This window comes from Tachyglossus aculeatus, unplaced genomic scaffold (assembly GCF_015852505.1).
Source record: "Tachyglossus aculeatus isolate mTacAcu1 unplaced genomic scaffold, mTacAcu1.pri SUPER_30, whole genome shotgun sequence".
NCBI lineage: Eukaryota > Metazoa > Chordata > Mammalia > Monotremata > Tachyglossidae > Tachyglossus > Tachyglossus aculeatus.
In genome coordinates, this window is record NW_024044837.1 from 4,236,458 (window position 1) to 4,308,546 (window position 72,089).

Sequence of the window (72,089 nt, forward strand, 5' to 3'; positions counted from 1 at the left end):
ATAAATAAATTCCTGATATGGACATAAGAGCTGTGGGGCTGAGGGAGAGGTGAATTAAGGGAGCAAATGAGGGCAAGACAAAAAGGACCTGTAGAAAAGGAAATGAGAGCTTAGTCAGGGAAGTCCTCTTGGGAGAAATGTCCCTTCAATATGGTTTTGAAGGTGGGGAGTGTCATTGTCTGTTGGATTTGAGGAGAGGGGGTGTTCCCGGCCAGAGGCAGGATGTGGGCGAGAAGTCATCGGCACGATAGACGAGATTGAAGTATAGTGAGAAGGTTGGCGTTAGAGGAGTGAAGTTTGTGGGCTGGGTTTTAGTCCACTGCTCAACAAGAGTAAAGGAATATCAAATGCTCAAAGGTCACAGATCCAAGTGCAGAGATGTTTAAGAAGGGAGAAGGATCAGGAGGAATGAGAGCTTAGTCGGGGAATGCCTTTCGGAGGAGATGGGATTTAAATGAGACTTTGAAGATGGAGAGAGTGGTGATCTGTCAGTTATGAACGGGGAGGGTGTTCTAGGCCAGAGTTGGAGATGGACAAGGGGTTGGCGGTGAGATAAACAAGATCGAGGCATTAATTGTACTACTGAAATCAGTCAATCAATAGTATTTATTAGGTGCTTGCTGTGTGCAGAGCACTCTACTAAGCGCTTTGGGGAAGACATTACAATAGAGGTGATAGATATGTTCCCTGTCTATCACTATCTATTCTAATCTTGCAGAAGCGTATTATTTTTTGTACAGTGCTTGGTACACAATAAGCACTCAATAAATATGGCAGCGGACAAGGGTTTTAATTCCGGCTCTGCAATTTGTCTGCCGTGAGATTTTGGGCAAGACACTTAACATCTCCATGCCTCAGTTAACTCATCTGTCCAATGGGGATTAAGAATGTGAACCCTATGTGTGACACTGGCCTGTGTCCAACTTGAGTAGCTGTATTTACCCTGGTGCTTAGAGCAGAGCCTGGCACATAGTAGGCGCTTAACAAATGTCATTTCAAAAATGAAAGCACTCAATAAATATGATTCATTGATTATTTAGGTGCCGAAATCCTCAGATTGCACATATCTCTGTTATCCAATGGATTTATGCTTTGTAGAGTGCTTTCCATACAGCAAGCACTCAATAAATACTGCTAATTAATTGGTGGATAGAGTCAGTGATATCTTCCACTTTTAACAGGATAGAGGCATTAAATTCTACGTGAAAAATTTTCACCTCAGGACGCCTCCCAGGGCGTCCTTCACGTCCCAGTTTCTCAGGCTGTAGAGGAGGACGTTCAGGGAAGGGGTCATCACGTTGTAGAACACGGACACCAGCAGGTCCAGCGTCGAGGAAGTGTCTGAGGGTGGCTTGAAGTGGGCGATAGTTCCCGTGGAGATGAATAAAATCACCACGGCGAGGTGGGGCAGGCAGGTGGAGAAGGCTTTGGCCCTACACCTGGAGGCCGGCGTCCTCAGCACGGCCCAGAAGATGTGCGCACACGAGGCCATGATGGAGACAAAGCAGACGAAAACGAACAGAACCCCGGAAGTCACACACACATTGATGGTGACGTGGTCCTCAGAGTAAGTGATCTTCAACAGGGAGCGGAGGTCACAGAAGAACTGGGGGGCGACGTTGGACTGAGGCCCAGAGAAGTTGTGACTTGCCCAACGTTACACAGCAGACAAGTGGCAGAGCGGGGATTAGAACCCATGACCTCCTGACTCCAAGGCTTGTGCTCTATCCACTATGCCATACTGCTGCTGGGTCATGAATATCGGTAAGCAACAGACTAGGACAACAAGGGTTTTGAATGTAATTGTTAAGCACTTACTCTGAGCCAGACACTGTGCTACGCATTGGTGTAGATATACGGTAATCAGGTCAAACACTGTCCCTCTCCTGCTACAGGGAGCTCACAGCCTAAGGGGGAGGGAGGAGAGGCTTTGAATCCCTGTTCTACAAGTGTGGAAACCGAGGCATAGAGAAGCTAAGTAACTTCCCCAAGACCACCCAGCAGAAAAGTGGTGGAGCCAGAATTAGGATCCAGGTCCGGCAGCGAATGTGCCTGTTTGCTGTTATATTCATTCATTCATTCATTCATTCATTCATTCAATCGTATTTATTGAGGTCTTACTGTGTGCAGACCACTGTACTAAATGCTTGGAAAATGCAAGTTGGCAACATATAGAGACGGTCCCTACCCAACAACCGGCTCACAGTCTAGAAGGGGGAGACAGACCACAAATAAAACATATTAACAAAATAAATAGAATAGTATATACGTACAAGTAAAATAGAGTAATAAATCTGTACAAACATATATACAGGTGCTGTGGGGAGGGGAAGGAGGTAGGACGGGGGGATGGGGAAGGGGAGGAGGGGGAGGTGGAGAGGAAGGAGGGGGCTCAGTTTGGGAAGGTCTCCTGGAGGAGGCGAGCTCTCAGTAGGGCTTTGAAGGGAGGAAGAGAGCCAGCTTGGCGGATGTGTGGGGGGAGGGCATTCCAGGCCAGGGGGAGGACCTGGGCCGGGGGTCGACGGCGGGATAGGCGAGAACGAGGCACGGTGAGAAGATTAGCGGCAGAGGAGTGGAGGGTGCCGGCTGGGCTGTAGAAGGAAAGAAGGGAGGTGAGGTAGGAGGGGGCGAGATGATGGAGAGCCTAGAAGCCGAGAGTGAGGAGTTTTTGCCTGATGCATAGGTTGACTGGTAGCCACTGGAGATTTTTGAGGAGGGGAGTAACATGCCCAGAGCGGTTCTGCACAGTGATGATCCGGGAAGCAGCGTGAAGTATAGACTGAAGTGGGGAGAGACAGGACGATGGGAGATCAGAGAGGAGGCTGATGCAGTAATCTAGTCGGGATAGGACAAGAGATTGAACCAGCAGGGTAGCGGTTTGGATGGAGAGGAAAGGGCGAATCATGGCCTTATTGTGGAGGTGAGACCTGCAGGGTTTAGTGACGGATTGGATGCGAGAGAGCAAAGTCGAAGATGACACCAAGGTTGCGGGCTTGTGAGATGGGAAGGTAGCGCCGTCTACAGTGATGGGAAAGTCAGGGAGAGGTCAAGCTTTGGGAGGGAAAATACGGAGTTCAGTCCTGGACATAATGAGTTTTAGATGGCGAGCAAACATCCAGATGGAGGTGTCTTGAAGGCAGGAGGAGATACGAGACTGAAGGGAGGGAGAGGGAGCAGGGGCAGAGATGTAGATTTGGGTGTCATCAGCATAGGGATGATTGCTGAAGCCGTGGGAGGAAATGAGTTCACCAAGGGAGTGAGTGTGGATAGAGAACAGAAGGGAACCAAGAACTGGACCTTGAGGAACCTGTAAAGTAAGGAGATGAGAGGGGGAGGAGGAGCCCATGAAGGAGACTGAGAATGTATGGCCGTAGAAATAAGAGGAGAACCAGGAGAGAATGGAGTCCGTGAAGCCAAGGTTGGATAATGTGTTGAGGAGAAAGGGATGGTCCAAAGTGTCAAAGGCAGCTGAGAGGTCGAGGAGGATTAGGATAGAGTAGGAGCCATTAGATTTGGAAAGAAGGAGGTCATTGGTGACCTTCGAGAGGACAGTTTGGGTGGAGTGTAGGGGACGGAAGCCAGATTGGAGGGGGTCAAAGAAGGAGTTGGAGTCGAGAAATTTGATGCAGCGAGTGTAGATGACCTGTTCTAGGAGTTTGGAAAGGAAGGGTAGGAGGGAGATAGGACGATAACTAAAAGGGGAAGTGGGGTCAAGAGAGGGTTTGTTTAGAATGGGGAAGACGTGGGCATATTTGAAGGATGAGGGGAAGAAGGCATTGGTGAGTGAGCTGTTGAAGATGGAAGTTAAGGAGGAGAGGAGGGAAGGGGTGAGAGCTGAGAGGTTAAGGAGGGAATGGGGTCCGAAGCACAGGTGGATGGGTTGGCACTTGAGAGAAAGTAGGAGATCTCCTCTGAAGATACTGCTGGGAAGAATGGGAAAGTAGAAGTGAAGGTTGGGCGGGGGCGGGGTGGAGAAGAGGGAGGGATTACTTCGGGGAGCTCAGACCTGTTGGAGTTAATTTTCCTAATGAAATAAGTGGCCAGATCGTTGGGGGTGAGGGATGGAGGAGGGGGAGGAACAGGGGATTTGAGGAGGGAGTTAAATGTCCGGAACAGCTGACGGGGGTGATGGGCATGGGTGTCAATAAGGGCTTGTGTTGGGCATGGGTATTATATTATACTCTCCCAAGAGCTTAGTACAGTGCTCTGCACACAGTAAGTGCTCAATAAATACGATTGAATGAATGAATTTCACGAGAAGCAATGTGGCTTAGGCGAATAAGTTTGGGCTTGGGAGTCAGAGGACGTGGGTTCTGTTCCCGACTCCGTCACTTGCCTGCTGTGTGACCTTGGGCAAGCCGCTTAACTTCTCTGTGCCTCAGTTACTTCATCTTTAAAATGGGGATTGAGCCTATGGGCCCCGTGAGGGCCAACCTGACGACCTTGTATCTACCTAGTGCTTAGAATAGTGATTGGCACACAGTAAGCGCTTAACAAATACAGTAATTAATTATTATTTTTATTTTTATTTCAGGGCATCTGCTGTCGACAGCACGCCTGCTTCCAAGGAGTTGACAATCTAAAGGAAGGTTCCTTGGGGCGGCTTCTGCCCCAAACGTTTTTTCAATCGCCGCCTTCACGTGCCGATTTCTCAGGCTGAGGGGGTTTAGGTTGGGTGACACCACAGAATAGAACATAGACGGCGTCAGTTCCAGCGCTGAGGGGGAGTCGGATATCAGCTTCAAGTAAGCAGAGGAGCCGGAAGTGATGAAAAGGGTGACAATGGCGAGGTGGGGCAGGAAGGTGGAGGAGGCTTTGTCCCGGCCCTCGGCGGTCGGCACCCCCAGCACGGCCCAAAAGATGTGGAAGTCCTCTAAAGGACAAAATTTCTGTTTCCTTTTTCATCCATCCATCCATCTGTCCTACCATCCATCCGTCCAACTGTCTGTCTGTTAATCCATCTGTCTGTCCATCTATTAATTCATCCATCCATCCATCCATCCATCCAGCCATCCATCCATCCACCCAACCTTCTATCCATAGTAATAATAATAGTGGCATTTGTCAAGCGCTTACTATGTGTCAGACACTGTACTAAATGCTGGGGAAGATACAAGCTAATCAGGGTTTACACAGTCCCACGTGGGGCTCACAGTCTCAAACCCCATTTTACAGATGAGGTTACTGAGGCACAGAGAAGTGAAATGCCTTGCCTAAGGTTACACAGCACACAATCAACCCATACAGCCAGCCATCTATCAATCCATCTACCCACCCACCCTTCCACCATGCATCCATCCAACAACCCCGCCATGTATTCATCTATCAGTGATATTTGTTAAATGCATCCTGGATGTAAAGTACTGTAGTGAACAGTTTAGGGGCATCAAAATAAATTATACACCATCCCTGCTTTCCAAGAGCATAAAATTTAACAGGGGAGATAGACATAGAATCAATTAATGAGAGGACGAAGAAGAGAATGGAAAGAATGGTAAATACATGACTATTTGCTCAAAGAGTACGTTTTATAAAAGCCACTATGTACAAAACTATAATGGTGGGTGTGAGTGCTAAAATGGAAAATTGATCTAAGATGCTGATTGGTAGTTGGGTGAAGATGACTTAGAGAGAAGAAAAATGAATTGTGAGAGGTATCGTGGAAGTGGTGACGTGACAGAGGGCATTAAGGATGGGGAAAGCTGTGCTCTGATTGACTGGAAGTGGTTAGGAGGAAATGTGGACTGGCAGATTATTTCTCCATTTTCCATTTTCCATCACTGAGATATTTTGAAAGTGGCCATTCAGAGGAGAAAATGCAGTGACCGCCTCACCCCATTTTGGTACAGTGTCTCAGCTCTGAGGTAGAAGCGGACGAGCCCTAGGCTACAACCTATTTCTTCTGAAACCAGGAATTTTATCGTCGTGTATACCCATTCAGTATCAGTATCAGTGATTCCCTCCCATCACCCCGTTCTCAGAACCCAGAACCCCCCCAAACCGATAATAATAATAACAATGATAACAATTGCATATGTTAAGTGCTTTCTATGCGTCAAGCACTGTTCTAAGCGCTAGGTTAGGTACAACATGATCAGGTTGTCCCACCTCGGATTCACAGTCTTAATCTCCATTTTCCAGATGAGGTAACTGAGGCACATAGAAATTAAATGGCTTGCCGAAGGTCACACAGTAGACAAGTGATGGAGCCGGGATTAGAACCCATGACTTCTGACTCCCAAGCCCAGGGTCTTGCCATTAAGCTACGCCGCTTCTCATGATGCTTCTCTGGGTTAATCCCCCAAGCCATCCCGGGGGAGGGTTTTAAGATGGATTGTGAGTCATTTCTTTTTCACTCTAGTTTTGCAATCAGAAGACGTTAGAACAGTGCTCTGCACAGAGTAAGCGCTTAATAAATGCCATTAAAAAAAGACGTCAGAAAATACAAATGATTAAATGACCGATTGATTGTTTGAGGTCATGAACAAGATAACTCAGAGAAGCAGCGTGGCCTAGTCAATACAGCATGGACCTGGGAGTCAGAATGACCTGGGTTTTAATCTTGCATCTGTACCTTTCTGCTGTTTGACCTTGGGCAAGTGTCTTCACTTCTCTGGTCTTCAGTTCCCTCATCTGTAAAATGGGGGTTGAAACTGTGAGCCCCAAGTGGGAAAGGGATTATGTCCAGCATGATGAGCTTGTATCGAATCCTAGGACTTAGTACAGTGCCTGGCACATAATAAGCGCTTAACTGGTAACATTGAAGAAAAAAAAGAAGCTGAAGCGCCCAACCGTTGACCCAGATGGTCACTAACTGCGGGAACCGTTAAGATACTGTTGCCATGGAACCCTACAGATAAGTGCCATCACCGGATCCTCATCTATGTGGGGATTCAAAGACCGTGGAGACGAGCCGCCGTGATCCGGTGCTCCGGGGATCCCCCTCTGAGCAGCGGTGGCTTTACATAAGGGGACAGTGGCCCTGCCTGGAAAGCACATGTCAGTGTTCGCGGGAGAGCAGAGAGAGGCTGATGGCTCCTCGCTGTCTCCACGGGGCCACTGCATCCAGGGGTCCGAGGAGAGAAGGGAAACAGCCCAGCCCAGAGAGGGTCAGGGGTCCCTTAGTCCCGCACTGGTCCAGTGAGAGTGACCGGGGTTGGGGATGAATAGGGAGAGACCATCACGCAAATCAATGTGAGTGGGAGTGTCACTCTGGGAAGACGTTCATGCCCAGGGCCCAGGGTGGAGTTGGTACCTGGGCTGCATACACAAGCAGAGAGAAAACTTTGCCCCTACTGTAGTCCCTTGGTCTCCTCCATTCACTGCCAAATCCCCGGTTACCATGGTTGCCGGGTTAAGGCATTATGGCATGGCGTCATCCCCTTGCGGTGGTGACTTCAACCATCCGCTCAACCCTCCGGGCTGGGACAAGAGGGAATTAATGAAACTGCACCAGCCAGATATTTCATCACCAATTTCTCCTCACAGGACGTCCCTCACCAAATCTTGGGCAGATGCAAGACAGAAGCAGTGTGTCCTAGCAGAAAGAGCATGGGCTGCGAGTCAGTGCAGTTGAGTCCTAATAACGGCTCCACCTCTTTTTCCTTTTTTAATGGTATTTGTTATGTGCTTACTATGTTTCACACATTGTTCTAAGCACTGGGCAAGTTAATCAGGTTGGACACAATCCCTGTACCTCAAGGGGCTCACAGTCTGAGCAGGAGGGAGAATAGAAGAACTGAGGCACAGAGAAGATAAGTACCTTACACAAGGTCACACAGCAAGCAATTGTCAGAGATGGAATTAGAGCCCAGGCCCGTGCTCTTTCCACTGGGCCAGACTGCTTCTCTTCTGAAGGATTTGGGGCAAGTCACTTCTCTTCTCCGTGCCTCAGTTCCCTCATTTGTTACATGGGGACTGACACTGTGAGCCCTGTGTGGGGCGGGGACTGGGACCAACCTAATTTTCTTGTATTCACCCCATAGCTTAGTACAGTGCCTGGTACATAATGAGAGCTTAAGACATACGGCAAAAAGAGCATGATCCCTGCCCTCAAAGACTTCCCAATCTAATAGTCTAGATAGGCAAAATGTCACTTACAACTGGGAGGACAAAAGAATGGAACAATGGATATGTGGATGAGAAGCAGCCTCGTTTACTGGAAAGAGCATGGGGGTGGGAGTCAGAGGCCGTAGGTTCAAATCCCAGCTCCACCACTTGTCAGCTGTGTGACTTCAGGCATGTCACTTCACATCTCTGGGCCTCGGTTACCTCATCTGTAAAGTGGGGATTAAGATTGTGAGCTACAGGTGGGACAACCTGATTACCTTCTATCTCCCCCAGCGCTTAGAACAGTGCTTGGGACATAGCACTTAACACATACTATCATTATTATCATTATTATTCTTAGTGCTTGACAGTCATATTTTTAGTGCTTAATGTGTGCAGAGCGCTATTCTAAGTGCTGAGGAGAGTACCCTATAAAAGAGTTTGTTGACATGTACCCTGCCCACAAGACGCTCACTATCTAGGGGTGAAGCAGGCATCGATCAGTCAACCAATCGGAGACATTTATTGAGCACTTACCGTGTGCAGAGCACTGTACTAAATACTTAGAGGAATACAATATATGAGTTGGTAGAAATGTTTTCTCAAGGATCTTACAGTCTAGATTATTGAGCCTAAATAAAATAGCAATAAGTAGCCTAAGTAGCAATATCCTGAGAGTCTGCAGATGCATTAAGTTTGGAGATGGTTACTGACAGATGGTGGAAAGAAGTGAATTAGCTAAATTCTCCTTGAGAAGGTGGAATTCCAGAGGGTTTTTGAGGCTGGCATATCTTGGGCTGGGGAATTGAAAAGGGTGGATTTCCAGACCAAAGAGAGGGATGGGAGCCAGAGGTGTTAGGAGGAAGCATCGAAAGCGAGTCACGGTAAGAAAGGTTCTTTTTTTGGAGGGTTGGATGAAAAAAGCGGGTAATGAGGAGTAGAATTAGAACAGGTGGATGGCACTGAATCCCGTGATAAGACGTTCACTGAAATCAATCCAACTACAATCCATTATTCCTCTAGACTGTAAACTCGTTGTGGGCTGGAGCTGCATCTGTTTATTATTCTGTTGTACTCTCCCCAGCATTAAGTACAGTGTTCTGCACAAAGTAAGAACTCAATAAAAATTACTGAGCGAATTCAGTTTCCACTTAACAGGAGCTGCTGCAATCAGGTTCCCTATGCTAGAAGCTGTGTATGTTTGTGTATGCATCTGTGCGCATGCAAAGTACTGGGTAATGGAAGTGGGGAACAAGTTCAGGGAGTGGAGAGGGTTGAAGACGAAGATAGAAAAAGATCTCCCTTAAGACAGTAAACTCGATGTGGGCAGAGAATGTGTCTACCAACTCTGTAGGGGTGGCGGAGGACAGACCATCTCAGGAATCCCTTTTAAATCGACCAAAATATTGTGAAAATCTGGATCTTTCCTTATCCCTGCAGGATAATGCACTCAAAGATTATTTTAAATCCAGTAACTGCCTCCTTTCCATAGAGAATCACTAGCAAATGTCCTGTCAGTTTCTTCACTCATCCCATCAATGGACTCTACCTTTGGTTTTTCCCACATCCACAGCAGAAAGTCAATGCTGCCTCCCCAAAATGCCCATTGTCTCCACGGTGATGGGTTTCCTCCTGCTGGGTTTCTCGGAGATCCGGGAGCTGCAACTGGTCCATGCCGCACTGTTCCTCCTGTTCTACCTGGCGACCCTGACGGGGAATCTCCTCATTGTCCCCATCACCGACCTCGATCGGGGCCTCCACACTCTCATGTACTTCTTCCTCAGGAACCTGTCTGTCCTCGACCTCTGCTACATCTCCGTCACCGCCCCCAAATCCACCCACAACTTCCTGACCGACCATAGAGAAATCTCCTTCCTAAGCTGTGCAGTATAGGTCTGTCTGGTGATTTTCTTTGAAGGTTCAGAATATTTTGCCCTCACGGTGATGTCCTTTGACCGCTACACCGCCATCTGCCTCCCCCTGCGCTACCAGGTCATCATGAACAGAATGGCCTGTGGGAAGATGGAGGCCACCTCATGGGACAGTGGGGGCCTGTTTGGAGTCTTGTTTTCAGCTCCGACCTTCTCCCTGTCCTTCTGCGTGTCCAACGTCATCCACCAGTTTTTGTGTGACGTCCCCTTTCTGCTGAATATCACCTGCTCCGACGACCATGTCGTCGTCGATGTGAGCGTCACTGCCGAGCTAGTGTTAGGCTTCGTCTGCTTCATTCAGATCATAATCTCATATCATCCAGGCCGTGCTGAGAATGCCTGCCTCCGAGCGACGGGCCAAAGCTTTATATAACTGCTTGTCTCACCTCGTTGTCATCACTCTCTTTGTTATGACTTCTTTATTTGCTTACTTGAAGCCACCCTTAGATTCCCCCTCAGTACTGGACCTGCTGGTGTACGTGTTCTATACGGTAGTGCCCTCTGCCCTAAACCTCCCCATCTAACCCTGAGGAAATGGGACATGAAGGTCACCATGGGCAGGATCCTAAAAGGGTCACTCACCCACCCTCTACTCTGGGACAAAATGTCTCTTTCCTTGTGCAAATAATCTCAAACCGCCACTTGACCAGGGAATTGCCCTTGGACCTAGCCGGATATTCAACTGTCCTACAGGGGCTCACAGAAAACGCTGGACGTTGATGAATTGTCAAAGTCTGGGAGGGAGGCAGCCAAGACTGAAGTAGGATTGACTATCCAGTTTTGGTGAGGCATCATGGCCTAAAGGAAGTGGAGTCCCTTTAGACTCTAAACTCACTGTAGGCAGGGAATGTGTTTAACAACCCTGTTAAACTGAACTCTCCCAGGTAAATCCTGTTTTGGGGCCATACTAATCCCTGCTCTGCCACCTGTCTTTTGTGAGACCATGGGAGAACCACTTTACTTCTCCAAACATCAGTTACCTCATCTGTAAAATGGGGATTAAGACTGTGAACCCCACTTAGGACAACCCGATTACCTTGTATCTACCCCAGTGTTTAGTACAGTGCTTGGCACATAGCAAGTGCTTAACAAGTACCATAATTGTTTTTAATTCAATCATAGCCTTAAAGAATCGCTCAAGACTGTAAGCTCATTGTGGGAAAGGAATGTGTCTACCAACTCTGGAATATTGAACTTTTCCAAGTGCTTATTACAGTGCTGGGCCCAGAGTAAGTGCTCAATAAAAGTAATTGATTGATTGATTGAGACGACTTCTGATGCCAGCTCTGCTATTGGTTTGCTTTGTGACCTAGGGGCAGTGACTCAACATTCCTAGGATCTCTCTTCATCTTATACCCTGAGCCCCTGTGGGACAGGAATTGTGTCCGAACTGATTCTTTTGTTTCTGCTCCAGCAATTGGAACAATTTAGCCACACAACCTTTTAGTAAACACAATAATGATATCATTATTAGTAATAACTATGAAAATATAATGATAAGCCCCTTAGCATGACTCTGGGGGGGGTGGGAATGAAAGTTGGAAAATGGGAGGTGGTATGGGAGAAGGGAAGAAAGGATGACTGCAGCTGCATCTGTCTTGTCAAAGCCATCTTCTCTCTTCAATCCATCATTCCTTCCTTCCATCCATCCATCCTTCCAACCATTCATCTATCCGTCAATCCATCCATCCATCCAGCCATCCATCCAGAGCCCGGACCTGGGAGTCAGAGGTGGCAGGTTCTAATCCCTGTTATGCTACTTGTCTTCCCTGTGACTTGGGCAAGTCACTTCACTTCTCTGAGCCTCTGTGACTTCATCTGTAAAATGGGGATTGAGGCTGTGATCCCAGCGTGGTGCAGGGGCTGCATCCAATCTTGTAACTACTCCAGCACTTATAGGGGTGCTTGACACATAGTAAGCGCTTAAAAAAGATCATAATTATTAACATTATTATTTTCGATGGTATTTAGTGACCACATCCTGGGTGCAAAGCACTGTGATAAGCTCTCAGGAGAGTTGAAAAGAGATATAATTGCATTCTTCCTGCTCTCCAGGAGATTGTGGTCTAATGGGGGAGAGAGATACACAGAATAAATTACCTAGAGGAGGAGGAAGAAGAGAAGGGAAAGATGAGAAATTGGATGAATGCTTGATTTAAGTGTACAGTTTCTTTAGTCAGTATGAACAGAGCTTCAGTGGATTTGCAATCAGGACAAGTCAGAAGAAGCAGCTTTTCCTAGCGGGTAGAGCAAGGGCCTGAGATGGACATCGATTCTGATTTCGGTTCCACCACATGTCTGCTGTGTGATCTTAGGCAAGTTTGCTTAAGCTCTCTGTGCTTCAGTTCCGTCATCTCTGAAATGGGAATTGAGATGTGAACCCCACGGGGAACATGGAATCTGTCCAAGCTGATTAGCTTGTACAAACTCCGGCACTTAGAATAGTGCCTGACTTACAGTAAGCGCTTCACAAAGACCACAAGAAAAAGTTAAAATTGGTTGATTGACTGACAGATTGAGTGTCTCAGATTGTGAATTAGACAAAGGTGAAGCCCTTCACAGTGGCTAAAGACTGTCGTTGAAAACAGGAAGCGTTGGGACGCTGGGATGCAGATGTCACTTTTTCCACAGGAATCCCGAGGGCCGGCACCATGGTTGATGCTGCAGCGACCGGGACCCTCTGCAGGGCCCCCAGCCACCCTCTAGCGATCCCTTCAGAGCAGCTCCTGAGCAGCTTTATCTACAGGGACAGAGGCCGTCTGGAGATCGTCTCGAGGTCTGATGGAGAGCAGAGAGGGACCTGGCTGACTGAACCCAAGAGTCTGAGGTGAAAGAGGTGACAAGCCCAGCTCTGCAGAGGTCAGAGACTCCCAGCGTCACGCTGTCCTGGGGAGAGTGAACGAGGTAAGTGGGTTGGAGAGGCAGGGGGACCAAGATGAGGATGGAAGAGATGGAGCCAATCTGGGGCCTAAATTGGGGTTCAGACCAGAACTGCGGCTCCCAGTGGGGTAGGGGTGCTATCAGGAGGGGAGGTGCTTTTCAGTTCAGTAACCCTCAACCATCTCACATGTCTCCTTCTTCCTCCTCAAACCACGCTACCATGCCAACTACCCACCAGGCTACGGTGCTCCAGCACTGTGTAAGTCAATTTGGCCTTCCCTGGGTCCCAGAATCCCTTGCAGAGGCTATATGACGGGAAGGGCTCAGAGAGTGTGAGCAGCTTTGGACCACCACTGGCACTATCAGCAATTCCTCCGTCTAAGTGTTTTTCCCCAAATGTTGGGAGAAAACGAATAGCGGGAAAGGTTGGAATCCCTGCCCATACGGGCTTTCCAGCTTGCTGGGCTACATTGACACAGAATAATTTACTATCAATCAATTAGTCGTGAATCATATTTTCAATCAATCAATCAATCAGTCTTATTTATTGAGCGCTTACTGTGTGCAGAACACTGTACTAAGCACTTGGGAAGTACAAGTTGGCAACATATAGAGACGGTCCCTACCCAACAGTGGGCTCACAGTCTAGAAGGGGGAGACAGAGAACAAAACAAAACATATTAACAAAATGAAAGAAATAGAATAGATATGTACAAGTAAAATAAATGAATAAATAGAGTAATAAATACGTACAAACATAGATACATATATACAGGTGCTGTGGGGACGGGAAGGAGGTAAGGTGGGGGGGTAGGGGGAGGGAGAGGAAGGAGGGGGCTCAGTCTGGGAAGGCCCCCTGGAGGCGGTGAGCTCTCAGTAGGGCCTTGAAGGGAGGAAGAGAGCTAGCTTGGTGGATGTTGGGAGGGAGGGCATTCCAGGCCAGGGGGATGACGTGGGCCGGGGGTCGACGGCGGGACAGGCGAGAACGAGGCACGGTGAGGAGATTAGCGGCAGAGGAGCGGAGGGTGTGGGCTGGGCTGTAGAAGGAGAAACGGGAGGTGAGGTAGGAGAGGGCGAGGTGATGGAGATCCTTGAAGCCGAGGGTGAGGAGTTTCTGGCTGATGCGCAGGTTGATTGGTAGCCACTGGAGATTTTTGAGGAGGGGAGTAACATGCCCAGAGCGTTTCTGGACAAAGACAATCCGGGCAGCAGCGTGAAGTATGGATTGAAGTGGGGAGAGACAAGAGGATGGGAGATCGGAGAGTAGGCTGATACAGTAGTCCAGACGGGATAGGATGAGAGCTTGAACGAGAAGGGTAGTGGTTTGGATGGAGAGGAAAGGGCGGATCTTGGCAACGTTGCATAGCTGAGACCGTCAGGTTTTGGTGACGGCTTGGATGTGAGGGGTGAACGAGAGAATGGAGTCGAGGATGACACCGATGTTGCGGGCTTGTGAGACGGGAAGGATGGTAGTGCCGTCAACAGTGATCGGAAACTCATGGAGAGTTAAGGCAGGAAAGGGTAAACTTGAAGTGAACGAGGTTGGCATGGTGTTTAGCCCTTCGCCAGCAGCGTTTGGCAGCTCGTGCATAAGAGCGGAGGTGGACAGTAGCAGTGATCCCGGGCTGTGGGTTAGTGGTACGAGAGCGGCGAAGGGAAAGGGGAGCGAGTGAGTCTAGCTGAGTAGAAAGGGTAGAGCTGAGAGCAGTAATCTTATCATCAAGATTGGGTAGAGAGGAGAGGGAGGCGAGGTGGGGAGTGAGGCACTCATAAAGATGGATGGGGTGAAGAGAACCGAGCTCTCTGTGAGTGAGTAATATGGATTTACAGGGGAAAGGAATGTGAGTGATGTGGCAGGTGAAAAGATTATGATCAGAGAGAGGGATTTCAGAGTTGGTGATTTCACAGTATTTTCGAGAGCTTCCTGTGTGCACTAAACACTTGGAGAGTAATAATAATAGTAGTACTTGTTAAACTCTTACTATGTCCCAAGCACTGTCCTAAGCACTGGGGTAGATACAAGTTAAGCACAGTCCTTGTTCCACATGGGGCTCACAGCCTTAACCCTCATTTTACAGATGAGGAAACTGAGGCCCAGAGAAGTCAAGCGACTTGCCCAAGGTCCCACATCAGCAAAGAGACAGAGGCATGATGAGAACCAATGTCCTCTGACTCCCACTAAGCTATGCTTGGGAGAGTACAATAGAACAGAGCTGGTAGATGTATATGCTGCACTCAAGGAGCTCACAGCGAGGAAGAGAACTCCTGGGCCCATGCCTTTTGCACTAAATTAGGCTAGAAATGAGTTGATTCATGCTTGAGTTAGGTGAAGTCGGTGTAGAATGCTGGGAAATGAATTGGGGAAGCTGGTTGGAGGAGGGGGGATTTATTTTAGCAGTGCTCAGAATTCGGGAAGAACTGTGTTCTCTCTGATTTTGAGTGGATAAGAGAGGGAGTTCCAGGCTAGGCTGGAAGCAGGAGAGTAGATCGTGAGTAACAACTAGAAAGTTGCTTTTAGAGCTGAGAAGACGAGTTGAACGATGGAGAGAAGGTGAAGTGCAGTCATAGGGAAGAAAGCCTTCAAGCTGCTGAGGGGGGACCCCAGAGGACGGGATCATGGCAGTCCGTCCCCAGCCTTTGAGTCCCCACAGAGATGAGGATCCGGTAATGGCACTTATCTGCAGGGTTCCCGTGGCAACAGCATCTTAACGGTTCCCTCTGGTAGTGACCATCTGGATCAACGGGTAGGCGCTTCAGCTTCTTTATTTTTTTTCTTCAATGGAACATGTTAAGCGCCTACTATGTGCCAGGCACTGAACTAAATGCTGGGATTCGATACAAGCTCAACAGGTTAGACATAGTCCCGGTCCCACATGGGGCTCACATTCTCAATCCCCATTTTACAGATGAGGGAACCGAAACCCAGAGAAGTGCAGAGATTTGCCCTGTCGACTAGGCCACGCTGTTTCTTTGAGTTTCATCGTGTTCACGACCTCAAACAATCAATCGGCCATTTAATCAGTTGTATTTTCTGACGTCTTCTGACTGGAAATCTAGAAAGAACTAGAAATGACGCTAAATCTATCCTAAAACCCTCCCCCGGACTGCCTTAGGGGATTAACTCAGAGATACAGCACGAGAAACAGCATAGCTCAGTGGCAAGAGTCCGGGCTTGGGAGTCACAAGACCTGGGTTCTAATCCCTCTCTGCCACTTGTCTGGTGTGTGCCCTTGGGCAAGCCACCTAACTTCTCTGGGCCTCAGTTACCTCATCTAGAAAATGCGTAATAAGATTGTGAACCCCAGGTAGGACAACTTAATTACGTTGTATCTACCCCAGCGCTTAGAACAGTGCTTGACCCATAGTGAGCACTTAACAAATGCAATTATTATTATTGTTGTTATTACTATCAGTTTGGGAGGGGCTGAGAGGCTCTGAGAACGGGGTGATGGGAAGGAATCACTGCTACTGGGTGGCTGTACACGACGGGAAAATCCCTGCTTTCAGAAGGAATAGGTTGTAGCCTAGGGTCCATCCTCTTCTATCTCAGAGCTGAGCAACTGTACCAAACTGGAGTGAGGAGCTCACTGCATTCTCTCCTCTGAATGGCCCTGTAGCCTTTCAAAATATCTTAGTGATGTTTAAATAAACATTAAAGAGACAAAAATAAACAGATAGAGAAATTACCTGTCAGCCCACATTTCTTCCTTCCCTCTTCCAGAGAACAGCTTTCCCAATCTACAAAGCCCCTACGTCATCCCACAACTTCCACGCCTACTGTGTGCAGAGCACTGTTCTAAGCTCTTGGAAAGTACAATTTAGCAACAAATAGAAATAAACCCTGCCCACAACGGGCTCACAGTCTGGGAAGGGGAGACAGGAATCAAAATATGTAAACAGGCACTCAGATGTTGGGGACAGTTTCTATGATTGTGTCCCTTCTCCCTTGTCACCCTCAGATTTTCTGATTTTCAAAACCACCAAGAGTGATCTTAAAATTCAAAGAATTATTATTATCAGTAGTACTGTCAACATTATCATTATTGAATTTATTAAGAATTGACTTGCAAAAGACTGCCAAGGCCTGGAGTAGAAACAAACTAATCAGATCGGATACGTTTCCTGACCCACAGGGGCTCAGATTTGAAGAGAAAGAGAGAGCCCATATTGAATCCCGATTTTACAGAGACCTAAAGAGGTTACATGGCTGGACCAAGGTCATACAGCGGGCAGGTAGCAGAACCGTGCAGACCTTTCAAATCTCATGACTCCCAGCCACATGCTTATTCCACTAAGCCATGATGTCGCCCAAACAATCAACTGTCAGCCTTTCATTCATTCATTCAACAAATTTTTTGAGTGTTTACTGTATGCAGAGCACTATACTAAGCACTTGGAAAGTACCATTCAGAATAGAGACAATCCCTGCACACACTGGGCTTACAGTCATACACGTCTTATCAACCTTTGTCCCAGACATTGACAAAGCCTCAAACTCTGGACTTTCTCTTTGGACAGCTCTTTATATTGATACCTCCACGGTCAGAACCCTGATAAATAGTGACATAATCAGCAAAAGGAAACAGACATTTTGTCCCTTAGAGGAGGGCGGCCTTCAGTCCCGGATCCTCAGGCTGTAGATGAGTGGGTTCAGAGTGGAGGCACCACGGTATAGAACACGGACACCAGCAGGTAGAGGGGGAGTCTGACACGGGCCTGAGGTAGGAGATGACTGCCACAGAGAGGAAGGCAGTAAAGACGGTGATGTGGGGCTGGCAGGTGGAGAAGGATTTGGCTCTGCTCACGGAGGCCGGCATCCTCAGAACGGCCTGGAATATGCGCACACAGGAGACAATGATGGAGATGAAGCAAACGACACCAAAAGCTACCCCACCGATGATGTTCACATCAATGGCGACGTGGTTCTCAAAGCAGGAGATCTTCAGTAAGGGGCAGAGGACGTCGCAGAAGAACTGCTGGACGATGGTGGACCCACAGAATCTCGTGGAGAAAGTTGAAGCTGAATACAGGGCGCCATACAGCACCCCGCTGAGCCCGGAGGCGGCCAACATCTTTCCACAGGCCGTGTTGTTCATGATGAGTTCGTAGCTCAGGGGGTGGCAGATGGCGGTGTAGTGATCATAGGATATCACCGTGAGGACGAACAGCTCTGAAGCAGCAAACAGCCACCAAAAAGTCCTGGGACACACAGCCCTGGTGGGAGATGGTTCTACGATCAGTAAGTGAGATGATAACAGGTTTGGGGTCAGTGACGGAGATGTGGCAGCGGGCGAGAACGGACAGGTTCCTGATGGGGGTACATGGGGGTGTGGAGGAGCCGGTCAAGAGTGGTGACGGCGACGATGATATTACCCGTTAGGGCCGCCAGGTAGGAACAGCGTGCCGTTGACCAGCTGCAGCTCCCGGACCTCCGAGAAACCCAGCAGCAGGACTTCCCTCACAGTGGAGACGTTAGGTACTTCTGGGAGGCAGCATCGACTTTCTGTATGCGATTAGCAGATGTTGGAATCAATTGATGAGATGACTGAAGGAATTGACAGAACACTTGCTAGTGGTTCTCTATGGAGAGGAGATAGTTTTTGAATTCAAAAAATGACATTTGAGTTCACCGTGGAGACATTGAATATTTCTGGGAAATGATGTCGACTCCCTACACAGGAAGAGGGAAGGAAGACTTCAATTTAGAGACATTGATATTGGGGGTGAAGGAATAAGAATAAGTCAATCAATTCTATTTATTGAGTACCTAAGGAGGACACAGTAGTAGTACAAGTGATCACTGCACCCAAGGAGCGTACATTCTATTGGAAACACCAAGCTTTGACCTGTGTAGAAGCAGGGTGCTATTGGGAAGATCTCAGGCCTGGGAGTCAGAAGACCTGGCTTCTAATTCAAACTCTACCACTTGTTGGCTGCATAGTCAGGGGAAAGTGACTTAATTTTTCTACACCTCAGTTTTCTCAATAGTAAAATGAGGGTTCGTTACCAGTTTTCCCTCGTACGTATTCTGTGAATCCTTCGTGGGACACGGACTGTGTTCTACCAGATTGTCCTGAATCTCCCCCAGCACTTAATACTGTGCTTGAAACGTATTAAGCATTTAATAAATATCAAAAGTATTGTTTTTGGTTGAGGAGACTGAAACTGAAACGAATAGCTGATAGAAGTCAGAGAACATAAAGATATTAATATGACTGTTGTGAAATTTTTTCGTTGGTTTTAGAGTCAAACAAGAAGTGCCTTTATACATACATTCATCCATTTAGTGGAGAGAGAATGGGACCGGTAGACAAAAGGACCTGAATTCTACTCCTGTCTCCGCTCCTTGTCCACTGTATGACCTAGGGCCAGTAATTCACCTTCTCTGTGCCTCGGTTACCTCATCTGCAAATTGGGGATTATAACTGAAAACACCATGTAGGGCATAGACTGTGTCCAACCTGATTAGCTTGTATCTATCCCAGTGCTTAGTACAGTACCTAGCAAATAATAAGCACATAACTCGACTCCGCTCTCTCGTTCACCCCTCACATCCAAGCCATCACCAAAACCTGCCGGTCTCAGCCCCGCAACATTGCCAAGATCCGCCCTATCCTCTCCATCCAAACCGCTACCCTGCTCGTTCAAGCTCTCATCCTATCCCTTCTGGACTACTGTATCAGCCTCCTCTCCGATCTCCCATCCTCTTGTCTCTCCCCACTTCAATCCATACTTCACGCCGCTGACCGGATTATTTTTGTCCAGAAACGCTCTGGGCATGTTACTCCCCTCCTCAAAAATCTCCGGTGGCTACCAGTCAACTTGCGCATCAGGTAGAAACTCCTCACCCTCGGCTTCAAGGCTCTCCATCACCTCGCCCCCTCCTACCTCACTTCCCTTCTCTCCTCTACAGCCCAGCCCGCACCCTCCGCTCCTCTGCCGCTAATCTCCTCACTGTGCCTCGTTCTCGCCTGTCCCGCCGTCGACCCACGGCCCACATCATCCCCCTGGCCTGGAATGCCCTCCCTCCCAATATCCGCCAAGAAAGCTCTCTTCCTCCCTTCAAGGCCCTACTGAGAGCTCACCTCCTCCAAGAGGCCTTCCCAGACTGAGCCTCCTCCTTCCTCTCCCCCTCGTCCCCCTCTCCACCCCACGCCTTACCTCCTTCCCGTCCCCACAGCACCTGTATATATGTATCTATGTTTGTACGTATTTATTACTCTATTTATTCATTTATTTTACTTGTACATATCTTTTCTATTTATTTTATTTTGTTAATATGTTTTGTTTTGTTCTCTGTCCCCCCTTCTAGACTGTGAGCCCATTGTTGGGTTGGGACTGTCTCTATTTGTTGCCAACTTGTACTTCCCAAGTGCTTAATACAGTTCTCTACACACAGTAAGCGCTCAATAAATACGATTGATTGACTGATTGATAACGATATCATAAAACAAATAACAAAAATAAAATCCACATATATATCAAACTGATTCCACTTGCTCAATATCTGTATTCACACGTGGACTCACACAAACACAATAATACGTCATCATTCATTATAGTTCTTTCCTAAAGCATCGCTCAGCCTACAACTTCTCTTCTCCTCAACCTTCCCTCAGGACAAGTTGTATCTTTTCACAAGCAACAAAAACTCACAATCGGCTTTAAGTTTTACTGCCCTATGACTGCACTTCACCTCCTGTCCATCGTTCAACTTGTCTTCTCAGCTCTCAAAGTAACTTTCTAGTTGTTACTCCCTCTCATCCACTCAAAATCAGAAACGTCACAGTTCTTCCCGAATTCTGAGCACTGCTAAAGTCACCACCCCCCACCCCGCCCCTGTTGTCCCACGTGGGGCTCACAGTCTTCATCCCCATTTTGCAAATGAGGCAACTGAGGCCCAGAAAAGTTAAGAAACTTGTCCAAGGGCACACAGCAGATTAAACCCCAAGTCCTCTGACTCCCAGGCCCGTGCTTTTAGCATGGCCTAGTGGATAGAACCCGGACCTGGGACTCAGAAGGACCTTAGTTCTAATCCTAGCTGCTACTTGGTGTTTGTCCTTTACAGACAACCGCTGGAGGGTCCGTCACCTCCACGACCCCGGATGTTCCCCCGAGGAGATGCCCGAGGTCAGAGCGCCAATAAGGTGGTGGCCCTAGTCGCTCTCTGTGGCCTCTTTTATGTGCAACCGTCCATCATGCTGAGTGTTATATTCAAAATGAAAGAAAAATCTCCTCTGTTGGTGAACTGCCAAATGGTGTTAGGGTTCACTTTTCCAGTCGTCTGCCCATTTTGGATTATTCAGAGAGACCGGAGGATAAAGGCAATCTGGAAAAAGGAATCACCTGGTTCCAACATAGATTTTCCATAGATTCCCAGGAAAGCTGCCTGGCCTCCACTCCAATGAAGTCCCGCTAGGATAAAGAGACCAGGTATTTTGATCCCAGCATCAGCAAGCCAAAAGAACATGCCCGTGCTCTGGGCATGTTACTCCCCTCCTCAAAAATCTCCAGTGGCTACCAATCAACCTACGCATCAGGCAAAAACTCCTCACCCTTGGCTTCAAGGCTCTCCATCACCTCGCCCCCTCCTATCTCACCTCCCTTCTCTCCTTCTACAGCCCAGCCCGCACCCTGCGCTCCTCTGTTGCTAATTACCTCACCGTGCCTCGTTATCGCCTGTGCCGCCGTCGACCCCCGGCCCACGTCATCCTCCTGGCCTGGAATGCCCTCCCTCCGCACATCCGCCCAGTTAGCTCTCTTCCTCCCTTCAAGGCCCTACTGAGAGCTCACCTCCTCCAGGAGGCCTTCCCAGACTGAGCCCCCTCCTTCCCCTCCTCCTCCTCCCGCTCCCCATCCCCCCGCCTTACGTCCTTCCCCTCCCCACAGCACCTTTATATATGTATATATATTTGTACGTATTCATTACTCTATTTTATTTGTACATATTTATTCTATTTATTTTATTTTGTTAATATGTTTTGTTTTGTTCTCTGTCTCCCCCTTCTAGACTGTGAGCCCACTGTTGGGTAGGGACCGTCTCTATATGTTGCCAACTTGTACTTTCCAAGCGCTCTGCACACAGTAAGTGCTCAATAAATACGATTGAATGAATGAATGAATGAATGAATGAAAAGAGGCTGTGCGGCCTAATGGATAGAGTATGGATAGGCATGGGTTCTAATCCCGGCTCCACCACTTGTCTACTATGTGACCTTGGGCAAGTGACTTTACTTCTCTGGGCCTCAGTTACCTCATCTGTAAAATGGGGATTAGACTGTGAGCCCCATGTGGGACAAGTACTTGTCTAACCCGATTTGCTTGTATCCACTACAGTGCTTAGTGCAGTGTCTGGCACAGAATAAACGATTATCTAATACCACAATTGTTATTGTTATTATTATTATTATTATTAAGGTAGGGGAGGGGGGCTTTTAACACTGTCCCAGACCGAGAAAATTAAGTACAGGGAAACATCATGGCCCAGGTGATAGTGTATGGACCTGGGAGGCAGATGACCAGGTTTCTAATTCCGCCTCCACCACTTGTCTGCCATGTGACCTTGGGGAAGTCATTTCACTTCTTGCTTCAACTAATTCATCTGCAAAATGGGGATTAAGACTGTAAATCCTATGCAGGACAAGGACTGTGTCCAACCTGACTAGCTTGTTTGTAGTTCAGTTCTTACAGCGGTCCCTGGAAAATAGTAAATACCTACCACGTACAATTATGGAAAAAAAAATCAGGGAAGATCCCGTGAATTTAATTGTTTCAGGAAGGAATTCTGAAGATGGGAAGCTCTGAGGTCTGGTGGATATGAAGGGAAAGGGAATTCCAAGCGGGGGAAAGGTGGGTAGGTAGCGGTCTGAGTAGGGGGAGTTGGGAACGAGGAACAGTGAGATGGTGAGCTTGGGAGGAATGGAGAATGTAGATAGGAATTCAGCAGAGGAAAATAATGCATATCAATTGATCGATCATATTTACTGAGTGCTTACTTTGTGCATACCTTGGTACTAAGCGTTTGGGAGAGTAGGATATAACAATATAACCGGGTTGATAGCCACATTCCCTGCTCATGATGAGCTTACAGACTAGAGGACAATGTCTAAAATGGATTGCTGCAGATTTCAGATGGTCCCAAGCCCTGGCATGGGATGAAGCTCCAAGCCTCAGAGCTTAACCAGAACACTATTATTAATCACAGGAAGGGAATGATGATTAGTCTGTTGAAGTCGTCATAGGAAGGCGTCCCAGAGTGGGAACCACCTGGTACTGGACAGTAATTTATATTCTGTGGGCTGGAACCACAGGGAGCCCACGATCCCAGCCTTCCGAGATTCCTGCAGAGTCAGCTGTCTCATCGGAGTCCCAGGCCCGTTCCCCCACGGGGAATTCCCCAGGAAATAACCAGGCAGTCGTTTGAGGGGATGGTGCAGCCAGCCAGAGAGCCTAGAGGGGGAGCGATGATCCTGACAGCATTCACCCCTTGGCCAGAACTTCCTGTCACCACCACCAGCGTCCATGGCCGACGAGATGGAGTGAGCCTTTCTCTCAGCAGAGGTCAGTGCTCCCTAGCCCAGGACAGGCCCAGTGACTCCGGAGAGGAGCAGGGGAAAGGTGAGGGAAATTTCAATAGGGAACTGGATGACCAGGGTCAGAGTCACAATTTCTCTAAATTAAAAGCAGTGTCGCTTAGTTGAAAGAGCATGGACCCGGGAGTCAAGAGGACCTGGGTTCTAATCCCAGGTCTGCCACTTACCTGGTGTGTGACATTGGGCAGGTCACTTCACTTCTGCGCTTAGAATAGTGCCAGCGCTTAGAACAATGCTTGGCTCATAGTAAGCGCTTAATAAATGCCATTATTATTACTTCTGTGGGCCCCGATCCGGTCCTCCAGTGATTCCCGTCAGATCGGTGGCTGCTTTATTTTTGGGGCGGGGTCCATCTGGAGAAACATCTCAGTGTCTGCGGGAGAGCGGAGAGAGACTGATGGCTCCTCGATGTCCCTCCTTGGCTGACCAAACCCAGGAGTCCGAGGGGAGACAGGGAACCAAGCCAGCCTGGCAGAGTTCGGCGATCCCCAGCCCCACGCTGCCCCGGTGAGTGCGCCCTGGGGTGGGTATGAAGGGGCGGAGAGAGGTGAGCAGCCCGTAGTGAGTCTGTGGTGAATCTCGCACTCGGTCCCCAAGTTGAAGCTCGAATCAGGGCTGCATTGCAGATGGTTTTAAAGGAGCAGAAACCAGGCTTCAGCACGGACGAGGCAGTGGCAGGTACTACAGCACAAGTCACTAGTACTGGAATCACGTTGTCCACTCAGGTTCTTAGTCGCATGGTCTTTGTACCTCGACCAGTACTCATCTGCTATTTGCTCTAGGACACCCCATCCATCGTCTGGCTGACATGCCTTCATCAGCCCTCCACTGGCTCTCCGTCATCCCTCTGTCGTCCCTTCATCAACACCCCATTATCCTTCCATCCCCTTAGACTGTCAGCTCGTTATTTGCAGGGAACGTGTCTACCAACTCTGTTGGATTGTTCCCTCTTTAGCTCTTTAGTCCAGTGCTCCGCACACAGTAAGCGCTCAGGAAATACCATCGATTAATCATTTCTGCCAGCCCTCTGCCAAGCCCGAGGCGACATATGCAATTGGGGTCCCACGACTGACCCTTCCCAGTTTAGCCAGACTTCACTTTGCTGTTCATTGTCCTCTTATAGAGACAGTTGCAATCGGATTCCCTGGACCTGCAGCTTGTGTGCGCGTGTGTGAGCGTGCTCAGGGCAGGGTAGGAGAATCGGGGAGCAAATCCCAGGCTATAAGGAAGGGGGACATCTGGGTAGGGAACAGTGGGGAATGTTCTCTCTCTCTCACTAGGGAACAGGTTGGGGGTCAGGGAAGAGCCGAATGAGTGACTAAATAGGTTAATGGGTCTATGCATCTACCTACCTCTTTGTATTGGACTCTCCTACAGTGCTCTGCACACAGTAAGTGCTCGATAAAGACAATTCACTCTGTGCAACTGTCCATCTGTGGGAGAACCCCGGTCTGTGTGTGAGTGAGAATACATGTGACGGTATTATGTGTTTGGATGCACTTATGTTTAGATGCAATTTGGGGCGTGAGAATGAATTTGTGTGCTTCAGTGTGCCTTGCAGGATTGGTATATCTTTGACGTTTGTGTCCACTGGGGGGATCGATAAACACCTTTATTACTATTACCAGTCAGTCAATCAGCTTAATACAGTGCTCTGCGCAAAGTAAGTGCTCAACAAATACGATTGAATGAATGAATGTTTATTGAGCTCAGAGCAGAGCTCTGTGTGCAAATCAATCAATCAATCGTATTTATTGAGCTTTTACTATGAGCAGAGCACTGTACTAACCTCTTGGGAGGTACAAGTTGGCAACATATAGAGACAGTCCCTACCCAACAGTGGGCTCACAGTCTAAAAGGGGGAGACAGAGAACAAAACCAAACATAATAACAAAATAAAATAAATAGAATAGATATGTACAAGTAAAATAAATAAATAAATAGAGTAATAAATATGTACAAACATATATACATATGTACAGGTGCTGTGGGGAAGGGACGGAGGTAAGGCGTGGGGTGCAGAGGGGGACGAGGGGGAGAAGAAGGAAGGGGCTCGGTCTGGGAAGGCCTCCTGGAGGTGGTGAGCTCTGGAGGAGTGTGTAAAGCACTGTACTAATGCTTGGAAGAGTACACTATAATAATATACTTTCATTCATTCATTCATTCAATCGTAATTATTGAGCGCTTACTGTGTGCAGAGCACTGTACTAAGCGCTTGGGAAGTACAAGTTGGCGACATATTTAGACGGTCCCTACCCAACAGCGGGCTCACAGTCTAGAAGGGGGAGACAAACACCAAAACAGAACATATTAACAAGATAAAATAAATAGAATAGTAAATATGTACAAGTAAAATAAATAGAGTAATAAATCTGTACAAACATATATACAGGTGCTGTGGGGAGGGGAAGGAGGTAGAACGGGTCGATGGGGAGCTGGGAGGAAGCAGGGGGCTCAGTCTGGGAAGGCCTCTTGGAGGAGGTGAGCTCTCAGTAGGGCTTTGAAGGGAGGAAGAGAGCTAGCTTGGCGGATGTGTGGAGGGAGGGCGTTCCAGGCCAGGGGGAGGACGGGGGGCGGGGGTCGACGGCGGGACAGGAGAAAACGAGGTACAGTGAGGAGGTTAGCGGCAGAGGAGTGGAGGGTGCGGGCTGGGCTGTAGAAGGAAAGAAGGGAGGTGAGGTAGGAGGGGGCGAGGTGATGGAGGGCCTTGAAGCTGAGAGTGAGGCGTTTTTGTCTGATGCGTAGGTTGATCGGTAGCCACTGGAGATTTTTTAGGAGGGGAGTAACATGCCCAGAGCGTTTCTGCACAGAGATGATCCGGGCAGCAGCGTGAAGTATAGATTGAAGTGGGGAGAGACAGGAGGATGGGAGATCGAAGTGGAGGCTGATGCAGTAATCCAGTCGGGATAGGATGAGAGATTGAACCAGCAGGGTAACGGTTTGGATGGAGAGGAAAGGGCGGATCTTGGCGATGTTGCGGAGGTGAGACCGGCAGGTTTTGGTGACGGATTGGATGTGAGGGGTGAACGAGAGAGCTGAGTCGAGGATGACACCAAGGTTGCGGGCTTGTGAGACGGGAAGGATGGTAGTGCCGTCAACAGTGATGGGAAAGTCAGGGAGAGGGCAGGCTTTGGGAGAGAAGATAAGGAGTTCGGTCTTGGACATACTGAGCTTTAAATTGCGGGCAGACATCCAGATGGAGATGTCTTGAAGGCAGGAGGAGACCCGAGCCTGAAGGAAGGGAGAGAGAGCAGGGGCACAGATGTAGATTTGGGTGTCAACAGCGTAGAGATGATAGTGGAAGCCGTGGGAACGAATGAGTTCACCAAGGGAGTGAGTGTAGAAAGAAAACAGAAGGGGACCAAGAACTGACTCTTGAGAAGCCCCTACAGTAAGGGGATGGGAGGGGGATGAGGAGCCCGCAAAAGGGACCGAGAATGAACGGCTGTAGAAGTAAGAGGAGAACCAGGAGAGGACAGAGTCTGTGAAGCCAAGGTTGGATAGCGTGTTGAGGAGAAGGGGGTGGTCCACAGTGTCGAAGGCAGCTGAGAGGTCGAGGAGGATTAGGATAGAGTGGGGGACGTTGGATATGGCAAGCAGGAGGTCATTGGTGACCTTTGAGAGGGCAGATTCGGTGGAATGTAGGGGACGGAAGCCAGATTGAAGAGGGTTGAAGAGAGAGTTGGCGTTGAGGAAATCGAGGGAGCGGGTGTAGACGACAGGCTCAAGGAGTTTGGAAAGGAATGGTAGGAGGGAGATAGGGCGATAACTAGAAGGGGAGGTGGGGTCAATAGAGGTTTTTTATTATGTGGGAGACGTCGGCATGTTTGAAGGCAGAGGGGAAAGAACCAGTGGAGAGTGAGCGGTTGAAAATGGAACTAAAGGAGGGGAGGAGGGAATGGGCGAGAGAGTTCGTAAGATGAGAGGGAATGGGGTCAGAAGCACCCGTGGCCGGTGTAGCACTTTGGAGGAGGGAGGAGATCTCATCTGAGGATACTGCCGGGAAAGATGGGAGAGTAGCGGAGAGGGTTGAGAGCCAGGGGGTTGGAGAAGGGGAAGGAGTGACTTTGGGAAGTTCAGACCTGATGGAGTTAATTTTACTAATGAAGTAGGAGGTCAGATCTTTAGGGGTGAGAGAAGGAGGAGGGGGAGCAACAGGGGGCCTGAGAAGGCAGTTAAATTTACGGAAGAGCTGACGGGGATGATGAGCTTGGGTGTCAATAAGGGAGGAGAAATAGTTTTGTCTGGCAGAGGAGAGGGCAGAGTTAAGGCAGAAAAGGATAAACGTGAAGTGAACGAGATTGGCTTGGTGTTTAAACTTTCGCCAGCAGCGTTCAGCAGCTCGAGCATAAGAGCGAAGGAGGCGGACAGTGGCTGTGATCCAGGGCTGTGGGTTAGTGGTACGAGAGCGGCGAAGGGAAAGGGGAGCGAGGGAGTCGAGCTGAGTAGAGAGGGTAGGGTTTAGAGCAGTAATCTGATCATCAAGATTGGGTAGAGAGGAAAGGGAGGCGAGGTAGGGTGTGAGGGGCTCAGAAAGGTGGATGTGGTCGAGAGAGCGGAGGTCTCTGTGAGGTAGTAATATAGATTTACAGGGGAGAGGAGTGTGAGTGACGAGGCAGGTGAGAAGCTTATGATCAGAGAGAGGGATTTCAGAGTTGGTGAGGGTGGAGATAGTGCAGCGGTAGGGGATGATGAGGTCGAGGGTGTGATCAAGTTGGTGAGTGGGCGAGGTGGGGTGGAGCAGGAGGTTGGCAGCGTCAAGGAGAAATAGAAGTTTGGCGGCAGAGGAGTCACCAGGTATATCCATGCGGATGTTGAAGTCTCCGAGCATCAGAGTAGGCATGGAAAAGGAGAGAAGGAAGGTGAGGAAGGGGTCAAATTCGTTAAAGAAGTTGGAGGTGGGGCCGGGGGGGGGCGGTAGATGACGGCTACAAATATCTGGAGGGCGTGGTAGAGACGAATAATATGGGCTTCAAAGGAAGGGAAGGAAAGGGAAGGGGGAGGAGGGGTAGTGCGAAAGCGACATTGGGGGGCGAGAAGGAAACCGGCACGTCCTCCTTTTCTGGTGAGTCTGGGGGAGTGGGAGAAAAAGAGGCCTCCACTGGAGAGAGCAGCAGAAGAGACCGTGTCGCCCGAAGACAGCCATGTTTCAGATAGGGCGAGAAGGAGTAGAGAGCTGGAAAGGAATAAGTCCAGGATGAAAGGAAGCTTACCTATAATGGAGCGGGGGTTCCAGAGGCCATACTTGGCAGCAGCTGTGGAGGGAGGGGAGGGAGGGGGAAGGGTTCAAGGGGTGGGGAGGGTTTGGATTGGGATGAGTTGGCGGGGGCCTTGGCGGGGAGAGTCAGAAGAGGGATGGCGATGAGAAAGGAGAACTGGGTTGGGGTGGGGGCTGGGAGGAGGGGAGGGAGGAGGCTGGGAGGGGGGAGTTGAGGGTTGGCGCTGGTACCGAGGGATCCTGGGTAGGCGGTGAGGGGGAGGGGTGGTGGGGGGGGGAAAAGGGAGGGAAAAAGCTGGGTTGGATAGGGGAAGGGGAAGGCGAGGAATGGGAATGGCAGTTGGGAGCAGGGGAATTGATAGTTCATGGTGAGGTCAGCAATGTAAATGACAGCACAGCGGGAGGTTTACAATTGAAATGCAGAAGCAATAACACAGTACCAATGATATAAGTAGGTGATGGTATCCCAGAGGGTAGTTAACAATTAACATGCTATGGCAATAATAAAATAGGCAGATGATGATATCACAGAGAGCAGATAGCAACTACTATGTGATGGCAAAAAATAAGCAGATGATGACATTGCAGACAGCAGTTAACAATTAACATGCGATGGAAGTAAAATAAGCAGGCGACGACATCAGCGAGAGAAGTTAGCAATTAACATTCGATGGGAATAATAAAAGAAGCAGACGATGACATCACAGAGAGCGGTTAACAATTAACATGCAGAAGCGACCATAAGATGGGCAGATGATGCTCAAAGCAGAAGGATGAATTGTCCATAGGTCAGTCAAATCAGGTCAAAGAGGTTAATGGCAAGCAGAGTCCGGGGCTCTTGCCAAACCTGTCTCGGAGGTGGAGGACGATGGAGTCGTATGGATGGCAGTTCTGTAGTATGGCGAAACTGGTAAGGGGGGTCAGGGATCGGAGATGTCTGGGGAGAGGAGTGAACAGCCAAATAGCAAGGGAGGGCTGACTAGGTGCGAATGAAGTTGTCATTAAAGTAACTTGATGATAACAAGGGCCTTTTTCCCGGGGGAGGGGGAAAATCAGTCAGGTCCGAAATGGGAAGGGAGGAGTGGGGGGCTCCTCAAAGATGGTCGTTTAAGAGGTGTGGGGGGGATGGGAGCAGGGGGACACAATGATCCACGGACAAGCAAGGGGATACAATGAGCTATGAACAAGCAGGGGGACACAATGTCCCATGGTCCCAGGTGGCTACTTGGACAGAGTGGAGGTGGCTTCGAGGGGTGAGTGTAGCGATGATGTGGGGTGGGGGCCCAGCCCAGGGGCCTCGGTGTGGTCGGGCGGGGATTCAGACGTCCGGGTGGGGGACGGCCAGGAGCCCGGACGCGGGGCATAAGCGCCCGATAGCGGGCTGCTCGGGGACGAATGGATGGGCGGACGGACAGACGGACGGGGGGAGAAAGGGAGGGAGAGTGGGGGAGTCCCGGCCCTTGCGGCGGGGTCCGGAGGGCAGGATCCTTCCGGGAGCAGCGGGACCACGCGTTGTGATGGCGGGCGGCTGGGCGGGCCTCTAGGGAACGTAGTCCCTGGCTTCTATGGCGGTACTCTGCTGAGAGGATCCTTCCGGGAAGAGCAAGTCCGTGCGGTGTAATGGTGATCGGGACTCTCGTGAACGGAGTCCTGGGCGCCTATGACGGCGTTCTGCGGAGAGGATCCTACCGGAAGTAGTAAGGCCACGCGGTGTGATGGCGGGCGGGCCTCTCGGGAACGGAATCCCGGGCTCCTATGGCGGCGCTCTCCGGAGACGATCCTACCAGGAGCAGCAGGGACACGTGGTGTGATGGCGGGCGGGCCTCTCGGGAACGGAATCCCCTGCTTCTATAGTCACACTCTCTTCCCACAACGAGCTTACAGTCTCTGTACATATCCGTAATTTATTTTACATTAACATCTTTATGCTCCTTTAAAGTGTAAGGTTGTTGTGGGGAGGGAACATGTCTACCAACTCAGTTACATTATATTCCCCCAAGTATTTAGTACAGTGCTCTGCATACAGTAAATGCTCAAAAATACGATTTCTTAAATTGCTTGCTTGATTGATATTACAAATTCTACAAGGGCGTTTGCTGCTATTACTGCACCTATTATTGTGACTGATTTCCCCTCTTATAACTTTGTCATCTTGTTGCCCCCACTTGGAGAATTATGGTGTCACTCCTCCTTTGGAATTCCGTCCTAGTTACGTAGAAGTCTTTTATCAAGTGTCTAGGTCATTTTGTAATTGATACCACTCTTCCAACATACCATGCGTTGCGCCTCCATAGACTCACTGGCAAAACTCCTGTTGATTTGTTTACCTCATCAAGATCTTTGTCCTGTGCAGGGAATCATCATCACCTACCAATGACCACCATCTCCACTGTGAGGGAATTCCTCCTGCTGTGATTCTCGTTGGTCCGGGAGTTGCAGCTGGTCAAGGCGGCGCTGTTCCTCCTGGTCTACCTGGCGGCTCTGACGGGGAATCTCCTCATCGTCGCCGTCACCGCCCTCGACCGGCGCCTCCACACCCCCATGTACTTCTTCCTCAGGAACATGTCAGTTCTCGACCTCTCAGGAGAGTTGAAAAGAGATAAAATTGCATTGTTCCTGCTCTCTAGGAGATTATGATTTAATGGGGAAGATAGACACAGAATAAATTACATAGAGGAGGAAGGAGAGAAAGGAAAGTTGAGAAAGTGGATGAACGCTTGATTCAAGAGTACAGTTTATATAGTCAGTATGAACAGAGCTTCAGTATATTTGCAATCAGGACAAGTCAGAAGAAGCAGCGTTGCCTAGAGAGTAGAGCAGGGACCAGGGATTCAAAAGGACATGGGTTTTCATCCCGGTTCCACCGAATGTCTGTTTTGTGACCTTGGGCAGGGTCCCTTAACTTCTCGGTGCCTCAGTTCCCTCAACCGTACAATGGGGATTAAGGTGTGAGCCCCACGGGGGACATGGACTCTGTCCAATCTGATTAGCTTATAACTACTCCAGCACTTAGTATAGTGCCCGATATATAGGAAGGGCTTCACAAAGGCTGTAAGAAGAAGTTACAGTTGGATGATTGACTGACAGATCGAGTGTCTCAGGTTATGAATTAGTCAAAGATGAAACCATTCACAGTGGCTAAACTGTCGCTGAAAACAAGAACCGTTGGGACACTGGGATGCAGATGCCGCTGTTTCCACGGGAACCCCGAGGGCTGCATCCCTGTTGCTGCAGGGACGCGCCTTTATCTTCCAGGAGCCTCAGAAACCACGTGAACAGAGAGTGCTTGGCTTGTCAAGTCCACGTGGCCTGGGCCCCGAGTCATCCTCCAGGGATCCCACTCAGAGCAGCTCCTGCTTTACCTACAGGGATGTGGGCCGTCTGGAGAGCTTCTCAGGGTCTGAGGGAGAGAGGAGTGGTATCGAGAGCTCGTCTCTCTTCCTTTCTGGCTGACCAAACCCAGGAGTCTGAAGGGAAAAAGGGGATCAGCCCAGCCCTGCAGAGGTCAGCGACCCCCAGCCGCACCCTGCCCTGGTGAGAGTGACCGGGGATGAGTGGGATGGAGAGGTCTGGAGCACGAGGATGAGGACGGAAGTGATGGAGCCAATCTGGTGCCTAAATTGGGGTTCGGACAAGGACAGCGGCTTCCAACGGGTTAGGGATCATAGCAGGAGGGGCGGTGTTTTCCAGTTCAGTAACCCCCAACAATCATACACCTCTCCTTCATCTTCAAACCTATGCCAACCTCCTATGCCAACCACTCGCTGGGATACGGTGCTCCAGCACAGTGTCAGCACTGTAGACAGTGAATTTGGCCTTCAGTGGGTCCCTGAATCCCGTGCAGAGACTAAATGACAAGCAGGGCTGAGAGAGCGTGACCAGATCTGGACCGTCACTGGCACTGTCAGTAATTCCTTCCTCTAAGAGTTCTACCCAAATGTTGGGAGAAGACAAATAGTGGGAAAGGTTGTAATCCCTGCCCTCAAGAATTTTCCAGCCTACTGGGCTAGGTTGACACAGTATAATTTACTATCAATCAATTAATCTTGAATCATATTTATTGAGCGCTTATTGTGTGCACTAGGTAGCTGCAGTAGTCCACCACCACGGTGCTCAGCGTGTAAAGGCCCTCCACGTCCACGGCGTTGTAGGTATTCATGCTGCTCAGGTCGTGGCTGGGGGCGGCATAGGTGGCCGGGTCGCCCCCGAGGTCCTTGTCATTTTCGCGACCATTGAAGTCCAGGCTGAAGAAGATGTTGTTCCAGATGAACATCTGCAGCTTGGTCTCCTCGCTGGGGTGGATGGCCATCATATTCCCGTTGATCACCGCCATGGCCCCCCGGGTGGCTGACGCTGTTAGGCCACTGTGTATCTGGGGGGGACAGGGGCTCGGCTCAGGGAAGTAGCTTTGTAGCTTAAGCGCTTAGAGCAGTGCTCTGCACCCAGTAAGCGCTCAATAAATACGATTGAATGAAGTGGTCCCCGGGATGGATGCTGCTGGTCAGTCTGTGGGCTCAGGTGCTGAGAGGCGGTGTGGGGGGAGGCTGGGGACAGCTGCCCACCCCCAAACTCCACCCACACAGAACCAGCCCCTAGACACCCCGTACCTTGAAGATGGCTCGTTTTTTCAGCAGCTGCTCGGGCAGGTTCTTCGGAGCCAGCTCAAGCACTCTCTGCAGCGTCTAGTTCCAATCCTGCGCCTGGTGGGTGGGGGAGGGGAGGTGGGAGGGCAAGGGTTAGGGTGCCATCACTCTGCAGGGAACGGCATGCACCCCACCTTGGCCTCGCTGGGTTTTCAGTGGGGCGATGCCACGACTCTGCCAGGGCTCCACGCCAGGGAGATAGGGAAGGCAGACAGTGATTAACCCAAACCTCCACAGCCCCTCCCACGGACAGGGTTGTGCCCGTGCCCTGCCCCCTTCAACCTGGAGCTGCAGTGACATGCCAGGGAGGGTGGACGGGTCTTGGGAATGCTTGGGTGCTGACGCCACGGGGTAAGGGGCGAGGAGGGTGGGCAGGCAGGCACCTGTCCAGGGACGTGCTCCTCGTAGCCCAGCCTCAAGGTGTAAGTGTACTCATCCCGCACGCAGTCCATGGAGTACTGGGCCTGGGGCGCCGTCCAGTTGTATACCCGGAATTGGATGGCGATTTTTTTGAAGGGGTGGCGCTGTACCTTGCAGTCAGAGTTGGGGGAAGAGCGGGCACAGACATCAGCCCCAGGGCACGAGGACGCTTCTCACCACCCCGGCCCTTCACCGAGCCCGGGGGCTCCCAGCATCCCCCCAGCCCAGCCCAGCTCTTGGGCTCATTTTCTCCAGCTGTTCAGTGGCCCCAGTGCCCACCGCTTCCCCACGCGGTGGGTGCGGAGATAACGGACGGAGTGCCAATGCTAAGCCCTTTCCCCTCCCCAGGGACTGGACCCTGGGCCGCGCCTGACCACTTGGGGGCAAAACCCTTCAAGCACGGGCTGCTGGGAGGCCATGGCCGTTGTCGCCCTGCACACAGGGGCAGATGAGGGAGGCTCCCCGCCGTACGCTTTCTTGGGAAAGGCGGCAAAAAAAATTCTGAAGGCCGGGCTGACCTGGTTGAGGAGCTCCAAAAAGGAGTGGCTGAGGAAGCGGGGGCTGGCAGGCTTGGGGTTGAAGCTGTACATCCTGGAACTGCAGGGGCACATGGCGCGTTCACCTCCCCTCCGACCCCGCCTGCCCCCATGTCATGAGCCCAGAGTCCGTCCGTGGAGACCCCCACTCAATGGTGTAGGTAGAAGCAGCGGGTGGGGGCGGTGATGCTGACATGGCGGCCCTCAGCCATCACCACGTACAGGTAGATCAGGTCCCCGTGCACCTTGCGGTTGCCGGGGAGTGGTTTCCAGCCACTCATGGTGAACACCTTGAGGCACAGCAGGGGATGGGGAGGCCGGGGGCATAGGCATCAGGGGAGGCCGGCCGAGGCTGTTGCCCACCAGGGGTCTGTGCCGTTCCCCCTCCGGTGCCGAACCCGGTCCCTGCGGCTGCCCCACATTCCAGTCGCGGTTTTGCAGCTGCACGGTGCAGAGCGGCCGCTCCTTGATCCTGGGAAGGATATGCTCGGGGGTCGTGCAGTCGATCTGCTCCAGCTCCCCGGCCTTCTCCTTCCACTTGCCGCTGTCTGTTGCGGAGGAGGCCGCCATCAGCGCCCTGCCGCCGCCCACTCGGGGCCAGAGCAGGCAGAGGAAGCCCTACCTCTCCCACTCCCAGAGGGCCCCGCTGCCGCCCCCCCGGCCCCTACCGCCAAGGTCGCCGTCTGTGAAGACGCTCAGGAAGGACAGCGAGCTGCAGTCCAGGCCGTTGAAGGCGTCGGACGGATCCAATCTCTTCAGCAGGCTCCGGATGTGGCGCACGTGGACCTAGGGTCTCGAGGACCTCGAAGGGGAGAGCCAGAAGAGGGCTGATGCTTGGGGCAGGGGGAGGCTGGGGACATGGCAAAGAGGAATCAATCCCAGAATCTCCCCCCACCGGCCAGAGATGCAGACCCGCGAGGCCCCAGGATGACCGGGGTCTCATGCCCTTCTCCCATGCCCGCGGCGGGGAGCCAGGCCGGCCACCCTATGACCCGGGCCCGGACAGGATGGGATGAGGGGGAGGGCTTGCCTTCCACTACTCGAAAAGAGGCCCCCTTCTGCACCCCTCGATTGCCTTGAGCTCAGCAAAATTGTCTAGGATGTTGCCGTCCAGCTGCAGGGAGACGCAGGCGCGGCAACAGGTGTCTTCACGGTCCATGAGTACCTGGTGGATCTCCTGCTCCATCTCCTGCGGAGAGACCTGCAGCCGACATGGCCAACAATCAGGGTCCGGCCTGGGTGTCCCCTCTGCCCGCTCCCAGCTGGCCCCGGAGCCTCTGACCCCAAGGTCTCTCCTCCATGGGGACGGAAGGAGGAGGAGCAGGAGCAGCTCCTCCAGCCTATGAGGGGAGGAGCTGGGTTGGCCTGGGGCAGGGGGTCTATCTAGAATTTGCCCCGGGGCCGCCATCACCCTCGAGGGCTAAGCCCGGTCCTCCCCACCGGAAGTCACTCCACAGGCACGGGCAGGCTGGGTTGACTCAGCCTAAGGGCTCTCCTCGGCAGTGGTGCGATGGCTGGCACCCAGCCCAGGGATAATAATAATAATAATAATAATAATAATAATGGCATTTGTTAAGCGCTTACTATGTGCGAAGCACTGTTCTAAGCGCCGGTGGCGGGGGGGATCCAAGGTGATCAGGTTGTCCCATGTGGGGCTCACAGTCTTAATCCCCATTTTACAGGTGAGGGAACAGAGGCTCAGAGAAGTGACTTGCCCAAGGTCACCCAGCAGATATGTGGGGGAGCCGGGATTAGAACCCACGACCTCTGACTCCCAAGCCCGGGCTCTTTCCACTGAGTCACGCTGCTTCTTCTCCTCTCCTGTCTACCACAAGCTCAACCCTCCGCAGAGAGACAGGTGAGTTGAAACACATGGAGCTCTTTCCCTCTGCTCCCAATAATAATAATAATAATAATAATAATAATAATAATAATAATGGCATTTATTATTGGGCTGAATGGAATTATTATTGGGCATACTCTTACTATGTACAAAGCACTATTCTAAGCGCTGAGCACTGTTCTAAGCACTGAACACTGTTCTAAGCCCAGCCCACGGCCAGCCACCGATTCGCTTCTTGGCATCCCCCTGGCCTGAAGGATCAAACGCTAATGAAGTTTTCCGACGTCGGCGACCCATTAATGCTATTTATTAATAATAATTATGATACTCCTTGAGTACTTACGATGTGCCAAGCACTGTTCTAAACACTGGGGCAAGTACATTAGACAATCCCTGTCCTAAATGGGGCTCAGTCTTAATCCTCATTTTACAGATGAGGTCACTGAGTCCCAGAGAAGTGACATGATTTGCCCGTGGTCACACAGCAGACATGGGGTGGGGGGCCAGGATTAGAACCCAGGTCACTCAATGATTCATTCAATTGTATTTATTTGCCAACTTGTACTTCCCAAGCGCTTAGTAGAGTGCTCTGCACACAGCAAGCGTTCAATAAATTCATTCATTCAATTGTGCTCAATAAATATGATTGAATGAATTAATGAATTTATTGAGCGCGTACTGTGTGCACAGCACTGTACCAAGCGCTTGGAAAGTACAATTCAGCCACCAACAGATACAATCCCTGCCCACAGCAGGCTCACAGTCTAGAAGTGGGGAGACAGACGTCTTTCTAACTCCCAGGCTCGAACTCATTCCACTAGGCCACGCTGCTTCTGGAGCATCTGCTGCATGCAGGACACTGTACTAAACGCTTGGATTTGGACCGCTTTCTGTAGACATCATCCCTGCTCTCAGGGAGCTCAAGAGCTCACCGCTCACGACTGTTTCTGAAAGAAGAATGAGCTCGCTGTGGGCAGGGAATGTGTCTGTCAGATTGTACTCTCCCAAGCGCTTAGTATACAGCTCTTTGCACACAGTAAGCACTCAATAAACACCACTACTGATTGAGAGCCGGAGCCAGTTCTGGAGGAAAAGAGAACCGTTCGGAGTAAGGGCCGTCGGCTTCTCCAGGGCCGGAACTGGGATCTCCTACTCGCTTTGGGGGCTCTAAACCATAAGCTCCTTGAGGGCAGGGAATTCATTCATCCATTCAATCGTATTTATTGAGCGCTTACTGTGTGCAGAGCACTGTACTAAGCGCTTGGGAAGTACAAGTTGGCAACATGTAGAGACGGTCCCCGCCCAACAACGAGCTCACAGTCTAGAAGGGAATGTGTCTGTTATACTGTACTCTCCCAAGCGCTCAGTACAGTGCTCAGTAAATACGACTGTATGAATGAATGAATGAAGGAGACCCTAGTTCCTCACACTGAGCACGGAACGTGTGCCACATCCGACAGAGCTCTCCTCCTCGAGATTATAAACTCCCTGCTGGCAATGTGTCTGTTTATTGTTCTACTGTCCTCTCCCAAACGCTCAGTACAGCACTCCGCACTTGGTAAGTGCTCAATAGATACAATTGCATGAATGAAGGATGCGGAGAGTTCTGGTCTGCTGGAGGTGAAGATGGAGGAGGGAAAAACCCTCCCTGATTTCCAGAGATGGAATTCTTCAGAGAGCCAGGGCCCTGGTCCCAGTTTCCCCTGGGGGAGGGCTCCGGCCTTCACTTTTAATAATAATAATAATAACAATAATAATAATAATAATAATAATAATAATAATAATAATAATAACGACGGCATTTGTTAAGTGCTTACTATGTGCCAAGCACTGTTCAAAGCACGGGGGTAGATACAAGGTGATCAGGTTGTCCCACTGGGGACTCACCGTCTTATTCCCCATTTTACAGATGAGGGAACTGAGGCCCAGAGAAGTTAAGCGATTTTAATCAATCAATCAATCGTATTTATTGATCGCTTACTGTGTGCAGCTTACTGTGAGCGCTTAAGTGATTTTAAGTGATCATCGTCTAGACTGTAAACTCCTCGTGGGCAGGGAACGTGTCTACTAACTCTTATGTTGTAATAATAACGGTAATAACAGAGAAGCAGCATGGCTCAGTGGAAAGAGCACGGACTTTGGAGTCAGAGGTCATGGGTTCAAATCCCGGCTCCTCGAATTGTCAGCTGTGTGACCTTGGGTAAGTCACTTCACCTCTCTGGGCCTCAGTTACCTCATCTGGAAAATGGGGATCGACTGTAAGCCCCACGTGGGACAACCTAAATGCCATCATTATTATTAATAATTTATAATTAATTAATATATTAATTATATATATATTATAATTATATAGTAATATAATTAATAATAATAATGATGGCACTTGTTAAGCACTTACTATGTGCCAAGCACTGTTCTAAGCACTGGGGGAGATACAAGTTAATCAGGCTGGACCCGGTCTCTGTCCCACAAGGGGTTCACACTCTTAAGCCCCACAGTTTACAGTCTAGAGCGGGGGAGACGTTCATCAGTATAAATAAATAAAATTACAGGTATGTAAATAGGTGCTGTGGGGCTGGAAGGGAGGAGGGGGCGTGGGCTTAATCAGGTCCATGTCCCACATAGGGCTCAAGACTCTACCAACCCTTCTGTATTTTCCCCTCCCGAGCGCTTAGCACAGGGCTCAGCACACAGTAAGCGCTCAATACAGCTGATTGACTGGCTCACAGTTTTAATCCCCACCGTACAGATGAGGTAACAGAAACAAAGAAGTGACTTGCCCAAGGTCACACAGCAGACAGGCGGCAGAGCCGGGCTGAGAACCCAGCTCCTCCGAGTCCCAGGCCCGGGCTCTTTCCACTGGGCCACGCAGCCTCCTGCGAGCTCACTCTTTACGTGTTTACTTTTGAGATAAATAGGATAATCTGGAAGGAAAACTGCAGTCTCTTCGTCTGAGACCTCTCTGCTTGGGGGGACCAAGGAAGAAAGAAAAAAGCAGAAAAGTGCACCAAATAGTATCGTCCCTCCAGTGAGCATTCCAAAACTTCTCCATGGCTCGAGGGATGGGGAGGGGAAGGAAATGTCTGAGAGGGAGAACACAACCAAATAAAGGCCAAGGACCCAGAAAGAGACGGCACAGTGGGTTACAGGCTAAATTTTGGAGGTTATGTTCCCAGAGAGACCACTGGTTGGACGGCCACATTTGTCAGTTGGATCTTGGCGCAGATTCCGCTTCTTGGTGTTGGAGGGAATAATGATAATAATAACTGTGGTATCTGTTATGCCTTTATTACGTTCCAGGCACTGTTCTAAGCGCTGGGGTAGATACAAGATAATCGGGTTGGATACAGTCTCTCTCACAGTCTTGATCCCCATTTTACAGAGGAGGTAACTGAGGTCCAGAGAAGTGAAGTGACTCGCCTGAGACCGCCCGGCAGACGGGTGGGTTTAGAACCCAGGTCCTTTTCATTCTCAGGCCCGGGCTCTAGCCATTAGGCCACGCTGCCAGAAAATTGGAAACGTACGGAAGAAGGTTCCCCCCAAACGGCAGGCGGGGTGGCGTTTTCCCAACGAGACCAGCCCTTAAGCCCAGACCGGAATTCGAAAATACTGGCTTCATCTTGAGCTGACGAACCTTGCCCTCTCCTCCCAAGGGCGTGAACGACCGCGGGACGCCGAACTGGGGTCTGGAAGGTATCCGGGATGGGCGACGCCCTGCCCGCGCCTCAAACTCAGCCGCGGGCTGCTGGGAACACCGGGTCCCATTTTCATTTCACTCTTCCGTCCGGAAAAAAAGGAGAGGCATGGCAATTCCCAAAGCACTTATGTGAATCCGGCTTCCTTCGCCTCACCCGGGAGAGCGGGAACCGGTCTCTGCACCGACAGGCCCGACCGACTTACCTATCCCAATTTAATAGGTCACCGGTTTCAGTTACCCCGGCCAACAGAATGGCTACCCGCGATTGTCGGGCTCCTGTTTCCATGAATACGGGTAAACAAGTCCCAGGGAAAAGGGTCTTTGTTATTTCACGGAAATGAATGTAATCGAGAGAAACCTGGCCCGGCCCATGAAAAAACGGGGGCCCTGAAGAGGGGGTTACCGCTCCCTTATAACTGAGGAGCTCCTGTGGTTTGACGGCGCTTGGCTGAATCGAGGACGAACGCGTCTTCTCTTGAAAATGTAAGCAGCGTGGCCTTTCGGAAAGAGCCCTGCCTGCGAGTCCGAGGACATGTGTTCCAATCCCGGCTCCGCCGCGTCTCTGCTGTGTGACCTTGGGCCAGTCGCTTCTCTGGGCTTCAGTTACCTCGTCGGTAAAATGAGGATCACGACTGTGGGCCTCACGTGGGACAGGGATTGTGCCCGACCTGCTTACCTGGTATCCACCCCAGCGCTTAGAACGGTGCGTGGCACACAGTCAGCGCTTAAATACCACAATTATTATTATTATTATTATTGAAAATGTTAAATGACAGGGATGAGGAGAACCCCTGTTAAACGTTTCTCTTCTCCCACCCCACGAAAGATTTCAGGGAGTTGCTACCAGATGATCAGGGACCCTGTCTATATGTTGTCGACTTGTACTTCCCAAGCGCCTAGTACAGTGCTCTGCACACAGTAAGCGCTCAATAAATATGATTGAATGATCAGTGAATCAATCAATGCTATTTATTGAGTGCTTCACTTTGTGCGGAGCACTGTAAAAAGCGCTTGGGTGAGCACAACACCCCAGGGCTTGTAGAAACGTGGCATGGGTTACAACGAAAGGCATTTCCTCCACGAAGGAGCATCCCCCCTCTAGATTTTAAGCTCCTCTTGGGCAAGGAACGTTTCTATCGACTCTATTATATTACAGTCTCCTAAGCACTTGGAATAGTGCTCTGCGCACATTAACCGCTCCATAAATGCCATTATTATTTGATTCCGGGCTGGGCTTCTTTCAGCTGTCTCTGTAATCCAGGCCTGTAAAAGCCCATTATTGCTCACTAAACCCTAATCTCTGGAGGCTGAGGTGCTACACACCATCAGGGTTTAGAAATGGTGGAACCAGATTTACTCCCAAAAGCTGAATCCTAGAATGAGGAGGGGGTCGGGGAGTTCGCAATCTTGGAAAAAAATTCCCCGAGGTGGGGCGAAGAGTTGCCAAGGGCTACCGTCTTTATGAAGGGGCCATTTTATTAGCAGTCTTCCGGCTTGACACTTGTAACCTTCACGTCTAATGGGTTGCCCGCCTCACAGCAATGTCTGGCCACGGACTGGGAAATGGGCTGAGGCATCTTCTAGGCTCCTGATACCTTTTTCTGTGCGGGGCTACAGTTAGGACACCACCTGCCGGGTCCCGGGGCCACCAGGCTCCTATTTCTGCCCAAGGGTCAGAAAATGGATGTCACTCACGGTCAACCTGTCAGCTCCAGCTGAACGTGTTCGAACGCAGGTTTACGCTCTCGTGAATCCTTGGAGAGTTTCACCTCCTTGCCTTTAACTTAAATGCTGACGGCTGTACTATGTGCTTAGGACAGTGCTCTGCACACAGTAAGCGGCTCAGTAAATACCACTAATCGATTAAACGGCATTTCTTTGGGCCTTAGTTTCCTCTCTGTAAAAGGGACGGGGGCTAACATCCTTGATCCCAAATGAACGATGTGGTAACTGAGTCCCAGGGAAGTGAAGTCACTGGCCCAAGGTCACACAGCAGACAAGTGATGGAGCCGGGATTAGGATCGAAATCCTTCCAACTCCCATGCCTGGGCTCTATCCAACTACGATAGTTATCATCATCATCATCGTTACTCTAGGCCCCGTCCTTTCGGCAGTTCCCACAAGGCAGAGCACTTAGGGTGGCCAGAATTCCCGGACACCACTGGCTTCGCCTCCAATTCCAATCTCTTATTCCCAAAACACCGGTGCCCATCCAGGGAAGGGGGCAGGGCAAACCGCTGGGCTCTCGGCCTGCAGCTGCTGCCCCTGACTCCATCTTGGCTCTCCTCTCCCCCACAGATCAGCCCCCCTCCTCCTCCCGTCGCCTCTCCACACCTGTAGAAAAAGGCTCCGTCCCTGGCGCGAAAATCTTGGCAGTGAAGCCTGTTCCCTGGATGGCGATGACATCCTGTTCGTTGCCCGGCTGCCCGTTCCCCTCCTCCTTCTCGACATGCCCGTTCTTCCGCAGCTCCTCCTCTTTCCCGTTCTCGCTGCCTCCATTCACCAGCGCCAGGGCCGGCAGGAATTCTGCCCGGTGGTAAAGGGAGTGAAGAGGGGAGGTTAGGAGGCCGTTGAGGCCCTGTGTCCGAGATTGCACGGTCATCCCCGCCCCACGGGATGTTGTGAGCCTGCCTATTAGGCAGTGCCCTGACAAAGAGGAGAGTCTATTGGAGACAGGCAGAAGACCGGCCCCCTGACCTCCACCTCTCTGAAGCCCCCATCCTCCACCCAAGGAAGGAGGCTCTATGGACGGGAAGGCCCCAGGGCAGCCTGGGGAGTCCCGTGGTCCGTTGGAAAGGGAGTGCGACTGGCTGCCAGAAGATCTGGGTCTGAGCCCCAGGTCTGCCACAGTTCTACGGGGTGGTTGTGAGCAAGCCATTTAGCCTCTCTGGGCCTCGGTTTCCTCCTCTGTAAAATGCAGGACAGGGACCTGTGAGGCCCTAACCATCCCCACCCACTATGACACGGATCCTCTGGGTTCTTCGTGCCAGAGTCACCCACAGGTCCTTCTCAGGCTCTGGGAGAGGTTGGATGGATACTGCTCCCCCACACCCCCTGACACCCAGCCACAAGGGTTCCCAGAGAGACCCCCGGAGGTACTACAAAGCACTTGGAGAGTAATACTAATGATAGTAGTACTTGTTAAGCTCTTGCTCTGTCCCAAGCACTGTCCTCAGCACTTGGGTAGATACAAGTTAAGCCGGTTGGATACAGTCCTTGTTCCACATGAGGCTCACTTTCTTAACCCCCATTTTACAGATGACGTAACTGAGGCTCAAAGTAGTTAAATGATTTGCCCAGGGTCACACAGCATACAAGAGGTGGAGCCGGTATTAGAACCCAGGTCTTTCTGAGTCCTGACTCCCAGGCCCTTGCTCTACCCACTTTATAATACCATAAGAGACTGATTCCCTGCCCCTTCTAGAAGGAAAAAAACGAGTGAAAAGATGAATATGCAATTATTGGGTGTTATTTTACAGATGAGGAAATTGAGGACAAGAGAAGTGAAGCGACATGCCCAAGGTCCCACAGCAGCAAAGGGACAGAGCCAGGATTTGAACCAAAGTCCTCTGACTTCCACTAAGCTATGCTTGGGAGAGTACAATGGAACAGATCTGGTAGATGTGCATGCTGCCCTCAAGGAGCTCACAGTCAGGAAGAGAACTCCTGGGCCCATACCATTTGCACTAAATGAGGATATAAATGAGTTGATTTGCGCTTGAGTTAGGTTAAGTGGGTTTAGAGGTCTGGGAAATGAATCGCGGAAGCTGGTTGGAGGAAAGGGGGATTTTAGCAGTGCTCAGAATTCGAGAAGACCTGTGCTCTCTCTGATTTTGAGTGGATAATGGAGGGAGTTCCAGACTAGGATGGAAATGGTACTCTGCAGTGCTCTGCGCACAGTAAGTGCTCAATAAATACGATTGAATGAATGAATGAAATGGGTGAGTCGATCGTGAGTAACAACTAGAAAGTTGCTTTGAGAGCTAAGACGAGTTGAGTCAAGCACACAGTAAGCGCTCAATAAATACGATTGAAAGAATGAACGATGCAAAGGAGGTGAAGTGCAGTCAGAGGGTGGCGAACCTTCAAGCCAATTGTGAGGTTTTTTGCTTGTGAAAAGACATAGTTTGACGAAAGGAGAAGACATAGGCTGAGCGATGCATTAGGAAAGGATTAGATGAATGATAAGTTATGCTTGTTTTTGTGAGTGTACAGGTGTGAATGCAGAAATGTGAGTAAATAGAATCAGTTTGATGTATATGTGGGGTTTTTTGTTGTTTGTTTTATGGGATCGTTTTGTGCTTAGTACATGCCAGGTATTGTACTAAACACTGGGGTGGATAAAAGCTAATCAGGTTGGACACAGTCCATGCCTCACATTGTGCTTTCAGTCATAATACCCAATTTACGGATGTGGTAAATGAGGCACAGGGAAGGTAAGTTACTGGCCCTAGGTAATACAGGGGAGAAGGGGTGGAGACAGGATTAGAATCCAGGTCCGTCTGTCTACGAGGTTCATTCTCTCTGCACTAAATGGATGAATTTACTTATAAAGTCACTTCTTGTTTTACTCTAAAACCACCGAAAAACTTTCACAATAGTCATGTTCATATCCTTATGTTCTCTGACATCTCCTATCCCCTATTCATTTTAGTTTCAGTCTCCTCTAGCAAAAATAATACTCTTGGTATTTATTAAGTGCTTACAATGTTCCAAGCACAGTATTAAATGCTGGGGAGTTTGAGGATCATCTGGTAAAACACAATCCGTTTCTCACAAAGAATTCACAGACAAAGTAGGAGGGAAAACAGGAATCGAATCCTCATTTTGCTATTGAGAAAACTGAGGCTTAGAGAAATTGTCACTTTCCCATGGCTACATATCCGACAGGTGGTAGAGTTGGGATTAGAACCCAGGTCCTCTGCCTCCCAGGCCTTTGTTCTTCCCAATAGCACCCTACTTCTATACAGTTCGAACCTTGGTGGTTCCAATAGAATGCAAGCTCCTTCGGGGCAGTGATCACGTGTCCTTTATAGGTCCTCAATAAAGAGAATCTTCCGTCCAAGACCCTGCCCTCTCCCTGACTTTCCCATCACTGTTGACGGCACTACCATCCTTCCCGTCTCACAAGCCCTCAACCTTGGTGCCATCCTCGACTCCGCTCTCTCGTTAACCCCTCACATCCAATCCGTCACCAAAACCTGCCGATTTCACCTCCGCAACATCGCCAAGATCCGCCCTTTCCTCTCCATCCAAACCACTACCCTGCTGGTTCAATCTCTCATCCTATCCCGACTGGATTACTTCATCAGCCTTCTCTCTGCTCTCCCATCCTCCTGTCTCTCCCCACTTCAGTCTATACTTCACGCTGCTGCCCGGATCATCTTTGTGCAGAAACGCTTTGGGCATGTTCCTCCCCTCCTAAAAAATCTCCAGTCGCTACCAATCAACCTACACATCAGGCAAAAACTCCTCACTCTCAGCTTCAAGGCTCTCCATCACCTCGCCCCCTCCTACCTCACCTCCCTTCTCTCCTTCTACAGCACAGCCCACACCCTCCACTCCTCTGCCACTAACCTCCTCACTGTGCCTCGTTCTCGCCTGTCCCGCCATCGACCCCCGGCCCACGTCCTCCCCCTGGCCTGGAATGCCCTTCCTCCGCACACCCATCCACCAGGAGAGCTCTCTTCCTCCCTTCAAAGCCCTACTGAGAGCTCACCTCCTCCAGGAGGCCTTCCCAGACTAAGCCCCCTCCTTACTCTCCCCCTCCCCATTCCTCCGCCTTACCTCCTTCCCCTCCCCACAGCACCTGCATATATGTATATATGTTTGTACATATTTATTACTCTATTTTACTTGCACATATTTACTATTGTATTTATTTTCATTTTGTTAATGTGTTTTGTTTTGGTGTCTGCCTCCCCCTTCTAGAGAGTGGGCCCGCTGTTCGGTAGGGACCGTCTCTATATGTTTCCATCTTGTACTTCCCAAGCGCTTAGTACAGTGTTCTGCACACAGTAAGTGCTCAATAAATATGATTGAATGAATGAATGAATGAATGAATGAATTGATTGACTTAGTCCTATTCTTTCTCCCACAACATCAGTGTCTCTAAACTGAAGTCTTCCCTACCTCTTTATATGCTTTTTATGTGCAGAGCTCTGTACTAAATGCTTGGGAGAGTCCAATATAGCAGTTCAATGAGCTGGGAGTGAGCTCTCAAAGTCGAAGAAGGAACATGGCCTTGCAGGTAGAACATGGGTCTGGGAGTCAGAAGACTTGGGTTCTAATCCTGCCTCTGCCACTCATCATCCTGGTGACTTTGGGCAAGTCATTTAATTTCTCTGGGTCTCAGTTACCTCATCTGTAAAATGGGGATTAAGACTGTAAGCCCCACGTGGAACAACCTGATTAACTTGTATCTATCTCAGTGCTTAGAACAGTGCTTGGTACATAGTAAGCACTTAACACATACCATCATCATACAGAGAAGCAGCGTGGCTCAATGGAAAGAGCACGGGTTTGGGAGTCAGAGGTCATAGTTCAAATCCCGGCTCTGCCAATTGTCAGCTGTGTGACTTTGGGCAAGTCACTTAAATTATCTGTGCCTCAGTTACCTCATCTGTAAAATGGGAATGAAGACTGTGAGCACCACGTGGGACAATCTGATCACCTTATATCCTCCCCAGCGCTTAGAACAGTGCTTAGCACATTGTAAGCGCTTAACAAATGCCATTATTATTGTTGTTATTACTATTAATTTCATCTCCTCCACTTGTCTGCTGTGTGACGTTGGGTAATATACTTCACTTTTCTATGTCTCTGCTCTACAGCTACACCCCAGTTCACACTCTTTAGTCCCTTATAATCATAATAATAATTGTAGCATTTCTTAAGTACTTATTATGTACCAGGCACTGTATTAAGTGCTGGGGTGGATACAAGCAAATTGGGTTATACACAGTCCCTGTCCCACATGGGGCTCGCAGTCTTAATCCCCATTTTACAGATATGGTAACTGAGGCACAGAGAAGTGAAGTGACTTCCTCAAGGTCTCACAGAAGACAAATGGCAGAGTCAGGATTAGAACCCAGGTCTTTCCGACTCCTATGCTCGTGCTTTATTCATTGGGCAGTGCTGCCCCTCAACCCAACCTATTTATTCTCCTTTGCCTTCTTATTTTCCACCGCTGGTATCTTGCTCACAGTTTAGTGCTCACAGCCCAGTGATACTTGGGCTCTATTATGTGCCTGCCGTGTGTGACCTTGGACAAGTAACTTAACTTTTCTGTGCACCAGTTCCCTCATCTGTAAAAATGGGGATTCGATTCCTATTCTCACTCCTACTGTGGGCCCTGTGTGGGATCTGATTATCTTGTATCCATCCCAGTGTTTATTGCACTCTCCCAATCGCTTAGTATAGTACTCTGCACAAAGTAAGTGCTCAATAAATACCATTGATGGATTGATTTGACTGTCATTGTGTGTTGAGGCTCTGAAATCGCTTCCTCCTTATTGTTTCTGTAGGTGGTCTCAGCAACCTTGGGAAATGGTCAACCTCACTGCGGTGAGGGGATTCCCGCTGCTGGGATTCTCGGAGGTCCGGGTGCTGCAGCTGGTCCATGCTGCGCTGCTCCTCCTGGTCTACCTGGAGGCTCTGACAGGGAATCTCCTCATCATCACCATCGCCACCTTCGACCGGCACCTCCATACCCCCATGTACATCTTCCTCAGGAACCTGTCCGTCCTCGACCTCTGCTACATCTCCATCACTGTTCCAAATCCTTCCTCAACTCCCTGACCGACCACAGAGAAATCTCCTTCCTGGCTGTTTTTTCCAGGTATTCTTCGTGAGTCTCTTTGCCGGCACAGAGTTCTCCATGCTCATGGTAATGTCGTACGACTGATACCTGGCCATCTGCAGTGCTCTGTACTATGAGGTCATCATGAACCACAGGACCTGCCTTGAGATGGCAGTCAGGTCCTGGCTTACCGGGGCAATATTCGGAGTCTTCGTTTCAGCTGCGAAAGTCTCCCTGCCTTTCAGCAGGTCCCATGTGATCGCACAGTTTTTCTGCGATGTCCTGTCGGTAATAAAACTCTCCTGCTCTAAAACGTATGCAGCCTTCAAAGTGGCTGTAGCTACTGGTGCCTGTTTCAGTGTCTTCTGCTTCGTCTTCATCGTGCTCTCGTACGTGTGCATCTTCCAGGCCGTGCTACGGATCCCGGCCTCCGAAGTCCAGTCCAAAGCCTTGCTCACCTGCCTGCCTCATATCTTCGTCGTCACCGTTTTTTTTTCTGCACGGCCGCCTTTGCCAACTTAAAACCGACTTCCAGCTCCTCCTTTCAGCTGGACGTGCTGGTGGCCGTGTTCTACACCGTGGTGACACCCACCCTGAACCCCCTCATCTACAGCCTGAGGAACAGGGACGTGAAGATGGTGATGGGGAGAGTCCTGGTTGGGAGTCTTTTCACCGGAGATAGAAAACGTCACTTCACGTTCTGACCTTGTTATTTCTCTCCCCAAGGACTAACTCTAGACAGACTTGGGCAGCCTGCAAAGATCTGTGGTATTTGTCGTTAGAGACTTTTCCGGGCTACACGCTATTATCAATGTCTTTGACTAGTTTGGTAGAAGAGTTTTTACCAGTTGTTCTTGTCTAGTATTAAAATCTAGCTCCCATGCCTGGGGATGGTTGTCTGCACTTGGGTTCACCCCCTTTATTCACTATCAGCAGAGGGTAGAGCACGGGCCTGGGAGTCAGAAAGACCTGTGTGGTGTATGAAGGCACGGACTCCGGCTAGGGTAAGCACGAAATCGTTTATTGGGTTATGCAGAAAGACTTTTATATCTTTCAGTCACATTCTGTATTTTTCCATGTTCCTGTGTTTATAACTAACACAGCAATTCTGTAACCTTCAAAACCAGTAACAAGCAACACCCGTCTATGCAAGGCCGTAGGGCCGATAACAAGTAACTCTTGCCTGTACAAGGCTGTGATAACAGAGACCAGCCTTTTGGCCACAGCTCTCCTCTCGGTTCCATGTTTACTTGGCCCTGCTGTTCCCCACATCTCCCCCTCCTTTGTTTATAACTATACCATTAATAAGCAATGCAAGGGAAATATAAAGGTAAGATTGTTACGTAGTGCATCTAAAGAAGAGAAACAATTCCCATACCATACATTGGTCAGGTTAATACAGTAAGTGTGGTTACAGTGGCTTATGGTAGCCGCTTGTGCCAGCGCAAAGATGTAGGGATGTGAAGTGCAAATCATAACTGTGTAGCCTTAGCAGTATGATTAGACAGGGTGAGATTCCATAAGGTACGATTAATAAACGCGAAGCCTAAATGTTAAATTCCCGTATGCAATGCGGAGGAGGTGTTGTTGGTGGGCATATAAAACTGTAAAAGAGGCCCAGCCAACCCACCGCCATGCCAGGATACACTGTGGTTATGGATGCCGAACCCAACAGAGTGGTTGCTCGCCGGGTCCCACAGAACCCCATGAGGGCCCCAGTCCAAAATAATTTCCGTAGTTCCGTTGACGCTAACAGGATCAGGACCGAGCCCGCGACACGGCTGCCGGTTTATCCGTGCTTTTTTTGCGAGTGGGTCCTCCGTACAACGGGGCACGTCGGGGGTATATATCCCCACTTCCGTCAGGTTGTGGAGAGATGATGATCCAGACACACCCGGGATGCTTATTAAAGTGTAATTCTTTGTTCCACGTTTGTCCCTCACTATCAGGTGTTGCTGAGGCGGCACTGGAATACAGCCGATGTTGCTGTCATTATTAGCGTATCGAGCCCCGCATCAGGGGGCGCCGCCCGCGCCTTCGCCATCCTGGTGGTCCTCCGCAGATTGTGGTATCTCTGTCTTGAAGGGCTTGACACAACGCGCCGACAGCCAGTGGGGGCCGGAAGGCAGAGAAACACAGGCATACCCACGGCCCCAGGTGATCAGAGCTGTAGTTGCTTGCCACTGTCCCGACCCAAGAGGTCTATAATACACACGGGGCCGTTCGGGCCACGTAGTGTCTCGTCCAAAGTGGCGCTGTACTGCCGTAAGGGACAAATCAGACAACTTTAAAACATTTAAAACGTATGTAGCCTTGTATAACCGTTCCTGGGGTGTCATTCCTGTGGGATTCCCCCTCTTTTGTTTAAACAACAAAGCTTTAAGCGTGTGGTGCATCCGTTCCACAGTGGCTTGCCCAGTAGGGGAGTAAGGGATACCAGTAACGTGACGCACCCCCCAATCTTGGAGAAAGAGTTGTACCCTATGAGAGACATAGGCGGGACGATTATCAGTTTTAACAGTAAATGGGACCCCCATGACGGCGAAAGAGTGCAACCAATGTCGAACCACATCACGAGCCTTTTCACCTGCATGGGCAGTGGCCACAACAAGATGCGAGAAGGAATCAACAGTAACATGAACATAACGCAGTCTACTAAATTCGGCCACATGAGTGACATCGGATTGCCAAATGTCATTGGATCGAAGGCCACGGGGAATTACCCCCGCAGGAACAGGTACTGAGGACAGCTGCTGACAGTCAGGACAAGCGCGAACAATATCCCGTGCTTGTTGAATAGTCAGCGAAAATTGTTTGCGCAGAGACCGCGCATTCTGGTGGAAAAACTCGTGTGAAACCCGGGCCTGTGTTAACAGATTTGGCCGTACTACATGCATTGTTAAAGCATCCGCTACAGCACTGCCCTCGTTCAGCGGGCCAGGCAATGCCGTATGTGATCTAATATGGACGACAAAATACGGGTGAGACCTTTGTAGTAACAGGCGCGATAATCGCAAAAGCAATTGGAATAAGAGGCGATTCTCCACTTCTTTAATAAAGGCTCCTTCTAGGCGCTGGACTATACCCGAGACGTAGGCAGAGTCTGCTATCAGATTCAGAGCTTCTGATGCAAATAATTCAATGGCTCGCACAGCGGCGGCCAATTCCACAATCTGGGTTGATCCCTGTACTTGGAAAACGTCCGATTCCCAAGCGTCCGAGGCACCTTTCCAGACGACTACCGCCTTTCCTGTCTTTCCGGACCCATCTACAAAGGCTGTATGTGCCTTAGGCAGTGGAACATGTGAAAGCAGAGTCCGAGGTTGTAAAGGTATTTGAGAGAGCGATTGTAATAGTCTATGCTTCGGCAGGGTATAGACAATTGTTCCCAAAAAATCTACAAGGGCAACCTGCAGAACAAGGCTCTGAGAGAGCCAAGTGTCAAAGGCAGCGCGGGTGACCGGTATGTGGATGAAAGGGGGGTCGTCCCCAGTGAGCTGCTAACATCTGACACGCCCATGAGAAAGTAACAGGGCCATCATTTCAATAGGGGTCGTCACAGTCTTAGCGAAGGAATGAGGGAGGAAAAGCCACTCCAGGGTCCGTAATGTCGGAGAGGCGTGTTCCTCGGACCACTGTCCCAATAACGCGTACGCCTGGAAAGAATGGTAAATTATTAATAAACGAATCGGCAGCGTGGCTGAACGGCGATGCCCATAGGCAGTCTGTATCCTTGTGGCCACGCTCTGTAATGCGGCAGAAGCTGACGAACTAAGAGTACCCGGAGAGGTCAGCTCAGGATCACCACGTAGCAGGTGAAAAAAAGGAGACAAGTCCTCCGTTGTTATACCCAACGTCAGCCGGAGCCAATTGATAGTTCCCAAGAGTCTCTGGAGATCGTTCAGGGTAGTGATGGTAGTAGCAATCTGCAAAGGCTGTGGATGGATCTCAGACTCAAACACTTTCCATCCTAGATACTTCCAGGGTGCTATAGTTTGTACCATGTTTTCTGCGATTTGTAATCCGTAATCTTGTAATTGGCGGGTGGCTTTGTGACAGACACGGGAAAGACTCTGCGAGTCCGGTGCCGAAATAAGAATATCGTCCATATAATGGTAAATAATGGCATGTTGGTAAGCCGATCGTACCCGATCCAACGCCGAGCCTACTACCATCTGGCAGATAGTAGGACTATTCATTATGCCTTGTGGCAATACCACCCAATGAGACCTGTCCAGCGGCCTCTGATTATTAACCGTGGGCACCGAGAAAGCGAAATGTGAACAATCGTCCGGGTGAAGTGGGATCGTGAAAAAACAGTCCTTTAAATCGATCACCGCAGATGCCAGAATTCAGGAAGCATAGACAGGGAGGGCGCGCCCAGTTGGAGAGGCCCCATTGGTAACATCACGGCGTTTATTGCCCGCAAATCTTGTAACAGTCGCCATTTCCCCAATTTTTTCGGTATAACAAAGATGGGGGTGTTCCAAGGGCTAGTGGACGGGACAATATGGCCCAGCATTAGTTGATCCTGCACAAGCTCTCGCGCTTTAACCAACCTCTCGCCTTTCAAGGGCCACTGATCTACCCAGACCGGCCTATCGGTTTTCCAGGTCAGTTTGAAGTGAGGTTGGATCGCAGTGGCCCCGGTTATAAATTTGTCGTAAGGGTCAAGTTCCATTGTGCCAACAAATCACGTTCCCATAAGGTACAAGGCACAGCTAGAACAAAGGGTCGCAACACCCCCTGTCTCCCTTCAGGTCCCTTAACCAGCACGGAATGGGTGCTCTGCCACGGGACTTGCATGCCTCCGACGCCAGCGACGGCCGCCACCTCGCGAGTCAAGGGCCAGGTGCGTGGCCATTGGGACTTCTGGATAATGGTGACGTCCGCACCAGTATCGACCAGGCCCGTAAAAGGGCAACCATTTGATCAAACAGGTCAACAAGTGTTGCCCGGGAGAGACCTTGTGTGTCCAAAATATTTGCGACTAACCGGTACTGCCAAAGCCCTCAGCGCGTGGTCGAATATCACCAGCCATGTCCCTACATGGGAGTAAAACAAGCTGCACAATGCGCTCACCTGGGGGGACCGTACACGGTGGCGTTGGCGACCAGACCATGATTTTGAATTCACCCACATAATCAGGGTCAATGACCCCGGGCAGGACAAACAGCTCACTCTTAGTGGTCGAACAACGACCTAATAAAAGAGTCATGGTATCCGGAGGCGGGGGTCCAAAGACGCCCGTCGGTAGTAAATGTACACTAGTATCAGAAATTACGGTTGGTCCGGCAGTGGCCAGGTCCAGCCCAGCACTCCCTGCTGTGGCAGGACGGAGGTCGGCGATACGCTGCGGAGATCCTCCGAGTGGGGAGCCCCTGCCTGACCAACAAATTTTCTGGTAGCCCTTTGCGTCGTCCTCGGGGCGCCGGGCCGCACGCCCCTCCGGCCGTTTCCCTGTTGCCCCACTGGGTTCCCGAAGAGATCATATCTGGACTTACACCGATTACCCCAATGGCAGCCTTTGTGACACTTGGGGCATAACTGTGAAGACACAGCGTCCCGTGGCGCCTGCCGCTCTCCAGATCTCCTGGGGCAGTCGCGCCTGATATGACCTTCCTGCCCACAGAGAAAACATATAACAGCCGCCCTCCCTACCGTAAGCTGGTTCGCCAGGGCGGAGGCCAACATGTCGGCTTTAAATTGCTCAGAGCCACATTTTGGCATGCTTTAATTAGGTCTGAGAGAGTCTTTGCCTTATTCCGTAGGGGGTCCAGGGCCTTCTTGCAATCAACATTGGCATTTTCAATTGCCAATTGAAACAATAACAAGTGCTGAGCCTCCTCCGAATCAATCTGACGCTGTATGGCAGTTTGGAGCCTATCCAGAAACGTAACGTAAGGCTCCTGAGCACCCTTACGGACGGCAGCAAAAGAAGTCTCCTGCCGACCCGCATCAGGGACTTGTTTCAGCGCCTTCAAGGTTAAAGAGGCTGCCTGGGTAAAGGCCACCCTGTTTAGCTGGACCTGTGCCTGGGGCGTGGCATATTGCCCCTGTCCTACCAACTCGTCCACCCCAAGAGGGACCCCATTACCGACATTCTCCATAACCTGCAGGGCCACAGCTTCCCGATACTCAGAGTCCCACACAGAGTACTGTGCCGGGCTGAGCAATAAACGCAACAAGGTACGCCAATCATGGAGTGTCATCACATACGATTCAGAGACAGCCACTATTAGATTCATTGTATAGGACGACTGTAACCCATAATCGCGAACACTTTTCCGCAACTCCTTAATCAACTCATAAGGGAGAGAGTCATACTGAGCCGGCGGCCCGGGAAGATACACCACCGGCATCGCTTGCAGTAGCTGCACGTCCCCTCGGCGCAATGCCTCCTGCCGGCAGCCCGAAAGGGCTCCGGTATAGGCAGGCTGCGCCGTAGCAGGCACAGCATATACATACGGCGGCGCAGCAGACAAAGGGAGAGTAAGGGGAGGAGGGTGAACGATCGACGAACGGGATACCGCCTGCAGGCGCTGGGTCTGCAAAAGGTCCTTTACTGAGGGTGCAGCAGCAGCCGTCGTTGTAAGAGGGGCCAAAGGCGGGTATAGATCAGATCCTCCCTTCGGGTCTGCAGTCCCAGAGTCAGAAGGATCGCCAGAGTCATTATGATCCTGGTCCCGATACAAGTCCTGGGGATCCGGAACAGCAGCGTACATCGGCTCCAATTCTTCTGTTGGAGGCAAAACCTCAAAGGACAGGGGGTCCTCCTGATCATTCCCTGCCCCCAAGTCGCACGTCGCCGGCGCCTCCTGTAACACCGGTTCAGCGGGATGCAGCGCCTGCAGCGCCGTAAAAACAGTTTTCCATGTAATCAGTACCCCTTTGGGTAGGGGCTGGGACAAGCTTTCACGAGTCTGTAGCTCCTGGCCCACCTTTTGCCATAAGGTAAGATCATAAGAACCACCTTCAGGGAACCATGTACAATGATCTCGAATCCATACTAATAACTGGACCAGTGGTATGGGTTGCACCTTAAACCCTTGCTCCTTTAAAATACGTTGCAAAATCTCAAGCTGCAACTTCTGCTCTCTCGTGGCTGATTGCCCCATGCTGTCAATTCTTCCGCGGCTGCTCACCTGTCCGCCCTGCGGATGGTGATGTCCTGGTAGTCGGCCGAATCTTTTATGAATTCATATCCTCCGTCCAGCCGCGGGTACACCACCGGATCATAAATTCAGATCTGTATTCCCGATTCGGGCGCCATTTGTGGTGTATGAATGCACGGACTCCGGCTAGGGTAAGCACGAAATCGTGCTTGGGTTAAGCAGCAAGACTTTTATATCTTTCAGTCACATTCTATATTTTTCCATGTTCCTGTGTTTATAACTAACAGCAATTCCGTAACCTTCAAAACCAGTAACAAATAACACCCGTCTATGCAAGGCCGTAGGGCCGATAACAAGTAACTCTTGCCTGTACAAGGCTGTGATAACAGAGACCAGCCTTTTGGCCACAGCTCTCCTCTCAGTTCCTTGTTTACTTGGCCCTGCTGTTCCCCACAGACCTGGGTTCTAATCCTGCTCTGCCACCTGCCTGCTGTGTGGCCATGGGCAAGTCACTTTACTTTTCTGGGCCTCGGTTCCTTCATCTGTAAAATGGGGATGAATACTGGGGGCCCCTTGTGGGACATGGGCTGTGTCCAAGCTGATTACCTTGTATCTACCCCAATGGTTAATACAGTGCCCGGTACATTGTAAGTGCTTCACAAAAACCATTAAATAGAATGTAAGAGGTAGCTTCAGAAGGGTATTTTAGGCTTAATTTCGATCCTCAAATCTGGCCCAAAAGCCCAGAGCAGGGGTACAGGTTGAATTTTTCCAACCACTTAATGATCTCAGTTGTCACTTAATTAACACCATTATGATTTCTCTTTCTACTTTTACTGTTGTCACCATTATTGTTTATTGCATAATATACTTCAATATTAAGTACTAATTGAATCAAACAATCAATCAAATTGAAGTACAACAGAAGCTCAAGCTACATTCTTTGCACACAAGGAGCTTAAACTTTTCAAAAATGTTGCAGGTGCCTGTGACACACAGCCATTCAGTGGCAGAACTGGAAGGAAATCTTGAGGTCCTGTCATCTATTTTTTTGCCAGGTCAATCTGAATATTGCATTCAACCATGTTTAAATAAATGGGGTAGGATGCCTATTACCACTACAACGAAATATCTGCAATCCCCAGAGCAGAAATATAAAGCTCTTATCAATTATGGAAAAAGTACGATAAGTCCGTTGTGGTTCTCCTAGGAAGGCGTCCCACTCTGGTACCACGTGGGACTGGGCAGTCATTTAGGTTGTGGGGGCCGGGACCACAGAGAGCCCACGATCCAGACGTTCCAAGATTCCCGGTTGGTCAGCCGTTTCAGCGGATCCCCGGGCCCGTCATCCTACGGGGAATCCCCCAGAAAATAACCCGGCCGTCTGCTGAGGGGACGGCGCAGGCATCTGGAGAGCTGAAAGGGGGAGGGAGGATCCTGATGACTCCCACCCCCTGCCCAGACCTTCCTGTCACCCCCACCAGCGTCCAGGAGCGATGAGATGAAGTGAGCCTCTCTCTCAGCAGAGGTCGGTGCTCCCCAGTCCAGAACAGGCTATGTGACTCTGGAGAGGAGCAGTGGAAAGGTGAGGGTCAGGGATGGGAAACTTCAGTATAAGCCCGGAATAGGAGGATCAAAGTTAGAATTTCTCCTATTCATTCACGTTACTTCCCTGAGGAAAGATTAACCATTCCAGCTAATACCCCCTCCAGGACCAGATGAGAGGGCGTGGATCTCATCTGTGATTGAGTGAAGGGAACTCAGCCACCCATAAATTGTCAGTGGAAAGAGCCAAGTTCTGGGACTCAGAAGACCCCCCTATCTCAGCCACTGGCCTGCTGTGTGATCTCGGGAAAACTGTTTAATATCTCTGTGCTCCAGTTTCCTCATCTGCTAAGTGCCTAGTGCCTAGTATCCCGTAAGTGCTCACAAGATATCGTTGATTGATCAATCAATCTGTAGCTTTCATTCAAGCATCGTAGCTTTCGGCAAGTATCATGGCCTAGTGGATAGGGCATGGGCCTGGAAGTCAGTAGGATCTGGCTTCTAATCTCGGCTCTGCCATGTGTCTGCTGTGTGATCTTGGGCAAGGCACTTTATTTATCTGAGCCTCAGTTACCTTATTTGCAAAATGGGGAAAAAGAGTGTGAGCTCCATGTGGGACAGGGACTGTGTCCAACCGGATTAATTGGCATATACTCCAGAGCTTAGATAAGTGCTTGGTCCATAATAATACTATTGTTATTGTTATTCCCTGTGTCGTAACTCATAAATTGCCTGGAACCTTGGTTTTTTTCATACACTGTGGGCAGAGATCCAACAATCTATTATATTGTAAACTCCTCGAAGGCAAGGATGTCATTTTTGCGCTCCCTCCCACTTAGACTGTAAGCCTCAGGCAGACCAGAAACTGTGCCCGATGTACCTATCCCAGTGCTGAGCATGCAATAGGATGAAAATAGGGAATTCAACATCAGTTCTCCCTCATATTCATTAATTCATTCATTAAATCGTATTTATTGAGCGCTTACTGTGTGCAGAGCACTGTACTAGGTGCTTGGGAAGTACAAGTCGGAAACCTGTAGAGATGGTCCCTACCCAACAACGGGCTCACATTTTACAATGGGGAGACAGACAACAAAACAAAACATGTAGACAGGTGTCAAAATCGTCAGAACAAATAAAATTGTAGCTATATGCACATCATTAACAAAATAAATAGAATAGCAAAAATGTACAAGTAAAATAGAGTAATAAATCTGTACAAATATATACAAGTGCTCTCGGGAGGGGACGGAGGTAGGGCGGGGGGATGGGGAGGAGGAGAGGAAGGAGGGGCTCACTCTGGGAAGGCCGCTGGAGGAGGTGAGCTCTCAGTAGGGCTTTGAAGGGAGGAAGAGAGCTAGCTTGATGGATGTGTGCAGAGAGAGCATTCCAGGCCAGGGGAAGGACGTTGTCCGTGGGTTGGCAGCGGGACAGGTGAGAACGAGATACAGTGAGGAGGTTAGCGGCAGAGGAGCGGAGGATTCAGGCTGGGCTGTAGAAGGAGAGAAGGGAGGAGGGGTAGGAGGGGGAGAGGTGATAGAGAGCCTTGAAGCCGAGAGTGAGGAGTTTTTCCTTGATTCGTAGGCTGACAGTCAGCCACTGGAGATTTTTGAGGAGGGGAGTGACATTCCCAGAGCATTTTCTTACAAAGATAATCCGGGCAGCAGAGCGAAGTATAGACTGAAGCAGGAACAGACAGAAGGATGGGAGATCAGAGAGGAGGCTGGTTCAGTAATCCAGTCGGGATAGGATGCGAGATTGAACCAGCAAGGTAGCAGTTTGGATGGAGAGGAAAGGGCGGATCATGGCGATGTTGTGGATGTGAGACCGGCAGTTTTTGATGACAGATTGGATATGTAGGGTGAATGAGAAAGCTTAGTTGAGGATGACATCAAGACTGCGGGTTTGTGAGACTGGAAGGATGGTAGTGCCGTCTACAGTGACGGAAAAGTTAGGGAGAGGACAGGGTTTGGGAGGGAAGATAAGGAGTTCAATCTCGGACATATTGAGTTTTAGATGGCCGGAAGACACCCAGATGGAGATGTCCTGAAGGCCGGAGGAGATACGAGCCTGGAGGAAGCGGGAGAGAACAGGGGCAGAGATGTAGCTTTGGGTGTCATCAGCGCAGAGATGATAGTTGATGCCATGGGAGCGAATGAGTTCACCAAGGGAGTGAGTGTAGATAGGGAACAGAAGGGCACCAAGAACCGACGCTTGAGAAACCTCTACAGTAAGGGGATGGGAGGGAGAGGAAGAGCCCTTAAAGAAACTGAGAATGAACAACTGGAGAGCTAAGAGGAGAACCAGGAGAGGACGGAGCCTCTGGAGCTAAGGTTGGATAGCGTGTTGAGGAGAAGGGAGTGTTTCACAGTGTCGCAGGCGACTGAGAGGTCAAAGAGGATTAGGATAGAGTAGGAGACTGAGATTGAGACTGGAGCCCTAAAAGGGACCTAATTACCTTGTATGTACCCCAGGACGTAGTATAATGTTTAACACATAGTACGTGCTTAACAAATACCATAACTAATATTACCATATTCTTATTGTGTTATTGTTATTATGTTATCTAAGATATTATCTATATCATATATTAATAAATCTATTCTTATGATAGTGCTTATAAAATACTCTAGGTATCTTACTGATTTGCAAATTGTAAATTAAAGAAAAGGAGCAGGTTTGAGCATAGGGATAGGGTTTGAGGCATAGAAATAAGTTAAACTGGTCTCTAGTCCAATAAGTTAAACTGGTCACGAGACTGAGAGCTGACTGTGGGTAAGCTCACTACTAACTGTGGATAGGGAAAAAATCTACCAATTCTCTTGCATTGTCCTTTCCCAAGCGCTTAGTACAGTGTTCTGCGCACAGTAAGCACTCAATAAATACTATTGACTGATAACCAACTCTGTTGTATTGTATTCTCCCAGCCACTTAGTTCAGTGCTCTGCACGCAGTAAGCACTCAGTAAATACCATTGATTGACTAATTGCTTGAATGTGGGCAGGGCAGTTCTCTGCCAACCATGTTGTATTGTACTCTCCCAAGTGCTTAGTACAGTGTTCTGCACTGTAAATGTTCAATAATTATCACTGACTGATTAATGTTGTCTTCTGGTTTGAGATAGGTTTAGGGATAAGAAAGAAGTCATAATTAAGTGTTGGCCTATGGGAAGCATAAGACCAGTAATGGCATATTACCTGCCTACAAAGACCTTAGACTCCGATCAATCAATCAATGATATTTATTGAGCGCTGACAGAGTGCCAAGCACTGTTCTCAGCACTTGGGAGAATACAGTAGAGCAGAGCAGCCAGGCCTGTTCCCTGCTCACAAACTTACGGTCAAAAGGGGGAGACAGACATTAATAAAAATAAAGGAAAGGGAAGATAGAAGTATTTACATCAGAGAAATCTAGGGAGGTGGCTGTGCAATTGAGTAAAACAATATACATGCATAGGAGAAGTATCAGTTGGTCCATGATGGGTAGAGATGGTGGATGGGTTTGTCTGCCTGAGAGTTAACTGGGAAAGGCTCATTGAAGGAGACGGGCTCTTGTGTGGGAATTGGAACGTGGAAGGAATGTGGTCTGTCAGGAGAAGCAGCATGGTGCAGTGGATAAACCACAAGTCAGAAGGTCATGGGTCCTAATCCCGGCTCTGCTACTTGTTTGCTGTGTGACCTTGGACAAGTCACTTCACTTCTCTGGATCTCAGTTACCTCATCTGAAAAATGGAGGTTGAGACTGTGAGCCCCACGTGGGACCAACCCGATTTGCCGGTATCTCCCCCAGCATTTAGCACAGTGACGCACACATAGTAAGCGCTTAGCACATACAGTAATTATTATTTGAAGGGGTGGAAGTTCTAAGATGGGAAGGAGGTAGGACGGGGGGGATGGGGAGGAGGAGAGGAAAAAGAGGGCTCAGTCACTTGATTTTGTAATCTCCAGTGACTGTACAATTTCTAACCTCACCAATTCACAAATTCCTCTAACTGATCACAACATCCTCACCTACTCTCTTTCCCATACATCCACCCCCGACAAATCTGTCCTTTTCCCCCACAGAGACATCCCTTCTTCTGACGCCCTCTTCAGCCATCCTACCCCATTTGGCCTCCGTACCCAAACTGCCTACTGATGCACAAACGGACACACTCAACACCATCCTCTCCACTGAACTGAACTCCCTTGTTACCCTGTCCCTCCGCAAGTCGTGTACCACTAATACCACTAACCTTCAACCCTGGATCACCTCCACAGTGTGATTCCTTCACTCCTGTGCCTAAGCAGCAAAGCGCTGTTGGAGGAATCCAGGCATCTCTCTCATCTTGTCTACCTTAAATTAATTAAATTTGACCCTGTCCTCTGCCCGACAACGGTACTTCTTCCTAATTCACTCCCATGTCCACTGCCCCCGCCAGCTTTTCCAGACATTTAACTCTCTCTTCAAACCTCCTGTGCCCCTGCTCTCACCATCTCATCCACCTAATGATCTGGCCACTTACTTCATCAGCATAATTGAACCCAGCAGCCGTGATCTCTGTAAAATCTCCCCTGGTCCTCTCCAATCCACCCTCCTCCTCCATCCTCTTTGACTCTCCCTGTATTCCCTTCAGTTCACTCAAGATGAACTCTCTTCTTCTCTAAATCCACCCCCTCCACCTGTGCATCTGACCCCAACCCTTTTAAAACACTTGTCCCTTCCCTTCTTCCCTTCTTGACTGTCCTCGTCAGTTGGTTTCTTCCCCACTGCTTTCAAACATGCTTATGTATCCCCTATCCTAGCCTACAAAAACCCTTCTCGTGACCCCCACGGCTTCCTCCAGTTATTGCCCCATCTCCGTCCTACCATTTCTCTTCAACTTCTGTAGAGATTGTGTACACCCACTGTCTCAACTTTGCTTCCTCCGATTTTTCTCTAGATCCCCTCCAATCTGGCTTCTGTCCCCTTCACTCCGCAGAAAGAGCCTTCTTTTAGGTAACCAATAACCTTCTCGCCAAATCCGACGGCGTCTGCTCCATCCTAATCCTCCTAGACCTCTCAGCCACATTTGACACAGTAGACCACTCCCTTCTCCTTGAAAATTTATCCAACCTTGGATTCAGTGATATTGTCCTCTCTTGGTTTTCCTCCTCTTTCTCTGACCACTCCTTCTAAGTTTCTTTTGCCGGCTCTTTCTCAGTCCCCCACCCTCGGACTGACTTGAGGTGACTGTCCCTCAAGGCTCAGTTCTAGTTTTCCTTCTATTCTCCCTCAACACCCATTTGGAGAACTCATTCTCTCCCTTGGATTCAATTACAATCTCTATACAGATGATTCCCAAATCTACATCTCCAGCCCTGATCTCTCTCCTTCTGCAATCTCACATTTCCTCCTGCCTTCAAGACATGCCCTCACTCTGCACAACCACCAAGCTAGCGCTCTTCCTCCCTTCAAAGCCCTACTGAGAGCTCACCTCCTCCAGGAGGCCTTCCCAGACTTTTTCCTCTCCTCCTCCCCACCCCCCTCGCCCTACCTACTTCCCCTCCCCACAGCACCTGAATATATGTTTGAACATATTTATTACTCTATTTATTTTACTTGTACATATTTACTATTCTATTTAGTTTGTTAATGATGTGCATCTAGCTTTATTTCTATTTATTCTGACGACTTGACACCTGCACACATGTTTTGTTTTGTTGTTCGTCTCCCCCTTCTAGACTGTGAGCCCATTGTTGGGTAGGGACTGCCTCAATATGTTGCCAACTTGTATTTCCCAAGCGATTAGTACAGTGTTCTGCACACAGTAAGCGCTCAATAAATACGATTGAATGAATGAATGAAAGGTAGAGGAGCTATTGAATAGGCATGAAAGGATCGGAAGGGATTCGACTAGTTCATAATAATGATAATTCATTCATCTGGGATCAATGTCACTGTGAAGACAGAATTCCTGCTGCTGGGTTTCTTGGAAGCCCGGGAGCTGCAGCTGGTCTACGCTGCACTGTACCTCCTGCTCTACCTGGCGGCCCTGACAGGGAAAGTCCTCAACATCGCCATCATCACCCTCGACCGGTGCTTCCACATCTCCACGTACTTCTTCCTCAGGCACCTGTCAGTTACCTTATCTGGCCTCGACCTCTGCCTCAACTCTGTCATCCGCCCCAAATCCATCCAGAACTCCCTGACCAATAATAACTCCATCTCCTTCCTAGGCTACATCGCTCAGCCCTTTCTGTGGATCTTTTTTTATGGGTTTTCAGTATTTCGTCTTCATGGCAATGTCCTACTACCGCTGCGCCGCCATCTGCCTCTCTCTGCGCCACAACGTCATCATGGATCGAGGGTCCTGTGGAAAGATGGCGTCCGCCTCACGGCTTAGTGGATTGGGTTCTTGTTTTCAGCTTCGACCTTCATGTCCTTCTGCAGGTCCAACTTTATCCCCCAGTTCTTCTCTGACGTCACCACTCTGCTGATGATTTCCTGCTCTGAGGACCACGTTGCCATGGACGTGGTCAGGATCAAAGGGGCAGCGTTAGCCGTCGCTTGCATCGTGCCCATCGTCGTCTGGTACATCCGTATTTTCTGGGCCGTGCTGAGGATGACGGCCACTGAGGGCCGGGCCAAAGCCTTCTCCACCATGCTGCCTCACCTCACTGTCGTCATTGTTTTTTTCTCTACCGGGATTTTCGCCTATCTCGAACCACCCTCGGACTCCCCCTCGACGCTGGGTCTGCGGCGTTCGTGTTCTACCTACACTGTGGTGCCCCCCGCCCTCAACGCCCTCATCTACAGCCTGAAGAATAAAAATGTGAAATCTGCCCTCGGGGGGGTCCTAAAGGGTACACTCTCCCAGTTCTCTCTCTGGCATAAAATGTCTGTTTCTTCGTGCCAATCACCCAAGCTGCTGTCAGAGGGATTGTCCAAGGATTTGTCCAGATTTACAGCCATTCTTTGGGTATAAAGACAGAATCCCAACAGGGAAGATTTTCCTATGCGTGCTGCTGTGCCTGAGAAGACCCTTCTTCATGTTCAGGATTTAGAGAACTTTCCTTGATCCTCCATGGGAGAAATGCAAGGTACCCCTGTAGATTGTAAACGTCATGTGGGCAGGGAACATTTCTACCAACATTGTTGTACTGTACTCTCCCAAGCACTTAGTCCCATGCTCAGCACATAATAAGCACTCAATAAATACCACTGCTTGATTGATTGCTTTAGACAGTGCTCCACACGGAGTAAGTGCTCAATAAATACTATTGACTGATTGACTGATTGATTAATATCTGTATCCTACTCTAGACTTGTAAGTATACTCCTCTAATAATATAATTATAATTTTGGTGTTTGTTAAGTGTTTACTATGTGTAAAGCACTGTTCAAGCGCTGGGGAGGATACAGGGTCATAAGGTTGTCCCTTGTGGGGCTCACAATCTTAATCCCGATTTTACAGATGAGGTAACTGAGGCACAGAGATGGTAAGTGACTTGCCCAAAGTCACACAGCTGACAAGCGGTGGAGCGAGGATTTGAACCCATGACCTCTGACTCCCAATCCCGTGTGCTTTCCGCGGAGACACGCTGCTTCTGTAGAGTTGTAAACTCATTGTGGGCAGGGAATATGTCTACCAACTCAGATATATTGTACTCTCCTAAGTGCCTACTGCAGTGCTCTGCATATAGTAAGCACTCAATAAATACCATTGATTGATCGATTGCTTTGTACAGTACTCCACACAGCATAAGTGCTCAATAAATACCAATGGTAAATTTTCTGATTGATTAATATCTGTATCCTCCTCTAGATTGCAAGCACATGAACAATAATAATGATAATATTTATTAAGCGCTTACTATGTGTAAAGCACTGTTCTAAGTGCTCATTGTGGCCAAGGAATGTGTCTGCCAACTCAGTTATTCTGTACTTTCCTAAGGACCTAGTACAGTGCTCTGCACATGGAAAGTGTTCAATAAATACCATTGATTGATTGAGTGATCGATTGATTAATTTCTCTATCCCCCCCTAGCTTGTAAGCTCACTGTGGACAAGTAAACCTGTTTAACAGCTCTGTATTACTGTACAATCCCAGGCATTTTGTACAGTGCTCTGCACACAGAAATCGCGCAATAAAGACCATGGATTGATTGACTGATTATTTGATGAGGTGGGATGAGCCGGGATAGAGAAACGGGGTATACAGGGGGGTACCAAGACCCAAGACACACAGTTGCCATTTCCCCAATTCCTGGAAGTTTGCCCCAAGAAACTCAAAACAGTTCAACTGTATCAGATCAGCAGTTACCCTTCATACTGATGTATGCTTTTACACTCCCAATTCTTACTTATTTATAGATTAACAATTGTATATTCAGTTAGTAACGGATCTACTTCCTCCTGGCATTGGTACCCCTCCTTGTAAAATCCTTACGTTCTCTAATGAGAATCACTGGTATCTACCCTCTTCACTAAATTGTGAACTCCCTGATACTAAAATGTGCATGTCTTCCTTTTTTTGGAATTTGTTAAATGCTTAGTATGCGCCAGGCATCGTACTAAGTACTAGACTAAATAAAAAATAATCGGTCAGTTGGTCAATTGTATTTATTGAGTGCTTATTGTGTGCAGAACATTGTAGTAGGTGCTTAGGAGAATACAATAATACAATAAAAAAGACGCATTCCCTCTCCACAACGAGTTTACAGGGTAGAGGGGGAGATAGACATTAATGTAAATAATGTAAATAAAGAATGGATATGGGTATATGTCTCCCCCTTCTAGACTGTGAGCCCGTTGTTAGGAGAGTACAATAATACATTATAAAAGACGCGTTTCCAGTCCACAGTAAGCTTATCGCATAGCGGGGAAGACAGACGTTAATGTAAATGAATAATGGATATGGGTTTTATGGGGCTGGATGAAAAAAGAGAGCAAGTCAGTATACCACAGAAGGGAGTGGGAAAAAAGGAATTCAGGGCTTATACAGGGAAGGCGTTTTGGAGTTGCTGTGCCATAAATACGACCTTCAAGGTGGTGAGGAGAGTGATCATTCATCGGATATGAAGACGAAGGGCATTCCATCTCAGGAACAGGATGTGGGTGACAGATCGGCAGTGAGATAAACTAAATCGCGGTACAGTGAGTAAGTTAGCACTAGAGTAGTGAGGTGTGCAGCCTGGGTTGCAGCAGTGAGGTGAAGTAGGAGGGGGAAAAGCTGATTGAGTGCTTAAAAATCAAAGATAAGGAGTTTTGCTTGATGCTGGAGTGGATTGCAAACCACTGGAGGTTCCTGCCTGAGGAGTGGGGAAACGTGGCCTGAACGTTTTCGTAGTAAAATGATCCGGGCAGCAGAGTGAAGTATGGACTGGAATGGAGAGAGACAGGAGCCAGCGAGTTCAGCAAGGATGCTGATGTAGTCATCAAGGTGGGACATGATATGTGATTTCATTAATTTGGTAGCAGTTTGGATGGAGAGTAAAGGAAATTGTTTTATGTACTTCATTAAGTACTAAGTCAATCAAATTGAAGTGCAACAGAAGGGCAAGATATATTCTTTGCAAATAAGGAGCTTACACTTGACCAAAGATTTACAGGTACTTGTGAACGCCTGAGTTCTAAAATGGCAGATGGGAAAACGAAATTTGATTGGAAAATCCTCCTGGATGAGAGGGGCTTCCAAGAGGGATTTGCAAATGGCGAGAAATGAGGTTTGGCAGGTTTGAAGGAGGGAGGGAGCACCAGGCAGGTGGAAGGGTGCAATCCAAGGGTTGTAGGCAGGGAGGTTTAGAACGATACACGGTACGAAAGTCTTGGGAGATAGGACAGTGTGAACTGGGGTGTAGTGGGAGACGTGAATGGGTAGGTAAGAGAGAGAGAGCTTATTTAGAATGGTCCACGATCTTTGCAATCTCTAGAGTTGAAACAGAGACCAATTATTAATCATGAATATGGAATGATGATGGGTCCATTATTGTCGTTCTAGGAAGGTGCCAGAAACTCCTCACCCTCGGCTTCAAGGCTCTCCATCACCTCGCCCCCTCCTACCTCACCTCCCTTCTCTCCTTCTACAGCCCAGCCCGCACCCTCCGCTCCTCTGGCGCTAATCTCCTCACCGTGCCTCGTTCTCTCCTGTCCCGCCGTCGACCCCCTGCCCACGTCATCCCCCTGGCCTGGAATGCTCTCCCTCCGCAAATCCGCCAAGCTAGCTCTCTTCCTCCCTTCAAGGCCCTACTGAGCGCTCACCTCCTCCAGGAGACATTCCCAGACTGAGCCCCCTCCTTCCTCTCCCCCTCGTCCCCATCTCCATCCCCCTCGTCTTGCCTCCTTCCCTTCCCCACAGCACCTGTATATATGTATATATGATTGTACATATTTATTACTCTATTTATTTATTTTACTTGTCCATATCTATTCTGTTTATTTTATTTTGTTAATATGTTTGGTTTTGTTCTGTGTCTCCCCCTTCTAGACTGTGAGCCCACTGTTGCGTAGGGACCGTCCCTGTATGTTGCCAACTTGTATTTCCCAAGCGCTTAGTACAGTGCTCTGCACACAGTAAGCGCTCAATAAATACGATTGATTGATTGATTGATTGAAGGTGTCCCAGAGTGGGAACCACGTAGGACTGGGCAATTATTGAGGCTGTAAGGGCTGAGACCACAGGGAGCCCACGAACCCGGCCTTCTGAGATTCCCGGACAGTAAATTGCCTCACCCAAGCTCCGGACCTGTCCTCCCATGGGGAATCCCCCAGTAAATAACCCGGCCGTCGTCTGAGGGGATGGCGCAGACATCTGGAGAGCCGAGAGGGGGAGGGAGGGTCCTGACAGCCCCCTCCCCTCACCCAGACCTTTCTCTTCCCCTCCCCCGCCCCAGCGTCCAGGACCGACGAGGTGGAGTGAGCATCTCTCTCAGCAGAGGTCGATGCTCCCCAGCCTAGGACACACTCAGTGATTCTGGAGAGGAGCAGGGGAAGGTGAGGAAGAGGGAAGGAAAATTTCAATATAAACCCAGGATAAGGAATTTACCTTTACTTTCTTAATATTAATAATAATGGTATTTATTAAGTGTTTACCTTGTACCAACACCATACCCAGTACTGGAGTAGATATAATAATAATAATAATAATAATAATAATAATAATAATAATAATAATGATAATAATAATAATGACATTTATTAAGCGCTTACTATGTGCAAAGCACTGTTCTAAGCACTGGGTTGGTTACAAAGTGATCAGGTTGTCCCACGGGGGGCCCACAATCTTAATCCCCATTTTACAGATGAGGTAACTGAGACACAGAGAAGTTAAGTGACTTGCCCAAAGTCACACAGCTGACAATTGGTGGAGCCGGGATTCGAACCCATGAACTCTGACTCCAAAGTCCGGGCTCTTTCCACTGAGCCACGCTGCTTTGACACTGGCCCTGTCCCGCATGGGATTCACCGTCATAAACCCTATTTTACAGATGAGGAAACCGAGGGACAGAAAAGTTAAGTGGCTTGCCCCAAGTCGCCCAGCAGGTAAGTGGCAATTTCGGGATTAACACCAAGGTTCCCTAGACTCCCAGTACCATCCTCTTTCCAGTAGGCTGTGCTGCTACTCCAATTATGCAGAATTGTGTGACCACAATCCTTGCAGATGTTTGCAAATAGAATAGACTTCTAGGAGTCAGGAATGGGTTCAGTGCTGTCCTGAACCAAGGGAGGTTGACTGGAGGAGATGAATGTTTGGTACAGTGTCTGGAACATAGTGAGCATGAAAAAGTACCGTAAAATCCCCCGAGATTCCCTCCAACCCAAAGATTTTCTCCTCTCCCGTGCACTCTTCTATGGAATATCATTCTCTGCCGTATCTTTCCTAAATGTCCTTAGGCAGTCAACGTCAATTCCTGGAAAATGACCGATGTCACCGTGAAGACAGAATTCCTCCTGCTGGGATTCTTGGAGGTCCGGGAGCTGCAGCTGGTTCAGGCCGCGCTGTTCCTCCTGGTCTACCTGGTGGCCCTGACAGGAAATCTCCTCATCATTGCCGTCACCACCCTCGAGTGGCGCCTCCACACCACCATGTACGTCTTCCGCAGGAACCTGTCCGTCCTCGACCTCTGCTACATCTACACCACCGTCCCCAAATCCGTCTAGAAATCCCTGACCAACAGGACATCCAAGTCCCTAGAGGCCTGTGCCGCCCAGGTATTCTCCGTGGTCTGGTTTGCTGGTTCAGAGCTGTCCAGCTTCTCGGTGTTGTCCTACAACGACTACGCTGCCATCTGCCTCTCCCTGAGCTGCGAGGTCGTCATGGCTCAAGGGGCCTGTGGGAAGATGTCCGCCGCCTCCTGGTGCCTCGGCGCCCTGTTTGCAGCAATGTGTTCAGCTGGGAGTTTCTCCCTGTCCTTCCTGCCGGTCCAGCACCTTCCCCTAGTTGTTCTGTGACGTCCTTCCTCTGCTGAAGATCACCTGCTCCGAGAAGCACATCACCATTGACGCAACGGTAATTTAGGGCAGACTTAGCTGTCGTCTGCTTCATTTCCATCATCGTCTCGTAAGCGTGCATCTTCTGGACCATGCAGAGGAAACCCGTCTCTGAGCGCTGGGCCAAAGCCTTCTCCACCTGCCTGCCCCACCTTGTCGTAGTCACTGATTTCTTCTCTGCGGGTGCATTTAATCTACATGAAGCTGCCCTCATACTCCTCCTTGATTGTGGACCTGCTGGTGTACGTGTTCTATGCAACGATACCCCCTGCTCTGAAACCCCTTATCTAAAGCCTGAGAATCCGGGATATGAAGGCCGCCTTGGGCATGATCCTCTACTCTGGGACAAAATGTCTCCTTCCTCGTGAAAATAATCTCACACCACCACTTAACAAAGGAATTGTTCTTGGACCTATCTGTCCTACTGTGTTCATAGAAAACGATGGACGTTGATGAATTATTAAAGTCTAGGAGGGAGGCGGCTAAAACCGAAGTAGGATGGACAATCCAGTTTCGGGGAGGCATCATGGCCTAAAGGAAGGGGAGTCCCTGTATGTTGTAAACTCATTGTGGGCAGGGAATGTGTTTAACAGCTCTGGTAAACTGAACTCTCCCAATTGCTTAGCACAGTAAATCCAGTTTGGGGGCTGTTCTAATCCCTACTCAGCCACTTGTCTTCTGTGTGACCTTGGGCGATGCTACTTGACTTCTCCGTGCCTCAGTTACATCATCTGTACGGTGGGGATTAAGACTGTGAACCCCACATGGGATAACCTTATTACCTTGTATCTACTGCACTGTGATTAGGACAGTGCTGGGCACAAAGCAAATGCATAACAAATACCTTCATTTGTTTTTCAAACTTTATCATGGCCTGAAGGAATGGGAATCGCTCTAGACTCTGAGCTCATTTTGGATAGGGAACGTGTCTACCAACTCTGTTATACTGAACTTTTTCAAGTGCTTAGTACAGTGCTGGGCCTAGAGTAAATGCTCAATAAATATAATAGATTGATTGAGACTGGAGTTCTGATGCCAGCACTGCTACTGGCCTTCTGTGTGAACTTGAGTCAGTGACTTATTATCCCGAGGTTCTCTCTTCCTCGTACACCTTGAGCCCCTTTGGGACAGGAATTGTGTCTGTACTGATTCTTTTGTTTCTACTCTAGCAAGTGGAAAAATTTAGGCACACAACGTCTTAATAAATACAATAATGATATTATTAGCAATAACTATGAAAATACAATGATATGTATGCTATGTAGCATGACTCTGGGTGTGGGTATGAAAGTTAGAAAATATGCAGAGGTATGGGAGAAGGAAAGAAAGGATGACTGCAGCTCCATCTGTCTTGATAAATCCATCCTCTCTTATCAGTCCATTTTTCCTTCTTTCCATCCATCCATTCTTCCAACCATTCATCTATTCATCCATCCATCCATCCATCCATCCATCCATCCATCCAGAGCACGGGCTTGGGAGTCAGAGGTCGCGGGTTCTAATCTCAGTTCCACTATTTGTCTGCCTTATGACCTGGGGCAAGTCACTTCACTTCTCTGTGCTTCAGTTCCCTCATCTGTAAAATGGGGATTGACACTGTGAGACCCACGTGGGACAGGGATTGTGACCAAACTGATTAGCCTGTATCTACTCTAACACTTAGAACAGGGCTTGGCACAGAGTTAAGCGCTTAATAAAGACCATAATTATTACTATTATTATTATCAACGGTATTTATGGACCTTATCCTGAATGCGAAGCAGTGTAGTATGCAATCAGGAAAGGTGAAAAGAGATAAAATTGCATTGTTCCTGTTCTCCAGGAGATTATAATCTAATGGGGGAGATAGACACAGAGTAAATTACGTAGAGGAGGAAGGAGAGAAGGGAAAGATGAGAAAGAGGATTCAAGGATAAAGTTTATATAGTCAGTATGAACAGCACTTAAACGGACTTGCAGTGAGGACAGATCAGAAGAAGCAGCGTTGCCTAGTGAGTAGAGTGCGGGCCTGGGATTCAAATGGACATGGGTTCCGATCCCGGTTCCATCACATGTCTGCTGTTTGACCTTGGGCAGGGTCGCTTAAATTCTCTGTGCCTCAGTTCCATTATCTGTAAAACGGGGTTTGAGATATGAGCCCAACAGGGAACGTCGACTCTGTCCAATCTGATTAGCTTGTATCTACTCAAGCACTTAGTATAGTGCCTGATACATAGTAAACACTTCAAAAATATCATAAGAAAAAGTTACAGTTGGCTGGTTAACCGACAGACTGAGTGTCTCAGGTTTTGAATTAGACAAAGATGATACCAACCACAGTGGCTTAAGACTGTCGTTGACAGCAGGAATCGTTGGGACGCTGGGATGTGGATGCCGCTGTTTCCACGGAAACCCCGAGGGCCGGCACTGTGGCTGATGCTGCAGGGACCGGGCCCTTGTTTCTCAGGAACCTCAGGAACCACGGGACCAGAGGGTGTTTGGCTTGTCCAGGCCACGAGGTCCTTCGGCAGGGACCGAGCCATCCTCCAGGGATCCCCTCAGAGCAGCTCCTGCTTTATCTATAGGGATGGGGGCTGTCTGGAGAGCTTTTCAGGTTCTGAAGGAGAGCAGAGAGGGATCAAGGGCTCCTCTCTGTTCCTTCATGGATTACTGAACCAAAGAGTCTTAGGGGAAAGAGGGGACAAGCCCAGCCCTGCAGAGGTCAGTGACCCCCAGCCCCACGCCGCCCCGGTGAGAGTGGCGGAGGTGAGTGGGATGGAAGGGAAGCGGGAGACCAGGATGAGGATGGGTCCATGCTTTGTCCACTAAATGAGGATGGAAATGACTTGATTCGCTCTTGAGTTAGGTGAAGTAGGTTTAGAGAGCTGGAAAATGAATCGGGGAAGCTGGTTGGAGGAGGGGGGATCTTAGCAGTGCTCAGAATTGGGAAAGAATTGTGTTCTCTCTGATTTTGAGTGGATAAGGGAGGTTAGGATGGAAAGGGAGAGTCGATCATGAGTAACAACTAGAAAGTTGCTATGAGAGCTGAGAAGACGAGCTGAATGATTGAAAGGGGGTGAAGTGCAGTAATAGGGTGGAGAGTTTTCAAGCCGATTGTGAGTTTTTATTGCTTGTGAAAAGGCACAACTTGTTGTGGGAGGAGGCTGAGGAGAGGAGCTATGTAGGCTGAGCGATGCTTCATCAAAGAACTAGATGAATGATGAGGTACGATTGTGTCTGTGTGACTACTAGTGTGAATGAAGGTATGTGAGCATATGGAATCATTTTGGTTTATATGTGGGCTTCATTTTTGTTGTTTGTTTTATGATATCGCTAAGGGCTTATTATATGCCAGGTAGTGTACTAAGCACTGAGGTGGATGTAAGCTAA

General features: G+C 49.4%; 1 pseudogene; it reads right to left on the minus strand.

Moving 5' to 3' along the window:
* Window positions 1-29,988: 29,988 nt before the first annotated feature.
* Window positions 29,989-42,411, minus strand: LOC119921813 (annotated as a pseudogene).
* Between the last annotated feature and the right edge of the window lie 29,678 nt (window positions 42,412-72,089).